The sequence below is a fragment of the Mytilus trossulus genome, chromosome 11, assembly GCF_036588685.1.
Source record: "Mytilus trossulus isolate FHL-02 chromosome 11, PNRI_Mtr1.1.1.hap1, whole genome shotgun sequence".
Taxonomy (NCBI): domain Eukaryota; kingdom Metazoa; phylum Mollusca; class Bivalvia; order Mytilida; family Mytilidae; genus Mytilus; species Mytilus trossulus.
Window position 1 is genome coordinate 34,780,404 of NC_086383.1, and position 60,948 is coordinate 34,841,351.

General features: G+C 32.8%; 3 protein-coding genes across 6 annotated transcripts; 2 read left to right on the forward strand and 1 right to left on the reverse strand.

Annotated features, from left to right (window-relative positions):
• Nucleotides 1–6,807: 6,807 nt before the first annotated feature.
• LOC134690322 (uncharacterized) lies at nt 6,808–17,370 on the forward strand. Of its 3 annotated transcripts, none has more exons than XM_063550289.1 (4): nt 6,808–6,827; nt 15,573–15,803; nt 16,515–16,576; nt 17,292–17,370. In XM_063550289.1, the coding sequence occupies exons 1-4, from the start codon at nt 6,823–6,825 to the stop codon at nt 17,342–17,344; spliced, it is 351 nt and encodes a 116-aa protein (XP_063406359.1). In that variant the 5' UTR covers nt 6,808–6,822; the 3' UTR covers nt 17,345–17,370. The 3 variants fall into 3 exon arrangements, 1 of the variants encoding a protein (XP_063406359.1); XR_010101908.1 differs by lacking the exon at nt 6,808–6,827 and adding an exon at nt 15,291–15,319; XR_010101909.1 differs by lacking the exon at nt 6,808–6,827 and adding an exon at nt 15,312–15,323.
• A 3,510-nt stretch (nt 17,371–20,880) lies between these two features.
• Nucleotides 20,881–36,749, forward strand: LOC134691019 (neo-calmodulin-like). 2 transcript variants are annotated; one of them, XM_063551208.1, is made up of 5 exons: nt 20,881–21,084; nt 33,689–33,716; nt 34,438–34,581; nt 35,287–35,541; nt 36,047–36,749. In XM_063551208.1, the coding sequence occupies exons 1-5, from the start codon at nt 21,046–21,048 to the stop codon at nt 36,085–36,087; spliced, it is 507 nt and encodes a 168-aa protein (XP_063407278.1). In that variant the 5' UTR covers nt 20,881–21,045; the 3' UTR covers nt 36,088–36,749. The 2 variants fall into 2 exon arrangements, with proteins under 2 accessions (XP_063407278.1, XP_063407279.1); XM_063551209.1 differs by lacking the exon at nt 20,881–21,084 and adding an exon at nt 25,091–25,199.
• Nucleotides 36,750–38,428: 1,679 nt separating this feature from the next.
• Nucleotides 38,429–45,417, reverse strand: LOC134690324 (neuroligin-4, Y-linked-like). The gene is made up of 3 exons (XM_063550290.1): nt 44,850–45,417; nt 42,166–43,250; nt 38,429–38,680 (listed from the first exon to the last, which is right to left on the reverse strand). Exons 1-3 carry the CDS (start codon nt 45,354–45,356, stop codon nt 38,455–38,457), a joined length of 1,818 nt encoding a protein of 605 aa, XP_063406360.1. The 5' UTR covers nt 45,357–45,417; the 3' UTR covers nt 38,429–38,454.
• Nucleotides 45,418–60,948: the final 15,531 nt, after the last annotated feature.

The following is a 60,948-nucleotide window of genomic DNA, read 5'->3' on the forward strand; positions in this document are numbered from 1 at the left end:
TTTTGTGATTTTACTTTTCACAACCACATCAAAGATTAAGGCTTCTTCTGAACATAAATCATTTGAAGGTCCCTACTATGTATTGGCTACCTAAACTACACAAAATTAAATATCGTTTCATCTCGGCTTCAAGTAAGTGTTCTACAACTAATCTGTCTTTATTTTAGTATTTATTTATATTTGATTAGCAAATGTTTTTTAAAATGAACAAAAAACCTGATATTTCAAAGACTAAAAAAAGAAGACATCTAATAATAGCAAAACACATTGGCCATTAAACGATGTACTAATAAAGAGTTGCTGCTAACAGGGAATCTGTTAAAAAAGAGTTCCAAGTGGTAAAGTTGAAATCAATGAGACAACTATCCACAAAAGACCAGAATGACACAGACATAAAACAACTATAGGTCATCGTACGGCCTTCAACAATGAGCAAAGCCCATACCACCTAGTCAGTTATAAAAGGCCCCGATAAGACAATGTAAAACAATTCAAACAAGAAAACTAACGGCCTTATTTATGTAAAAAAAATGGACGAAAAACAAATATACATGTAACACATAAACAAACGACAACCACTGAATACACATGTTGCAATAAAGCACATTCGATGTTGCCTCATTTTTCCTTAATATCCATAAAGTATATATTTGCTACTGGACGTAAAGCAATCACCAAAACAGAAATTGATCAATTTATTATAAACTATAGGTGTAGAAGTCGGAAACGGTAAAACGGTTTTCCAGAGCAGAATTTAATGGCAGTTAAATAAGATAAAATTCAGAATGGAAATGGGGAATATGCCAAAGAGACAACAACCCGACCATAGAGCAGACAACAGCAGAAGGTCACCAACAGGTCTTCAATGCAACGAGAAATTCCCGCACCCGGAGTCCTTTAGCTGGCCCCTAAACAAATATATACTAGCTCAGTGATAATGAACGACATACTAATCTCCAATTTCGACACTACAGTTGGTTATAAAAGGTTAAGGGATAAAATCGTACAATCTTGATATCAATACATCGAATTTTCATTGTTGACAAATCATGATAATCCGTCGATCTAGAAAGATAACGTTAAAAGCAGGAACAGGAGGAATAGATAATTAGATTAAGATAAGATATTTTTTTTCAAAATTAATATAAACAATGAGTGTAATTTATATAAATTAACGTATAACTGTCCTAAGACCATCATAAGACACCTCTCGCGTTGTCCTAACTTTATGACCAACTTTAAGGGATGTTCTTATTTAGGACCACTTTGTGAAACCCACTTAGGACTAAGATATGCTTCGTGAAACTGGGCCCAGGTTGCCGACTTTGGATAGTCACATACAAAAATTATAGTGGGTTTATTATGTTTGAAGGCGTCAACGTTAGACAGTGATGTAATAATACAACTAAACTATTGAAATCAGTTAAAAAAAAGCTTAACTCATCAGATGAATACAAATAGAAATACATCTAAAGATAGCACAAAGAGGACGTGGACCAGTAATTGTGTGATTCAGTTGCTGTATGTTTGACAATACCCTACGTCTCATTTATTGATATGTATCCACACAGAACAGGGACTTTCTATACTATATACTAAACTATAGAAAGTCCCTGCTCAGAATTACTAGACATAGTTAACAATAATGTTCGTATGCCACGATTTTGATGGATAAAAAAGGAAGGCAATACCTTTCTAAACGATTCTCTCTGAAGAGCCGTGGTGTAATGGTTAGTGCATCGGACTACTAACACGAAGGTCCAGGTTCGATCCCCGCTCCATGAATAAAATTTCAGGGACTGTATATTCGGCTCTCCTTCGACACTATTTGCTCGTATGGTCTTTAGAAACGATGATAGACCGTCGGTAGGGGACGATAAATGTCTAAACCGTGTTAAGAGAGAGCCATATCTCTTGCACGTTAAAGGCAACGCTGTAAATTTTGAAAAAAAAAGTAGGCTAGTGCCCCTACAAGGCAGCACTGACACAGTGGAGAGGAATAAATATAAGTTGCAATAACTTGTTTCCCAATCCACAATAAATAAATATGTTTAAACAAAACTAAAAGATATTATAATTTTGTATATATCATGTCTTCAGTACTGAGAGTACAGCTTGTTTAAGATTTTGAGTTTAAAGTTCCCAACTATTGAAAAGTTCAAATAGTAAAAACACATGCTTATTTATACTTGTTTATTCTTAAAATTTCAAACAACTGCAATGTTGTACATAATTTTCTTCTCTTCTCTATACCTACATGTATATGGTTTATTGAGAATAAAGATATATATTTAATGTCAGAATAGAAAAGATAAGATAAGATAAGATATTTTTATTCCAATTAAAGGGCCCATGAAGAGCAAAGCAATTTATTACAATGATTTATATAATTGTTACAATAATGTTGACACAAATCATAAATATGAATTTAAATATTTTTTAGATGTTAATCTACAACCAGATCAGAGCCATATACATGAAAAAGGCATAACAACACATGAACAATATATCTATTATTAACAGGCAAATATTCTCCACGTCTTAAATAAAACAATATATAGTTTTCTCAGTTTCAAACATTTATTAATATAAATAGCAATATTTATCAATACCTCTAAGTTTTCTTAAATAAAATCCAATTAAATTTGACATTTGTGCTTAACTTTTCAAAATTTTTACAACCTATTGAAATATTAACATAAAGTTCTTTTCTTAAAGAGTTATAAAGGGGACACTGACATACATGTATAAAATGTTCTTCGTCTTCAACTTTATCTAAGGTGCTTTTTTTTACCTAATCTTTATGATTTATCTATATGGACAGAGCCCAGGTGGTCGTGTGGTCTAGCGAGACGGCTGCAGTGCAGGCGATTTGGTGTCACGATATCACAGTAGCATGGGTTCGAATCCCGGCGAGGGAAGAACCAAAAATTTGCGAAAGCAAATTTACAGATCTAACATTGTTGGGTTGATGTTTAGACGAGTTGTATATATATATATATATATATATTAGGTTTCAGCATATCTATCTGTCACTACTTTTAGGTGGTATGCACTTATTCTGATCTTGCACAGTGCTATCTTTAAATTCTTTTAATTGCAGATATTTTTCTGTACCAAAAAAAATTGTTTAATTGAAAAACAGGTAAAGAGTTTACCTCTTCCTTATTTAACAGTATTTTTTCTAAATTCTTTCCAATGATTATGAAAACTTGTACATAATTTATCCTTAACTATAGTACACAAACGGCCAACAATTACATTTAAGTTTGGTAAGTCTAGTTCTTTCATTAAATAGTCAATACTAGAAAACCATTTAGTGATATTGTTTGCATGTAACTTTTTATTACAAATATATGCATCCTTTTATAAAACATTTGTGTTCTCTAACCTATGAGCATATCTAAACATTGCCAATAAAATCGAAAAATATACAGGAAATCTTCCTAATTCAAACATAACAGCAAAATTACTTGCTTTTCTGTTAACCCCAAGAATATATTTCATGAATTTTGTGTGCGACTTTTCAGATATGTCTTTTGAATAAACCTTTTCTAAAATATTATCATTATTCTTCATACATGCCCCTGAAGTGGTTGAAAACATTCCCCATATTTCACTGCCTTACATTAAAATAGGTTTAATTGTATGGTCATAAAGGTGCATTAAAGTTGAGACACTAACATTTGATGATGCTAGGCATTGTTGTAATCCAAAACAAGCTTTCATAGATTTCTTGTATAGCTCATCTTTACACTGTGTAAATTTACTACTAGATACAAAAGTAATTCCTAGGTACTTATAACATTTTACACTTTCGATTGTCGAATATGTATGCCAATTAGATCTTAAAACCACTGAAGCTTGAATAGTGACGTTCAATGTATAGACCTGATCCAGAGTTCTTTATGTAGACTGTATCGCTCTTAATCATTGAAACAACTGCACTTTGGGTAGATGGTAGATAATCCTTAAAACCATATGCTCGTCCATGATTTCCAATGATAAATCCCTTATCATTATTCAATTGCAGATCAGTGAGAGAAGCCCTATTGGGCATTGTAAGTGTAGTCCAACTAAAATAATACAAGCCATCAGAAGGTGCGGTAAACTTGCCAGTTGTAGGATCGTATGCTCCACCATTGTTGGTTATAACCCTGTCATATTTGACAGTCGCATGCCATTTAACATTTTTAAGAGTACTCGATAGGCTAGCAAAGAAGCCTATTTTGGTTTCGTCTGTAATGAAATAACAAGTAAAAATTGAATGCGTTTATGTTCTAATTCAAGTAGTTGAACTTCCAGTACTAGTAACACATACTGTAAGTTATATGGTTCGCTACTGACCCCCTACGGATCCATAGAGGGTTAGTAAAATCCATAGGGGGTTAAGCCGGAGGCCGAATCCCCTATGGATTTTATTCACCCTCTATGAATCTGTAGGGGGTCAGTAGTTAACCGTATAACGAATTTATCGTACGCTGGACTTTTTCTGCTGCGTTTTGTTGAAAAATAATCAAAGAAACACTACACCATTTATAATAGATGACGTCACCATTATCGCGTCACGAACCCCCTATGAAATGTACTAACCCCCTACGGTCTCAAAGGGGGTCACCACGTGACGGCGTTAAACCAATTACAGCGTGATAATTTAGCCGCGGTACGATAAAATTATATAAATGCAAGATGTGTTGAATTGCTGAACCACTATATTTATTAGTAAGGATGTTATGATATAATTTAAAACTGTGGTGGCTCGAAAAATCGAATTAAAATTTGAGTTGCTTATAAGATCAAATAATAGGACGGACGATATAACAGGCGTAAAATTCAGACTTTCACTTAAAAAAAATGTATGTTGGATGGGACAGACAGTGTGATCTTCTCCTTTCACGTGGCATAGAATTTAACGTTCGCATTCTGGCCCGACATGGTTATAACTTTATGCATACCACATAACCAAACGAACGCGGGTACTTTAGCAAGGGTTTTACTGCTAGAACAGGAGAATTGTATGAATAACCATTTTTCTATACCCCAGCCAACCCGGATTTGGGGGTCGTGGTGATCGGGCCAATTAAGATGACATATTAATTTTCTACATGTGAATGTGCCTTTCCCATGCCAGAAAACAAGTCAGTGATTCCTATGTTATAACTTTATGTGTTTAGCTATAATATTCAAAGAATTAATTTTGATCTTTGATTTAGTTTCTGTTTACCATAATTATTATTCACAACTATATCACGCGGAGATTAAGGCCGTGTTCACACCAAACGCCATGTAGAGTAAACATGTTTACAATTAGTTTAGTGTAGTGTACACTGGTTTCACATTACATTTGTTCACATCTATACACCTTGTTTAGCTACCTGTACATAAGATTTGTTCCCACTTGTAAACTATATGTCATTTAAATGTTCATTACGTAGAACTGAATTCAAAATTTTTGGAAAATTTTTCTAGTGGTAAGGGAACAACCATTTGACTTCAAAAGAGGGGTGGGGGATGGGAATGGAAATATCCCGATCCCCAAATTGATAAAAAAAAAAAAAAAAGTCATACAGATGATAAAAAATTTATTCTGAATCAAGAGTTTCCCCATACATTATAGTGTTAAATATTGAAAAAAAGTATTTGATCACCAGCATCGAAAAAAAAAGGAATAAAAACGTACGCGCGAAAAAAATTCTGACTCAGATAAAAAAAAAATAACCCTCCCCCTTTTTTAAAGTTAAGTGGTTGCTACTTTATGAAAGCCATATAATTTGTAGTAGCTTGAATATACTAGAGATGTCTCGATAACGCATTAGAAAACGAGTCGAAAAAAAGGATTGCGATATTAGGGATCACTACATTTTTATCTTTTCTGTTCGTTTCAAATTTATTTCTTCTCCAAGGAGTATTTGGTAAAGGAATAGGGTAAAGTTTTTTTTATTTATTTTACGTGTTATTTAACGGATCTGAGATTCTAGACAAACATATCATTTACCTCACACTTTTTTTAGTCATGCATTTATGCGTGAATCGTTTTTTGAGTAAAGACCAATGGCGAATATTTCTGTGTACGTCAAGTCGATTCGGGAAGACCTTTTCAAATGAATTAGGCAGCAACTATTTACTTCATTTTTTGTGGAGGGGGAGGGGGCGTGAGCTATTGACTTTTTTTAGGACAAATTTTGATGATAAGTCGAAATCAATTTTAGCATTATATATACTAGTAGTGCATGGCAGCTGAGGGTGAAACAAACAATTTTTTTAGGGCCAAAAACTGGAAACATTTTTTGTTTCCAAAACAAAATCCATAGCTCACCACCCCCACCCCCTTGCCTTTATGTTTTATACTCAACTATAATAACCCCCCGAAAATCAATTGGTTGCAGCCTGCCTAATGGGTTCGGCAATGATGCTGCTTTGAGTCTTGATTAGGGGTTAATAAAGTACGTTAATTTTTTTTAACAAAAAAAAATCTGTAAAATTTAGACAACTAATAATTATCAAAAAATCAATTTTACTCAAAAATAGTTTCCTCCTTAAATATATACACGATAAAACTAATGTCCTAAATGCCTAGTTTTGTGTACACTTAACCTACACAAGGCCTACATTGTCTATCGACTGTGTGTAGGTAAAACATGATTTAAACTACATGTAAACATTGAGTTTTATCAATGGGAATGCAATTGTGTTTAGTTTACGTGTGAGTTACACTAACACAACACCGAATTTAGGTCAATGTGAACACGGCCTAATTAGATATTGACATACAAAATGTACACATATGTTGGCCGACTGTATGATGTCCAATGATGACTCCTAATGAGGTTTGATTATTTCTGTCGTTGGGTTGGCGTCCCATTGATGTGTACATACACATTGCATTTCATGGACGACATCAAAAGCCGATTAATGTAGGATAAAATCAAACCCATGTAGTTTTGGGTATGATGGAAGGGTTAAAATCGCTGCGTTTTGTGTATCCCGGGGCAAACTCGATTTTACATATTATATCCATATTGGTCAACCAAATCAAATTTTCCCAAATTAAGTTGGGGGTGGGGGTGGGGGTGGAGGGTCAATAAAACACTATATGTGAATTATTTTTTTTTATCGTACATTGAACTTTTGATGTCGTCCCTTATTTACATTAAGTATATGTACCTTCTTTGTTGCAGTTACATTTCACACCAGTGTCTTCTAGTGGTTTGAGTTGATGTTGAATACATTTAAATAGTTCGGCGTCCTTTGGACACGAATCTTTAGATTTCACAAAAGACAGTGTAAAAAGCATGATAACAATGGATATGTGCATTGTTATAATTCTGAAAGAAAATAGATTTGAAGCATTATAAATTATGAGAAATAATAAGAGTTGATTACAGACGAGCACAAAATAAAGACATGAGTGATAGTAACCAAGTGAATTAAGAAGAAACATTTACAATTTTACAATTATGTATTAGGGCTTACTAATAGTTAACAATCTCTCAATATAGCTGCCAGAGCAGAAATAGCCCAGTATCGCTTAAATATATTTTTACTAAAATGAAATTACTGAAAATACTGCAACAATACCAAGTGATGAAAATAACCCTTTTAATAAGAGTCAGACGGTTTTTGTTAGTCTACTTGGCTCAGCACAAACAATTTAATGGTTCTCATATGTAGAAAATATGTTCCCATAGACATACAGAAAATACAGAAAAATATTTATAAATAAGGGAGAATTAATTCTCAAACAATATGAAAAAGAACTAAAAGATAACTATAAGCCTTTGCAAATATATTCTTTTGAAAAATTAAGATCAACTAAATTTATAATGAAAAAATAAAATGTTCTTGTGCTGTAAAATAATAAACAGCTGCGCCATGAGCGCATGATACGCCCGACGTCTTGTGTGGAAGTTTTATGCAATAATCATAAATAGTTTCTGAGAAAGTTTTAAGCAATAACCATATATTGTTTTTGAGACACGGCGGGACATGTGAAACTCCCCACCCTGTTTTTTTTTACAAAAAACTTTTACAAAAAACTAAATATCACCAAAATAAAATTTTGAATCAAAACCAAAAAGTATATACAGAGCTTTAGATTAATATAACAAAGAAGTGTGTAAAGTTTTAAGCAATAATCATAAATTATTTTTGTGATACAGCGCGACATGTAAAAAAACTCTCCCCTGTTTTACAAAAAACTAAATATCACCAAAATAAAATTTTGAATCATCACAAAAAAGTATGCAGATCTTTAGATTAATATAACAAAGAAGTGTGTAAAGTTTAAGCAATAATCATAAATCGTTTATGAGAAATGGCACAACATGTAAAAAAAACCTCCCCCTTTTTTTTTTTTTTACAAAATACTAATAACTCAAAAATGAAATTTTGAATCATCACCAAAAAATATACAGATCTTTAGATTAATATAACAAAGACATGTGTAAAATTATAAGCAATAATCATCAATCGTTTTTGAGATATGGCGCGACATGTAAAACCCCCCTCCCCCTTTTTTACAAAATACTCAATAACTCAAAAATGAAATTTTGAATCATCACCAAAAAGTATACAGATATTGAGATTAATATAACTAAAAAGTGTTTAAAGTTTTAAGCCATAATCAAGAATCGTTTTGAGATACAGTGCGACATGTGAAAAAACACACCCCTGTTTTAGTTACAAAGTGCCGTAACTCAAAAAGTTTAAATCTTATTTTCATCAAAAAGTATACAGATCATTTAACCATCATAACAAACAACTATATTAAGTTTCATGAAATTTGGATAAGTCGTTTTCAAGTTACGGTGTGACATGTTTTCGCCGGACGGACGGACAGACACCGGACATTTGTATACCATAATACGTCCCGTCAAAATTTTGACGGGCGTATAAAAACGACAACGAGCCCACGACACATCTATGCAGTGCCACAACATGAAATTTGGTCAAATCGCGGGTCATCTGTGATAGTCGTACGACAGTCGCAATATATTTTGAGCATCGTGGGCTGTCGTGTGTCGTGTGACGAAAATTGGACATGTACCTTTTTTGCTCTAAGATTTTTTTGTCGTGTCACTGTCTTGTGGCTGTCGTGAGAGTGTCTTAAGCTGGGGTCACACATTCACGATTTTTACTACCGTCCTTGACAGGACCATTCTCGATTAAATAAAAATAAAAGTCTGATCAAGATCCTGTGAATCGTGGATGGAAATTCAAACTTAAATTAAAATTTGCAAAAACAAAAATTTGATCACGACAACAATCAGATAGTGTTCAGGAAGCGTCGATATTCAACCGTTTCTAAGCGAATTAGTCCCGATAATCCCGTTCTGAATCAGCATCTAATCCGATTTGTATTTTTCGCCAGGTAAAATTCGACCGAGTCTGTCACGACTGCGTCCCGACTCTACCGAATGTAATCCGACAAAGATCAGACAGTTACTAGACAGTGAACCGACACTGACGGAAGTAATCCGTTCGAAAACTGTCGGCATATTCGGGATGATCAGGTACTGTCGGAACGTAATCCTATCGTGATCCGCTATATCGCATTGCAAACGGCTTTGTCTGGTCTCAGTCGTATTGTATTCTGTAATTGTCGGGACTCGGACGTGGGTATCATTGACGAATTTCGTCTTAATAACGGGACTGTTTCGGAACGGTTTCGGCAAAAAACGGTTCGCAATCGACAAGATCTGGATGCAATCTGGACTCAATCGGCAGAAAAACAGCTATGAAAAATTACTCCAGATCATTCCCGTTCCACAGGACACCGTCCAGAATACACAAGACATTGTTCAGAATTCGATCCGATACAGCAGAATCTGTCACGACATAGCCACGATAGTAATCCGACTAGACAAAATCGGCTGAGTTGCCCCGAATGTTACGGGACGCACCTAACTGTCGGGGTGCTTTGCCGAACTATTCGGAACCTTCCCGACCCGTAGGAACCTGTTACGAACTAAAAAGACTGCGTTCAGACAATGATAGGACATTCCAGATAATTGAGGATACTAATCCGACTTTTTTACATTTCGTGTCGTAATGTGGTCTGATCTCAAACGGGAGCAATAATCGGCAATGTGTGAACCCCGCATAACCACAGTTGTGCGACTGTCGTGTGATAAACACATTGTCGGACGAACCAACATAAACCATTTTGATAAAAAAAAAAATCGTATGCCTGTCGTATGACAATCTCACGACTGTCGCAAGACACACGTGAAACAGTCGCACGATTGTCTCACGAATGCCAAATGTCGTACGATGCGCGCGCACACCATTGATTGTCTGTCGTACGACTGTGGTACATTCGTCGTGCAACATATTTTCGTTTAATTTAGAAGAATACAATTAGGCGGGAATGAATGTTTGAAAAAACATACCGTCTGCCGTTTAAAAAGAATGCATATTCTAACAAAACGAATACGCTTTGTCCTGCAGAATAGGTGCCTTGTCGGACTCGAACAAGAGCAAAATATGGTCCTGTTAGCGTTGATTAGAACCCGTAAACAGTATATAAATAGCCAGCAGCGACACGCACGACGTGGTTGGTTAGACCATGGATCGAACGGCGCCTGATGTTTGGGCAGTATAGTACACTATAGTTCAAATTCGCTGAACAATTATAAAATAAACTACTTGTTATACGAAAAACGTCGTTTACTTGGACCGAACTTATATTTACACCAACCATTAATGAAAGCAAATGGCAAATGATACGCAATAAATCGGGCCTTCTTTCTATTCTAGTAGTTCGGAGTCAAACGCGAGAGTGACCCACGACGGTTGTGCGACAGTCGTACGACAGTGTCACAAAAGTGTCACAACAGTTACACGAAAGTAACACGCGCATCCAATGACATGAAAACCTAAAAAAAAAAAAAAAGCCCCAAACAACTCATGATTGTCGTACGACTTTCGCACGACCGACTTGCCACAAACCCACGACAATACAATTACAATTTTTTTTTTCTGTCGTGTACCCATCGTGAAACCATCGTGGACATGTCGTAGCTGATGTGACCACTCACAATATTTTTTTGTCATTTTGCACGGTGACAGTGCCACGACAACTATTTTATAGATCTTCCACGACAAAAAATCACATGATCTGTTGTGACCGGGGCTTTTTACATGTAGACAAATATTTGTAAAATTCGATCGTTTCTTGGAAAAAGAGAGGGATAAATATAAAGATAAAATGGAATTTGTAAACATTGTTATATATATATATGCGTTTTGTTTAAATATACTTTTTCACTTTTTTGGTCTTTTGGAAAATGTTGTTTGTGCTGTTTTTAGACCCTTCTACAACGAAATTTGTTTTACATTCACACGTATAAAAATTGCGGTTTTTATCCAATGCAATCATAGGTTTGAACGTAGTTTTCAATTTAGACTCGTTTATATATATATATATACACAACTCGTCTAAACATCAACCCAACAATGTTAGATCTGTAAATTTGCTTTCGCAAATTTTTGGTTCTTCCCTCGCCGGGATTCGAACCCATGCTACTGTGATATCGTGACACCAAATCGCCTGCACTGCAGCCGTCCCGCTAGACCACACGACCACCTGGGCTCTCAAAAAAGTGCTAACGGTGGCCATATGTTACCTTTCCACGTCAGTTTTAATCTAGCGGCGTACTACAGTACATGATATATAAGGCATGAAGATGTTATTGTTACAGATCAGCTAAATTATCTATAGTAAAGGATCCTACAAATTAATGTAAGATACAGTCACAGAAAATAATTATATTCATAAGTACGTCTGAGTCAGTGACAACCCTACAACAGATGGATACATATCCATCTGTTGTAGGGTTGTCACTGACTCAGACGTACTTATATATATATATATATATATATAAACGAGTCTAAATTGAAAACTACGTTCAAACCTATGACTGCGTTGGATAAAAACCGCAATTTTTATACGTGTGCATGTCAAACAAATTTCGTTGTAGAAGGGTCTAAAAACAGCACAAACAACATTTTCCAAAAGACCAAAAGAGTGAAAAAGTATATTTAAACAAAACGCATTTGACTAACAGGTCGAACAACTGATGTTCTTTAACCCTGCTGACTGCCATTGGCGATTGCCAAATAAAATTGATCACAGGTTGTAACAAAATGGATCTTATTATAAATTTAATACGTCACAGAAAAAAAATTGTTAACTTGTGGACAGGATGTTGTGCCACAAACATTCGGTGTCAATATTTCTTTAGTACACCATATCCGGATATATATAACATTGTTGGGTTGATGAACCCAACAATGTTAGATCTGTAAATTTGCATAGAGTCTAAATTGAAAACTACGTTCAAACCTATGATTGCGTTGGATAAAACCGCAATTTTTATACGTGTGCATGTCAAACAAATTTCGTTGTATATATATATATAAAACGTCTGAATAACCTTAAACATCGGGGCAACAAAAGAAAAGACATTGATAAAGGTTTTTCTCGTGCTAACAACATCAGCCGAGATGAGATTTTACAATATAAGGGAGCTACGGTAACCATTTGATTTTTATGGGGGGGGGGGGGGGGGGGGGGGTGAAATTTGAAAAAAATAGGCAGGACAGGAGTTTTGATTAAAAAAAAAGGCAGGATGAGACACTTGCAAAAAAAAGTCAAGATGACAATTTATGTAAAAAAAGTCAGGAGACACTAAAAAAAAAAAGCAGGACCGGATAGAGTGAAAAATAAAAAGGCAGGTCAGAGATTACAACTAAAAAAAAATGCAGGACAAAATTTTTCATCCTAGCCCCCCCCACCCAATAAAAATCAAAGGGTAGCTCCCTAAAGACAAAAAGATCCACAAGAGGGTGCCTTTTGTGTTGACTTACCATCAAAAATTTGACAACTTATCTCACCTTATCCGCGAAAATTGGAAAGAGATCGAAAAACATTCTAAACTATCCAAGATCTTTCCCGAGCCACCTGTACAGCTTTCCGTAGGCCCAAAAGCCTTAAAGACATGCTGGTGAGAGCTGATTTATCCTCTCAAGCAGGCTCTTCATCTTTGGGCTCTTGCAAGGGTTGCAGAAACAAACGATGTCTGACTTGCAAGCAAATACTGGATACCCAGACTTTTAACAGTCACTCCACTGGCACAGAATACACCATATTTTGCAATGTTAATTGCAAGACTTCAAATGTTGTGTATCTCTTACAGTGTAATAAAATTAACGGTACCAATTTTCTTGCACCAGATGCGCATTTCGACAATACATGTCTCTTCAGTGATGCTCGTGGCCAAAATATTTGAAATCCAAAGCTTATATAAAAGGTGAAGAGCTATTATCCAAAAGGTCCAAAAAGTATAGCCAAATCCGTGAAAGGAATCAGAGCTTTGCACGAGGGAGATACATTCCTTAATTTATAATAATTTATAATATTTTGTAACAGCAAATGTGGTAAACAGTATGTTGGCGAATCAGAACATGCAGCCGTTTCACAAACGAATGAACGGCCATCGTAGCGACTACCAATGCAAGCCAGACCTGTATCAGTGCAAAATTAGAACGAACTATAATATTAGTTGAATAAATGTACGTTTAAGTCCGACTAACCTTTTTTGTGGACAGAGTGGATTTAGCAAACCCTAGAACTTTATAACAGCTATGGATGAAGCTCCTCTGTTCAAAATGTACGTATACATGTAATAATCCATGTTTATGGAATGGACTGAAATATAATACGTATAATTACATTTTGTCACGCAGTAATATAAAATATCAAATGATATACGGTGACGACCTGTCAAAAGTTGCTGTATGCTGGTCTGTGGAATTTTGAGTGAGGAAAACGGGGATTTATGATTTCATCTTTTGCAAAAAAAACTGTATATAGGTTGCACTAGATTGTTGTACGAAAAGTATGTGCGCCTATTTTGTTGAAGGTCTTTAAAGGTTTATTGCTGTAAATGTTCTATTTATTGGTCTCCTAAACTTTTGCTCTAAGTTAAACGTTTTTTTTCTAGGAAATTATCGTATACACTGATACGACATCCGATATATTTGTGTTAAATATCTGCCGAGCACGTTGATTGATATATCCCAAATAGGGCAAAAGTGTTTTTTTTTAATTTGACAAATTGTCCGAATGTTAACCCAATTTATATCTAGGAATTATAAAGCTCAGGCTTCGACAAACGTTAGTATGGTGGTAAAATTTGGATGTTATTTAACGATCCTTTTTGTCGGCGCATGCGCTCTATTGTGTGTCCATGTAGTGAATGTATATAATTTGATTTTTTGGAAAATCAAAATGGTAATTTTTGTGACAAGTACATAAATTTTCAATAAAAAGACATTATATCTGGTCTTGGCATTGGCTATAATTCTTTGTAAAATAGTGTTCAATGAATCCGAATTTTGAAATTGAAGATAGACATTTGGGCTATTTTTCCGCCTGATCGAAAATATTCTCATTTAATGCGACCGGGACTCATTTCTGGATCTATCTTCATTAGGAACACTTAACGCCAAATATTTAAAAGTCGATTTTTTTTAAGAACTGAAACAGTTAAAGAGCTTACTAGGACCAAAAAGAACATTAAAAATTCAAGCTTTCTTTATCATTACCCAACATTTACCTTTAATCTATTTATATCAAAGAACTATTTTAAAACTATGTCACCGCAACGAATAATTTTATTCCATTTTAATGTAAATGTACTTCAAGCAGTAAACAGAGAAATAATAAGGGAGTTTATGGTTCGCCTTGGTTTACTCCTTAAAAGAAATGTAAAACATATCCGATATAATTGCAATACACTTGGATCCGAAATATTCTGGTGACTTTGAATAGATCAGAATTAATATTACTAAGAAATTACTATACTTTGGTTTTCTCTATTTTAAAAATTGTAAAATGTAAAAATGTTTGAATTTTTAAAATATTTTTTTTCCCAAGTCTTTTTAAAGGAAATTTCGTCAGCATACCGATTTTGACCTTTTAAATAAATCAAAATTAATAAATGATCCAACCCCCTGAATGTTCATTGAAATTGCTGTGCCAAACATATAATTGTAGCAAGACTGCTAATCGATATTACATCTATGTTGAATTAAAAAATATAGAATTATACATATGAAATACTACAAACCAAAAAACATATTCATTACAAGTAAACAAGGTTATGCATAAATGTACATGTATGAAAAGGCTATGCTGTAATGTAATATAAGGAAGTTAATAATGTAAGAATGTGTAGGAGTTTCCGCTCGACAGAATTAAGGTATAAAAATGAAATGATGGAAATATTCTATCACTGTTCTGCTAACTTAGTAGGTAAGTAAGTCTTTTTCTAAAAGGTTGGAAAAGGGCTAAGAATATTTTGAAGCAATCGTGAAACATAACTTTAACTATAGATGTAGGGACATTCTTTTATTATATTCAGTTTTTAAGTTAAACTTATTTGAATACATATACTATCAAAAATAAAATAAACTTTAAAGAAAGAAAGAAAAAATAATAGATTTGTACAAATAAATTGATTTCTTACTTACTATAAATGAGTTAATAAAACTATTATTTTTTATAGGTTGAGTCCAAAAAAATTTCAAAATGAACAAGTCAATTTTGTTGGTACTCATTCCCTGTCTCGTCGCCTTTGTCGTGGTTCAATCCCAGATGCACTCAGGATACCAGATGACAGGTGCTTACCCATATTACTACGCAAACCAACTGGGTGCATACCAGCAACAGACTGGATTATACAACACCGGAAATGCTCTAACAGCACAAGCCCAGAATGCAAAACTTCTGAACTACTGTAAGTATCAATTTTTGCATATTTTTGTTGTTTAAATAGTTTTAATATAACCGTGTTACACATGTGTTTATCAATGTACATACTAGGAAGTGTTATCTACACGTTCAATTAGCAAAGAATTTTGTTGAAACCCGGTTACCGGTGTTGGAATCTAAAGGACAATCTTGAATTTGCATTTATGTTATAAATATGCTTTTCTTCCATGACGAAGGCTTAATTAAAGATGAGGAAAACTAATAAACATATCATTTCTTTGCTGCTTTTTTTTATAGAACGAAAACTGAAAAAATAACTAGTAAAACATTAATATTTTGCATTATGTTTTGATATTTAAATATTCAGACCCGGGAGCCTTTATTGTCCAAAATTCGTTTCGGGTTCATTAAAATTTGAACCGTTCCCGTTATTATAAACTCTTCGATCCGAGTTTCGATATCTATAAAGAATGCTCCTCCTCTATTAATAACCTTATTGATTTTTATATGTTTCTAAGGCTAAACATTAATTGGTCTATCACTAGTTTGATACACTAGAAAAATAAACAAAGTCATTCGTTGTGCCCTTGATTGCTTGCTGTTCAATGTGAGCCAAGGTTCCGTAATGAAGACCGTACTTTGACGTATATTGGTGTACTTTAACATGGAGAGTTGTCTCATTAACACTCAAATCACATCTCATTATATCTATTTATGCATATATTTCTCCTTTCAGTATTCGGATTCTTGCTTCTCCTCCAGTTCACCAATGCCACAGGAAACAGAATCGGATAATATGTAAGTTAAGCAATTATGTATGTTATAGTTTTGTACCTGATAACTCTTTTTGTGTGAAAACACTGTCAAACATACAAACATACTATCCACACTGATCTGTGTCCACACTTATAGTTTTGCAAATTTATTTTAAAGAATAAGTGACAACGATCTTTGCGGTAAAATCAATACAGATAGGCAGAAAATATGTTACTGTGAAACCTGGCTAAACCGAATCATGCATAAATCAAAACCTATATAAACCAAACATTAACCAATCACGTTATATCAAATTGTATGCGTTGTGAATTTGATAAATCCAAACATCGGCCAAAACCGCACAAAATCTAGAATCCCAAAGAGGTTCGGTTTAAACAGGTTTTACTGTATTTGGTCATAACATTTTCACCATATCCGGTCAATGTCGTTCTCTATAACTATGTAATTGTAGTTTTATGAGAAATAAAGTATTCGTATTCGTTAAATATCTCTGTAATAGTATAAGAATTATAACCAGTTTGGAGCTCTGTAATTTTTTCTTTGCAATTGTAAAGAAAATATGACAAAACTAATAAGGAATAATGTTTTACGGGAGCGGGATAACTTCAATAAGGCGGACTTTGTATTCATGCATTCCATACATAAAAAGTGTAAGGAATAATGAATTTAGAAAATATGTATTTAGGCTTCAGGTTTAATTTAATGTTTGTGTTAATGATTTTTTTGTCTTTTGCAGGTTTGACGAAGAAGTGGATTTTGCTACTACGGAGCAGTGCTATTATTGGCTAATCTAAATAAAAATATAAAATAATAATGATCACGGATTTAATTTTTTAATTTTTACATATTTGAATAGTTGCAAATATAAGTAATTACTCTTTTTTTTTTTTATTATAGACTATGTCTGTGTATAAGATTGTGCAATCATGAAGTGTTCACATAGAAAGAAATATGTATTGTGTATACTTCCGGAAGCCTAGGGGAGTTGCGTGTAAAATACATGATATCAGCCAATCATTAAGCAAGTTCTCAACTACATTATATATATCTTTATTCTCATAAACCAAAGTACAATGGTACAGAGACATATACAAATAAATCAACATAGTATAAATTTTAAATACAAATGTAAAATAGAAATTCTCGTTTTGTTTATATAGATTAGACCGTTGGTTTTCCCGTTTGAATGGTTTTACACTAGTAATTTTGGGGCCCTTTATAGCTTGTTGTTCGGTGTGAGCCAAGGCTCCGTGTTGAAGGCCTTACTTTAACCTATAATGGTTTAATTTTTAAATTGTTATTTGGATGGAGAGTTGTCTCATTGGCACTCACACCACATCTTCCTATATCTACATAAAGTGATTACCCAGGAGATTCTAGGCATTTAATAATAATTCTTATAAACTTGCACAGATTGTTTAGGACAGACGGGTTGCTACTATTCATTAGACCTTGAAATTTTAAAATATTTGGTCTGTTTATAAAATGATGCTTTAGTAGCAGTTGTCGACTATCGTTTATTGCCGAGCATTTTAAAATATAATGGAAATCGTCGCCAATGTCACCGGAATTGCACAAAGTACAAATACGATTTTCTCTCTGAATATTTTGCCATCTACCAATTTCGATAGGAACTTTTGTGTTCAACGTTCTAAATCTACAAAAAGAAGCAATATTTTTGTCATCTAAAATATCAAAGTAGGTTTCGAAATTTATACTATTTTTGAATAATTTATAATTTAGAGCTTTTGGAGAATTCTGTACAGTAGCATATCATGTCTGTCTGAACTGGTCAGTTAATCTTAATTTAACAGTATCATACAACCAGTTTTTACTTATAAAATATTTAGAGTTCCATATATTTGATAGTCCACAGTTATCAAGCACACTACATGATTGATGATCCGAGCTTAATTTTTCTGGCCCAAAACTTATTTTGAGAAATAAAATAAAATATAAAGTATTAAATACTTTTAAAACATAATGTCGTTTACGATATATATATATATATCTATCAATGTATTCTATAGATAAGCTAGGAAATAGATTTCAAGACGTCTCATATAACCTTCTTGGAGCACAGAAAGTCTATAGACACTATCTCCCAAATGTACCCGGTTGGTAGAAAACGTTTAAAAATCGCCTTCGTATTTTTGACATACATTGTACTACACGACAATATAAAAATTATCGCAATTGCTTTTTCATTGGGATTCTAGTTTCTCAGTTTAAGTGTTCTATGTAGCGTTCTTATATCCCACCTACGATAGTAGAGGGGCATTGTGTTTTCTGGTCTGTGCGTCTGTCCGTTCGTCTGTCTCTCTTTTAGGTCATGGTAGTTTTTGATAAAGTTGAAGTCCAATCAACTTGAAAGGAGTAGGTCCGGTAAGGGCGGATTTCGGCCTCAATTTCCAAGTTCATCTAACGAAAGATTTAAGACAATTTCTAAACACTTAGGTGTCTATTTCAATTGATTCAATTAGTTGATATGAAAGATTTTAACTTATTAAGTAATTAAAAACGCTCTGTTTCAAGCTTACATATGAAAAATCTATCAAATATGCCAAAAATCGTCATTTTTCAGATGATTTTTGTCAAATCGAAAGTGGCCGCATCCGTGTTCATCCTCAACCTTTATATATATTATGGATTATTATCAAATACAACTTACATTTCAATATTATGAATGAACACGAATGCGGCCACTTTCATTTAAGACGGAAACCGTCTACAATTTAACTAAAATGCTACAATTGTGAAGATTTCAGTAATTTAGCATGACTTAATGATGCTAGTACCCGATATATGTGCATTGTATTGTAAAAAACAGCCCATATTTATGTAGCAGTAGCTTTCTCCTTTTTAATAAATATATAAACAATTAAATTTTCACAATTTTCTAAAACTGCTATATTTTGTGGCCAAAAAGGGGTCTTACTGAACCTACTCCTTTTGTACATATGTTCCTTATGATATGATCTTTCTAATTTTAAAACCAAATTAGACTTTTGGCCCCAAATACACGATCCACTGAACATAAAATATGAAAGTGCTAGTTTCAGGTTAAGTTTTTGGTCAATGCAGTTTTTTGATGAAGTTGAGGTCCAATCAACATGAAACTTAGTACAAATATTCCTTATGATAGGATCTTTCTAATTTTAAAACCAAATTAGACTTTTGGCCCCAAATACACGATCCACTGAACATAAAATATGAAAGTGCTAGTTTCAGGTTAAGTTTTTGGTCAATGCAGTTTTTTGATGAAGTTGAGGTCCAATCAACATGAAACTTAGTACAAATATTCCTTATGATATGATCTTTCTAATTTTAAAACCAAATTAGACTTTTGGCCCCAAATACACGATCCACTGAACATAAAATATGAAAGTGCTAGTTTCAGGTTAAGTTTTTGGTCAATGCAGTTTTTTGATGAAGTTGAGGTCCAATCAACATGAAACTTAGTACAAATATTCCTTATGATAGGATCTTTCTAAATTTAAAACCAAATTAGACTTTTGGCCCCAAATTTACGATCCACTGAACATAAAAAATTAAAGTGCTAGTTTCAAGTTAAAGTTTTTGGTCAATGTCGTTTTTTGATGAAGTTGAAGGCCTCGAAATGACAATGTTAAACAATTGAATCGTACGATGTTGTGGCATATTCTGTTGAACACTGTAGCACGATATTTAGATTGTTGCGATATTATTTTAAATTAGGATATGTGGAATGATTTCCAACCAGTGTTTAAATGAAGGTGATGTAAGTAATGATCGGCCAACAAATGGCCTTCAGCAATGGGGAAAACTCATATTGTATATCGTCTGCTATTAACAGTTCCGACATAAAAATTACGAAACAATGCAATGCCCGATTTTTGTTAGTGCTCTTTTTAATTTCAATACATATTTTATTGTTAAAATTCGTTATCAGTTTTTCCATCAAGTTGCCATGAAGTATAACAATATATAACAATCTTTTAAATAATGATTGGCATTGAAAGTTCAATTAAACAAATTTAATCAAAAATGCACATGCATTTAGGATTTTTTTAATTTCACCGAGATAAACCTTTCATGGCACAATAATTTGATTAATTAAAGCACACAAATGCTTATTTTATTCAATTGTCAAATGTTTGCAGCGTTCAAATTATCATTGAAGTATAGAATACATTTCCATTGTCTAATAACAAAAACAAATAATTAAATAAATAACAACTGGCTTTGAAATTTTGCATTTAAAATTATTATTCGTCACTTTGTTTAATAACATGGCCTTTCAACTATAGTTATAATTATTGTTAATTGTTCAAACTTATTGAAATTGTGAAAAACATGTACAAAATTGATTAAAGTGTCAATAAATTGTTTAAAGCTCTTTAGCGTCGTTAGCGACGGGGAACCAGTCACATATAAAGCAGGGACCAGGTTCACAGTTATTGTGAAATATTATATATGTGATACCATTAAAGTTTACATCGGAGGACACAATGAGTACAAAAACAACAAAATCAACAAAAACCAAACAGGTAAGACAAAAATTAAATAAACTAAGATAAGATATAAAATAAATAAGAATATATGAAACGTAAACTAGTTTAAATTTTATTTCCATTTGATTTGAAATAAATTTAGAGCCAGGAAAAGTTCAAGATAGTTATGGCAGAGCGTAAACAGCCAATCAATTGTTTATATTGTGACATATTATACTTAATACCGAGTTGTAGGCTTCAAAAATGGAATTGCATTTTGAAAAAAATGATAAATTTATGTAAACTATTTTAAGGCACGCATTATTTTTCAAAACCCAACATACATGTATAATATGTTATGCTTAGTTCGTCAATAAATAGGAATTCAAAAGGAAGTACTAGTCTTGCAAATTTTTATTGCGTATTAGTAATTTACATTAAACTTGCTACCAAGTAGTTATAACGATAAAAGACTTACACGAAAATATTGGTTTACATAGAAAAATCTAATCTAAAAATGTGTTTTTCTTCATTTGGTCTTTAAAATGATTTATATACCCCGAAAGATCCTTCAATATACTACATGTATTTGCTGGAATATTTTTTTGAAGAAAAAAAACCCAAAATCTTTGACTATGTGGAGCACCTCCCTGCAACGTCGCTGGCGTGTAAGTTGGTCAATCTTAAGGTGTTCTTTGAAGTGTTTGCATTTCCAACTTCGACTTGATAGCCGCTGATTGTCTCTCTCCATTTTTTCACATGCACCGCGCTGCATTCGGGAATTCCCAACATTTGTTTAAACACAATAGAGACAAGACAATCACCGTCCAAAATTTGGAGCAAAATTTTATGACGAGGTCCATTATTTTAGTTTGATATTTAAAACTAAATTGGTATTTAAATCTCAAAGAACAATATTTGCTTTATACACTTTAACCGTATCATTTCGATAAATTGATTTAAATCAAGAATCTATTATCAATATAATACTAGGTGTCTTTCTTTATATAGTTGTTTAATTTTTGGATTATTTGTAATGGAAAGGCTGGATGGATCCGAAAATACCTGTATTTTCTTTTATCAACGTAAATTGATTTCCTTTACTTATTTCATGGGAATATCTTCGAACAATATATAAAAAATGTGCTTCCTCACTGAAATACAGAAAAAATAATTTTCAACAAATAATTAATGGACGAAGTAACTTATTCTTGGAAATGATGCATCCATTTTGAAAACTTTATCTTAATTATTTTTTCCAAAGGGGTATAGTCGATCAATTACTGTGCTCTTTCACGGACAGGACGGTAAAGAAAATTTGACAATTAATTGATGACTAAAATAAATGAAATGTTTGTTTTGTTATATTTAACTGTTAAAGTGTTCTAACAAAAAGAGTTTTTTTTTTATATCTATGAATATAAAATATATTTATTTAAGTCATATTTCGTGTTTAAGTGTTTTAGAAAGGTTTTATACAAATGGAACATAACACTTCAAAATACTTAAATCTAATAACCCTATTATGAATTACACGAGAGGGTAGACTATCATTTTCAACCATGAACTACAAATAATTGATGATTTAAAAACCAATTGACTTAAGATATTTCTAAATTCTTTTACAAAAAATTTATGATATTAAACACAAATTAATGATACCTGTATCGGTAATTTATCATTCAACTGTGTTTTACCCGCTGTAACAATGCATTGACCATATACGATTTGGTTTTATACAATAGCTAGTCTTATAAAGGCTCATTTCGACTGCCCTTTGTAGCTAACTAAGGTATGGGCTTTGCCAATTTTTGAAAGTCGTACGGTTACTTATCCTTATTAATGTCTGTGTCATCAGGTATCTTGTGAAGAGTTGTCTCATTGGAAATAATACGTATGGTGTCCGGTTAACGGGCCATTTCGCGTTTTCGCCTTTCATATTCTACAGGTCAAAAAGCGAAATCGCGAAGTCGAAAACGCGAATATCTTTTCTTTATTATATCAGATGTATGTACCCATGAAAAGCATACAGGTTCTTGGAATTTTACGCCATCCAATATAAAAATTCTTTTGTGTTGACAGATTCTAAATCAACTAAAATTATTAGTTTTCAAAACAGTTTTAAAGGTTGTCGTATAAATAAAACAATCATACATAGTCACAAATAAAACAATCATGCATAGTCAAAAAACATAAATTGCATTTGTTCTCAGCTCATTTAGAATATAAATGCTTGGCAGAGCCCCATTTCTTTTTGTTTATCATTCTATATTGTTTTAGTCAATATATCAGTGTTATATTACAGATTAAAAACGCACGTTAAGATTAAAAACTTTTTGTAAAAATAGAGCATAGAGTACTTTTATCGTCTTTTAATATTTCATCATCTTACGCAACTTTACAGACGCAAATTTGAATTCCTATCAGAAATGAACTTGCTTCTACATTGGCTAGAGGCATAGCGTGGGCTGACATATCACAAAACACGTTTTACCCGTGTTTTTTTTTAAAATCTTGATTCATTTATATATTTCGGGGTTTAGTGTGACGTCTACATAGTTTCGCTGATCTAGAACACATTTTTAGGGGCCAGCTAAAGCCCGCAAACTGGTGCAGGATTTTTCGCTGTGTTAAAGAAAAATTGGTGGCCTTGGACTGGTTTATGCTATGTGTTAGGGTTGTTGACTTTAAACACATTCCCTGTTTCCATACTCAGTTTTGGTGAAATGTGCAACGGTAGGCCATGTATATTCGTCTTCACCTGATTCATTAAATTAAGACTTTCGATATTCCAAATAATGCATTATTTGATAAAAAATATAGGTTGCAATTGCCTCAACAGATTATAATTTAATTTAAAAATAAGAAGTTGTGGAAGAATTACCAATAAGACAACTATCCTTTAAAGACCAGATGTTAGCAAGTACCCTACAGCATCAACAATTAGCAAATCGTTTGCAGCGTAAGTTATCATAAAAGGTCCTGAAATGAGAAAAATAATGTTAAAAAACAATTTAAACGAATACACTTACGGCCAGGACATTGAATAACAGATTCCCGACCTGGGACAGTCACACATAGAATGTGGCAAGGTTAAACATGTTTGCGGGATCGCTAACCCTCTTCTAGCCTTCCGGGACAATACTGTAATAAAACATTTTATTTGATTGTAACAGTCATATTAATGCGTTCTTGCTTTGGATGCCCATACATTTGAATATTTAATGGGTCAATGGCATTCATTCATTGACATGAATGTCTGATTGAGGTCATTTCCGAAACTCTTAGCTACACAAAAGCTTTCGACAACAGAATTGTGTGCATGAAATATTTGTCACTGGACGGAAAGCTTACAACAATATTCATCATTCATGCAGCATTTCATCTTTTTCTAACCTATAGATTAACTCAAAAGTTAAGCTATTTAGATTTTATTTATCTTAAAGTAAGTAAGTTTCCTATTTTGAGGACAAACTTGATTTTAAGAATTTAAAAAGGGTAAGAAAACCAAACACAACAGAGAGGTAAAGAACAATATATTTGATTTGTGAAAAGATTCAAATGTTGTTATTAGCGTATTTATATATGAACGTTTCCTTTCGAGCTAACTGAACAAAGGGCTATTTAAATTCGATAAGGACAAACCGATCGAGAGACTTGTTTTGTGTCTTATCGGTGTTAATGTAATAAAAGGGTTCGACAAAAGGTCATAAATTCACTTTTTTCTTTCATTTGTATTCGGTGTTTCATTGCTCTTTAGTACCTATATAATAATAAAAAAGAAAAAAGAACCATATTAAAATTTTTGTTGACAATTTGATTTATAAAAAAAGAATCCTTAATGTCCGATTGGAAACATATCCATGTGCAAGGTCACTGAGGTGGTGTAATTCATTTTGCTTTAGACGCTATTTTTCTAAATTTCAAAAAAGTTTTATAAAACGACATCTTAATATAGTTATTCTACGATTCGGCCGGTAGTCATGAACCGGTTAACTTTTAAATTACTTTTATTATTACAACAACAAAAATATTTGCAATAGGCTTTCCCGATCAATTAATAAATCCGCCGATCGGTGACGAACCCGATCTATAATATTTACTATATACTACACATTAAGATTTGAGCTATCAATAATAAGAGAACGGAATTACTATCAATCATTATAATGGTAAGATTTCATTAAGTTGTCGTATTCCTTATATTTATCGAGTTTTAAAATATATCTTTAAATTGATTTCTATGCCACTAAGACACTAGAAGATTTAAGTATAGTAAATTTAAATGCTGTAAAATTTTGACTAAAAGTTTAAACATATTTATTTCGAGTGGATTGGGAAACAAGTTTATATTAATTCCACTTTGTGGGTGCGAGTGCTGCCTTGTAGCCGACTTATTTTTCGAAATCTACAAGGGTGTCTTTAACGTGAAAGAGCTACATTAAGGCTCTCTCTTAACACGGGTCAGCCATTTATCGTTCCCTTTGTATCCAGTCATAGATACTTGGAACACCGTTACATCGTTTCGAGTAACAAGAGAGGACTTTTTTTCAATAACCTCGAAAAACTTTGTTTAAAATGATGTTGTATTTTCCTTAAGGGGGGGGGGGGGGGGGGTGTCTAAATTTAAATAAAAACATTCTATCATTTTCATTTTCAATCTACAACCAGTAATATTTTAATGAAATTGCAATCATTGTTTCCTTTTTTCACTCACTGCCTCACAAAATAAATGAATGGTCAGTGCATCAGATGTAATTATTCGTTTACCCCATGTTCAAATAATTATAAGAAATTACAAGCAACCGTTTCTTTTTATTGATATTTCCATTCATGTAATGCAGATTTTGTCTGCGAATCGGAAAACGTACCAAGTCGTTGCATGTCGTATCATTCTTCTATGAAAACAAAAATAAAGGGGGGAGGGAGGTGGAGAATTTTAGATTATTTTTCTTTTGGATAGAAAGGTGTTTCTTTTGGTTAGAAAGGTGTATAAAGTAAAGATTTTTATCAACGTCATTGAATCAATTTTTAAAGTAAACATGATTGAATGATCGGGATTTAAACACGTTTCGTGACCTTAAAATTGAATGTGACTTAATCCTGTTTAATACATTTTAAGAAAAATATGTAAAAACATGAAGGATTAAGGAACAGAAATAATATGAGATACACCGCAAACACGAAAAGACAAGAATTATTTATATAATAAATTATCTATAGATAATGCAAAGTTATAAATGAATAAAGGATGGCTTTATATTTAGTATCAAAGATTCTTTAGGAATTTACAAAAATGAACTTTGCACTTAAAGACCTCATACAGCATACAATTCGGGTCAATAAAAACTCATTCTAAAAGTCAAAAGTAATTAAATGTACAAATTATAGGATTAACCAGATTAATTATTTGATTTAAGGTAAAATTAAAGGATATGAACAAAGTAAACTTAAAACAGTATTTTGGTAGAAAGACCCTGAGTACTTTGATAGATTGTACAAATGTTATGCCTTGCAGATAACAAATCATTGTCCTCACAGGGTAGTCCGAGATTACTCTGACGTTCAACGGCTGTTTTGCCAGACAAGCTGGGGCCGTGTTCCTACTCTCTCCTAACGTGTATTAGCCTTAAAAGTACCCCTTTGAGTAGTCCGAGATTACTCTGACGTCCAACGGCTGTTTTGCCGGACAAGCTGGGGCCGTGATCCAAACCTGGGCGGTGGTATCGACATTGACTACAGAATTGACGTGTCTTCGTACATGTACATGTTCTTATACATCCAAAACATTCAAGCATAGGCTTATCTTCAGAAGCGAATACATGCCTCAGTGATTCTCTATATAATCAACTATTTTTTCCGACAAAAGGGGAACTTTACCCCCTCCTACTTAAATCCACCTCTGAATTTTTGGGGGTTCTTTATAACTTGGGCTTTATTATCGAATAGGAGATGACCATACATTAATAACCCACTCCACCTTTTATGTATTAATAATTACATTAGATGTATGTTTCATTATAATACTTATTCTGATTGGATCACATGTTATTCCTTAAGCAATTGCATCACTCAATAAAACTTTTCATTGATGATAGCACGTGGTCCCACAATAAAGTGCACAGGTGAATTGAATAAAAAAAAGTAATAAAATTCGTGTTTTCATGATCATAACTAAAAAAGTATTGAATGCTTCTTTTTGTAACTTCATAGGGTTGTAAAAGCGTTGACCGTGCGCACATTTTTAGAATTCTTGCAATAAACAGGATTATTCCTTTACTTCTAAAATGGAACAAAATTGTTGAAAAGTGCATTTGACTTTTTTCTACCAGTCGACCCCGTGACATTTTCTAACATCATTCTATTTGAATTTAAAGTATAAGTAAACTTTTCATGTTTAGGCTATATGAAAAGTAAATTTCATTCAAATAACATGATTGAATCAATCTCAAAGTATCAATTTCTTTTTTGACCTTTTGTGTTGAAAGTGTAAATATATGCTGAGATAAATTAAAATGACATTTTCAATTTCGATTTGAAAGCCACTGTTAATAAAGAATTTACAATACGTTATTTTGTGTATTTATTCTCAGGATTTTTCTAAACATTTATGTATATTTAGGTTTCTTAATGTAAACAATTACACATTCATGTCATCAATACGTATACCCGATACAATTTTCATAATGTCAATATTAAAACATGTTAATAAGATCTGATTAGAAGATATTGCTCATTCGGTGTATTACGTTTGCGCGCATTACCATTACATTTGCGCGCAGCTTTTCATTACAATTGCGTAACAGAATTTAGCATGTATACTTTATATTTTGTCTTTAAAAAGAATACAATATGAGCAATATATGATTAAAATATATTTTCAAATTTAATGAATTTTTATATTATTTATATTTCATTATATACCCTTTTTTACCTGAGTTTACCTGTAAGATAAATGCGCGCAAATGTAATCAAAAGCTGCGCGCAAACGTAAAACATTTTAATCCCCAAATGCGCGCAAACGTAGTGCGCCCTGCTCATTAGAAGATTTATTTCTCTCAAATGAATGGTGTCATGGTGTCAAAAAATGCAGTAAAAGACTTACATACATGTATGTATAGTGCTTAAACTTACACCCTTGTGCATGCATGTACATTATGCATGGTGGCTTTTCTGTAGGTTTCTGTATTCTAGAGAAAAAAAATTCTCATGTTAAAATATATAATTGAACTAGCTACCAGTAACTGCTAGTACTCTCAGATCTGTATTTAGACTATTGTTGTTGGTTTCGGGATGTATAAGTACCCTGCCACGTCCGGTCTGTTTTTTTGTTAGATGTATTTCTGTATCTATTTATGAGTTTAATAAGTTCTTTTCTGCTAATTCTTCTGATGTTTTAATATTGCAATATTGTTAGGGAAGGTCGTCTGATTTAAAACAATATCACATCAAAATTTTTGTATCGAATAATATTGAATTTGACTTGAGTGGATTTCAACCTCAGTTTTTGTTTAACTAGCATCAGTTACACACTTTAAATGTTCACTATGAAAAACTTTGTATTTAAATGCTTATTTGTATTTGCTAAAATATATCGAAATTCAATATTTTGGAATTTTATCTGAAGAATAAGGAAACAATTACTTACAAATGAACAGGAAAATAATGTAAAATGCCTACAAAATTGTACAAACATACATTGATTGATTTTTCTGGGTTTATTCATGGGTGCTTTGATGAAAATGTAACGAGCCATGCAGATGCATTTAGAAAACAATGAAGTTAAATTGAAATAGCATGAAATATTGAAAACTACAAATCAATTCCATGTAGTAAATGATTAGGGAAAAAAGAACATTCATTGATCGGTCTTTGTCATGTTTGATTATTTCTACCCGGAGTCATAGCTCTACCCGGGGGGTCATTATTAAACACGAGGAAGTTATGCAATATACATTAACGTACTTTTTACCATGATTACGTATTTACGTTTGGAAGGGAACGAATATACCAATTATTCTATTCAACATTTTGAATTTTTTTCTAGAATTTCAAATTTCATCATAAAACTGACCATTTACATATTCTTTTTACTCATTCGTGAAACAAGTCGTAAGCCTTTGCGACATGAACTGTTAGTGAATTCTAGCTCGGGAGTCTTTCAAACGAAAAGGAACTTTAAAGTAACGTAACTACAATCAATTAAGATATTTCAATAGTTGTATTAAGCTTCAGGGAATTTTTTTTACAAAGAATCTTACGATATAAACTGGTCTAATATACTAAAATGTATATGACTTACGAGTATTTTTTACTTTTATGATATTCTTTTACAAGAGCTCAAGCTCTATAACGTTAATGAGTCAAGATTTAAGCTCTAGGATATTCATGTTTACGTTATAACTTCAAAAAGGTATATATGTTATTTACATTTTGTAAAAAGCTCACTTGAGCCCATTTGTGTATATTAACACGATGTCAAATCAAAATAAGGTTTCCCCATTTCCATTCTCAATTTTATTTCTATTCTAGTCTATGATACATTTCCATTCTCAATTTTATTTCTATTCTAGTCTATGATACATTTCCATTCTCAATTTTATTTCTATTCTAGTCTACGATACATTTCCATTCTCAATTTTATTTCTATTCTAGTCTACGATACATTTCCATTCTCAATTTTATTTCTATTCTAGTCTATGATACATTTCCATTCTCAATTTTATTTCTATTCTAGTCTATGATACATTTCCATTCTCAATTTTATTTCTATTCTAGTCTACGATACATTTCCATTCTCAATTTTATTTCTATTCTAGTCTACGATACATTTCCATTCTCAATTTTATTTCTATTCTAGTCTATGATACATTTCCATTCTCAATTTTATTTCTATTCTAGTCTATGATACATTTCCATTCTCAATTTTATTTCTATTCTAGTCTATGATACATGTATACGTTGATTGAATCATATACTGAACTTTCCATAATTGATTTCCACTGTGTTCTTAAATGCTGCAAAAAAAAAGAGATAGACGCTAATGCTGCTTTATTAAGTAATCTTTCGATAAAATAAAAGGCTATTAGTTAGATTAAACATTTTCTGAATTCAGTCAAAACATTTTCATTTTAGCGATATAAAAAGTGAAATACAAATATTGGATTCATATAAATGCGGGTCTGGATGGGGATAAACTTAATTGAGAATCATAGTGTCAAATCTAATAATTTTCTTTATTAGTTTTAATAAAGAATAGAAAAAAAATAACAATAGAGATGAATGGACTAAAAAATAAAGAATTATCATGATGGTGAAAAATGACACAAGAATGTGTTAAAAATATACAGATGCCCCACTCGCACTATCATTTTCCATGTTCAATGGACCGTGAAATTGCGTAAAAATCTAATTTGGCTTTAAGATTAGGAAGATCATATCATAAGCAACAAGTGTACTAAGTTTCAAGTTGATTGTACTTCAGCTTCATCAAAAACTACCCTGACCAAAAAGTTTAACCTGAAGCGGGACGAATGGACGGACGAACGGTACGACGAATGAACGGTACAACGAACAGACGGACGCACGCACAGACCAGAAAACTTTATGCCTCTCTACTATCGTAGGTGGGGCATAATAATACAGAAATGAAGATCCCCACGTAGACCTTCATGATTCTACAATACACTAGTCTTTGATATTTTGACAGTCAATACAGCTAGGTTGATACCTGTTTTGTATACAAAAAAATGGTTTGGATAAAATCTTATTGCGTCCTTTCACTGATTATATAACAGAATATTGAAATGGTTTCCAAATATTGGTCAAAGAAGTTTGTTAACGGAATGTCCATATTGGTATGGTAGTGCAAGGCTTGGAAGTGGCATGCTATTAAACATCTGAGTTTAAAATTAGAGGGAGGATATATAGGTATACGTCAATGTGACCAATCTAATTAAAAACCGATCTCTCATCGCTCCCGTTTTCTGATATGTCGCGTGGGAGCTCCCACGCGACATATCAGAAACCGGGAGCGATGAGAGATATCAGAAACTGGAAGTGATGAGAGATCGATGAATGAATAAAGCAAGAACGACAGCTATTGTCTATATAATAAATGTTAAGAAACCTTGTGTGTCTCGTTAAGTCATTGTGATTATTAGTTACTGACAAATTATAGTCCATAAAATCATACTTAGATTATCAAACAACACATATACGACGAGGTTTCTTTGATAAATTGCATGTAAAGCTTTTTGTTCTGTACCGAAAAGTTAAGATTTGCTTTTTTTTGTAATGAAAAATGTTTTTATTTTATAGACATACAAATGCCTTAATTCTTATATTCTGCTTGTATTCAGAATACCTTTCTTTACTTGGCTATTTATGTAATATGATGTAATAATACTAATTGCAATTGACAATACTAGGCATTGATCCGATTTATTCAATAGTTGTCGATTTTTACAGTCAATTGCGTGAAAATCGTTTTTGATATGATATGTTATTGGAATTATGATGTAACAAGATAATGTGATTGACACATTTCGTAATGTAAGCTGTTCATACAAAAAAAGCTCATAATTTTGGTTTTTGGTATTATTTGTTTTAAGATTATTTACAATACAATACAATTTGTTATTACCATTCAACCTTTAAAAATAAGTATACAAAACGCATTGTTCAAATCAATTAAAAATATTTAAGAGCCACTCATATAGAATAAGGAAAGACGAGTAATTACATACATGTATTAAAAGAAACAAAAGTTCTTAAAAACTTAAGACCATGAAAAGAAAACATAAAATTTACGATTCTGGATTATCTATTTTAACAAGTTCAAACCCAATAAATGAGTTAAAAATAAATATAAACAAAAATCAAAAATACATGTATGCCGTGACGTGCATGTAAGCTGTTATGCAAGAGTAATACTTGATAATTAGACGTGTTTGCATTTGTTGTTGTGCGGTTTTGTTTTTGTGCTGTTTTGTTTTGTCTGTTTTGTTTGATCTGATAGGGAGCTTGAATGAATCCAATGCCACCATACAATATTTCTTAAAATTTCAAGCCACTTATGCAATTACTTTTTTTTCAAAGACCCTGATTTTGTCTTTTGGGTTTTTGGTTGCCCCTTTGGAGTCTAGTTTCATGTATCACTTCCAATTTTTTTTAATTTTTTGTGTATTTTCCCTAATTTTCTATTCTTTTTATTATTAATTTTCATTTACTTTACCCATATATAGTTCTGTTCTTAATTATTCATGTCACAATTTTTCTACTCTTTATTTTTTTGTCCATAATGGCATATTTCTGTTCTGTTCGTTATTCTCTGATCTGCAAACCGCGTAGTATTTTAGACTATCCTGTCTTATTGACCGCTCATTTTTATATTCAGGACATGTTAAATTACGTATTATGACAAGTTCATGTATAAGTAAAAAGGTTTACAATCGCTAATTATAATCAGTATTTGAAGTGTTTGCACTCATTAGAATAATTATAAATGTTGACACCTTTTTTGTCATAATCTCTTTTAAATTTCAATTTACCTCAGAATTGTGATAAATCAATCTTTATTCATCTGGCATAATAATTGTAAAAGATACATGTAATATAGTTATAACTATGATCTGTTTTGAAATATTAATTCGGATTCAATAGAATATTTGTAAATTTTGACACCTTACTTGTCATAATCTTTTTAAATTTCAATTTACACAAGAATTGAGATAATCTTTATTCATCGGACATAAGATCGAATTATGATACATGTAATAGTTGATCATAGTTAAATTCTTGATCTGTTTTGAAGTGTTCGGATTCAATAGAATAATTGTGAATTTTGACACCTTCTTTGTTATAATCCTTTATTCATTTCATCGGACATTTGGTGTAATAGATATTCATGTTATCTAATTTCAGAATCATTTAGTAAATCGCCAGCAATGATCATCACCTTTTATGTCAATCGAAGGACATTACTAAAAAATATCTGTAAATGGTCAATCGGTTTATATCTAAACTTACTTTATACAACACATCTGTCACTGATGTGTTCCAATCGTCCCGTCCTCATTCCCTAGAATACGATTTCAACTAATTGTATTGGCTTGAGTAGCAAGACGCGTGCTACATGTTGATCAGGTCTGCTCACCCTTCCAGTAAATCTATGACTATAACGGTCCATTTTTCATTGGGTTCGTGTTGCACAGTCCAGTGTTTTATAGACTGTTGGGTTTTTCGTTTTTTAACCATGGGATTGCTGGTTCATCTTCGTATCGACTTTATTTTATTATGATATCAGAGTCGGATTTAGCCCCCCCCCCCCCTTTTTGAGAAAAACAATTTGGTTGCTTATATAGGGAATCACTGAAGCGTGACGAAATCGGGGCCCCTCTTAGGCAGCCAATGGGCCCCCACTTATGAACATTTCTGGATATCATGGTAGACCACAAGTAATAGGAGCACACAACATCTTTGTAAAAACTAAGACGAAAGAGTAGACAAATAAACTTCGTCAAAAAGCTTTATATTGAACAATACAAACTCGACTGAAAAATAGGAGATATCATTTTGCTAAATCCTTTGAACCTTGTTTTTACATGCAGATATATTTTAATTAGATTTTTAGCCTAATTTTTTTTAATTTCTTTTTCAGAGTCGGAAAACAACTGATTTAGACAAAGGTATGTTAATTTAATCCCTTTTTCGTTATATGACCAATTTTGAGGATCTGCGGATGGGGTTAACCAGGGGCGGATCCAGCCATTTTAAAAAGGGGGTTCCCAACCCAGAGTAAAAGGGGGTTCCAACTATATGCTCCCATTCAAATGCATTGATCCGCCTAAAAAAAAAAACGGAAAACCCCCTCTAGATCCGCCCTTGGGTTATCAGAATAGAAGAAGGAGTAAACAATTGAATACAAAAAATAAAGAAAGGGCCATTAAAAATTGTTTCTAGAGCTTATGTACAGTAGTTGTCGTTTGTTGGTGTAATAAATGCCTGTTTCTCGTTTCTCGTTTTTTAATATAAATAAGACCGTCATGAACGTTGGTTTTCCCGTTTGAATGGGTTTTCACTAGTAATTTTTGAGCCCTTTATAGCTTGTTGTTCGGTGTGAGCCAAGGCTGCGTGTTGAAGGACCGTACATTGGCCTTTAATGGTTTACTTTTTTAAATTGTTATTTGGATGGAGAGTTGTCTCATTGGCACTCACGCCACATCTTTCTATATCTTATTAGAAGATATAGTATACATACAAATTGTTACTTTGATGGAGAGTTGTCTCATTGGCACTCACACCACATCTTCCTATATCTACTTAAAGTTTGTCCATGGCAATCATAAATTATTTGTTGTATGATTTCTTGAAAAAATTATGATATATTATATTTTTTTTAAATTTCAGAAATTGACGAGCTTTTCAAAGTATTTGATAAAAATGGTGATAAAAGTATAACCGCATCAGAATTAGGAGCTGCTATGAGATTTTTAAATTTAAATCCAACTAAAAAAGAAATAGCAGACACAATGAAGTTACTTGATGTCAATAGTAAGTTCAAAGTTCAAGTGAACTTTAACGCATCAAAATTTAGTCTGTTTTTTTTCCGGAAATTCTTGACCATAATATTTGTATATTTCGTAGGCATACTGAATGTTTTACGGAGGGGACCAACCTACAAATATGATGACACACATTTTAAGAAATAACATGTGTGCGCTTGCGTTTACACGAACAAAACATGACACACTAAGGTTCCAAAGATAGTAAACAACCAAAGTGTAAGTTATAGCAACAACAAAAACCTGACACATACAAAATGCAACTGTGCGCAATTACATTACATGTACACAAAATATAATTGTCTGATAAACTATATGAAAAAATGACACAAACAAAATTTTAAACTGCACGTCTACACCAAAAATTACATGACACACACCATATACAACTGTCCACCAGAGACCAAATGACTATAGTTCACTCGTTGCCTTCGATAATGAGTTAAAATCATATTGCTATTTAAAAATGAAAAACAATTTATTTCATAAAGGAGACAGCTAAGAATAAGAAAAGAAAAATACACAGTTTAAACTCAAATATGAGTTAATTCAACTTCTAATAAAAAGTACAAAACCAAAAAACACCACCTAGCGGGAAAATATTTGTATGAGCAGATAAATGACAAAAACTGAATTCTAAAAATCAACGGTTGCAATCTAATTTAGTTTTTTTTAAAAGTATTTTCCTTTGCAGACGATAACAAAATACAAAAGGACGAATTCCGCAAATTTTTGAAAAACTACTTAAAGGAGAACCCGGAAGTCTTGACTCAGGAGGAATCGATAAGAGCAGCATTTAAAGTCTTTGACAGAGACGGCAATGGCTATATTGATGGCAAAGAATTAAAAGTTGCTATGACAAAACTAGGAGAAGCCTTAACAGACAAAGAGCTTGGGGAAATGATGCGAGATGCTGATGCGAACGGAGATGGTAAAATAGATTATAACGGTTAGTATTCATTTATATATAATTTAAGAAAAAGAAACAAGATGCTAAGGGGTCAATAAAAACTCGATCGAAGAAAAAAAACTCAAAGCCTCCGTAAATAATATGACGAAAAGACAACCAAAGTACTCAAAACTACACACAAACAAATGTGGCAATCGAAATCAGTGCATTTGAAGTCAGTATATCCAGAATGGGTCAACAGTTCCTGCTTAACTATTTACACCCGTCGTGTTAACCGGTTCGGGTTACCGGTTTAAGACTGTTGAATGAAAGATATTACTTTATCAGTACACTCTTAGATTTTTGATAGTAATTACAGCTAGCATTTTGTAAAGTATTGAATATGTTAAGGGTCCACATTATTCAGCAGTAATATGAAATTATCACTTCCGTATTTTTAAGCCAGCAATAGTCTAAAAGATAAATTTAGATGACGGTAGTTTGGTCAAAACAGTAAGTTGGTTTCTTATTTAAATGCTATTTAACGCTGTTTTTTTTCTTTCAGAATTTGTAAAGATTTGGACTGAAACGGAGAAAGCAAAGTAATCAGGACATTGCAGTTTAAAATGTGTTCATTTTCGTCCTCATTAACCAAAACAGCATTCAGTCGTTAAATACGGATTTACATATACATGTACACACAAACTCAATCAGTTAAAACACTTCACTGTGTGGATCAAATCGTGTTCACCCATTAACTCTCATGGCCAGATTTGTTCGGCCAGATGATAAGCATTCTCAGATTAAACTGCATAATATTTTGATTTCCGATTTTTTTCAGTATTGAGGAAATTTTTTCATTCAAAGACATATTAGGTAAAATTTTCGATGCTTTTGAGATTATTCACTTTCACGTTGATTCACTTTTTTACCTCAAGACATTTGGTATACTAAATCTTTAATGCGAAATACAAATGTATGCATACCATATACAGTTGTACATGCATCTGTTTCATTTGAGCATTTTCTTTTATAAGCATTGATGTGATACATGTTCAAAATATGCATTTGTGATACATGTTCAAAATATGCATTTGTGATACATGTGCAAAATATGCATTTGTGATACTTTGCAAAATATGCAATTTCGATAATAGTGTTGTCTAATTCTATCAGTGTATATGAACTATTAATATCTGCAATACTTGTATTTATGTAATTTTTTAGAATATTTTATTTTTACTCATAAATAAATTCGCTTTATTGAAGTCATTTGTATTTTATTAAATGGTCAACACCAAAATGACGACAACCACTGACGAGTGTTCCAATTTTAAAATATAACTAGAGGCCATGAAGAGCATGTGTCGCTCACCTTGGTCTGTGTGCATATTAAATAAAGGACACAAATGGATTCATGCCAAAATTGTGTTTCGTTGGTGGTGATGTGTTTGTAGATCTTACTTTACTGAATAATCTTGCCGCTTGCAATTATCTCTATCTATCATGATATTGGCCTAGAAGTGACAGTGGAAATTTTTTTTTTTAAATTTACAAATATTAACAAAATATCTGAAAATTGTTACAAGTTGACGATAAAGGGCAATAACTCCTTAAGAGGTCCATTTGACCACTTTGGTCATGTTAAATTATTTGTAGCTCTTACGTTGCTGTACATTATTGCTGTTTACAGTTTATCTCTATCTATAATCATATTCAAGATAATAAAAAAAAAGCTGCAAAATTTTCGTAAAATTTCCAATTCAGGGGCAGCAACCCAACAAAAAGTGGCCCCATTGGTTTGAAAATTTCAAGGCAGATAGATTGACCTAACGAACAAGTTAATCCACAGCAAATTTTCTCTAAATGCTTTGGTTTCAGAGATATAAGCCAAAAACTGCATTTCATCCTGTATACTATTTTTAGCCATGTCAGCAATCTTGATTCAAGGGCAAGGTCATCGGACTCATTTTAAAAACTAGGTATCCTTATGGTGATGGTGGACAAGTTTGGTTAAATTTATCTTTGCAGTTTCAGAGGAGAACATTTTTGAAAAAAAATACAAAAATTTACAAAAAAATGTTAAAAATTAACTTTAAAGAGCAATAACTCCTTACTGAGTCAATTGATTATTTTGGTCATCTGACTTAATTGTAAATCTTACTATACTAAACATTATTGCTGTTTATAGTTTACCTCTATCTATAATAATATTCAAGATAATAACAAAAAACAGAAAAAAATCAGGAAAATTACCTATTTAGGGGCAGCAACCCAACAACGGCTTCTCCGATTCATCTGAAAATTTCAGGGTAGATAGATTTTGACCGGATAAACAATTTTACACCATGTCAAATTTGCTCTAAATGCTTTCAGTGATAAAAGCCAAAATCTACATTTTACCCCAATGTTCTATTGTTAGCCATGGCGGCCATCTTGGTTGGGTGGGCTGGTCACAGGACACCCTTTTTTAACTAGATATTCCAATGATGATTGTGTATAAGTTTGGTGTAATTTGGCCCATTAGTTTCAGATGAGAAGATTTTTGTAAAAGTTAACGACGACGGACGACGACAGACGCCGGACGCCAAGTGATGAGAAAAACATTCTTGGCCCTTTGGGTCAGGTGAGCTTAAAAGAAGATGTGGTGTGATTTCCAATTAGACAACTCTTCACAAGCGACTAAAAGGTCACAGAAATTAAAAAACTATAGGTCAACGTACGACCTTCAACAATATGGAATGCCTATATAAAAAGCCCCGAAATGACAAATGTAAAACCATTCAAACGAGAATTCTACATTACTAAGAATATTTAAATAATGTTAATACATTTTAATCAAATAAATGTTTCAATTTATTTCGGTAAGAAAGTAACACATCTTTGTTAAACATTTCAATGTTTTGTCAAACCAAAGCGGTATTGACCAAAGAGACTACTACTACTCTTGAATTTTTGATTTCGCTCTGTTTCTTAACCAACTACGTTTGAAGGTCCAAAGTTAGGCAATACGCCCTGGCTAATAGTACACGATTTTGTTCTTTTTAGATACTCCGGTATGTATTTTGTCCAGAAAGCAGTCCGCGTAGGTAGCATGTGTGAATCGGCTTTGATCGTTTCACCAACACGTAGATAGTGTTCATCTTCGACGTTGTAGGGTAACCACTTCACATCCGGTGTTCTTGGTAGATTAGGGTCACTGAAATATAAAATCACACCATTTATATTTTCACTTATGTCTTCATCCTAAAGAATTTATTATATAAATATCATGTCATTTATATTTTTATCATTTGCTTTTAAAAAAAAGATGGATCAGTGATTTTCCTAGTGATTTGTGGAAGGGACCAAGGGCCCATGGAAGTAGGAATAAATGTTCGTAAAATGTTGGCTCTGGGGGAAATATATTCGTCATTTTACAGGAGGGCACATAGCATTAGCCGTTCGCAACTTACTAGGGGAAGAATTCTGAAAATTTCAACTTTAAAAATTTAGAAGGCTAAGAGGCGACATGAATCGATAGAAACATACACGACAAGTTGCTTTCTTTAAAAAAAGAAATGCAATCGTAAACCCAAATGCTTGTTTGGCCTTATATATATTAGATAATTGTTTAATAAAGATGTATTGTTTTATAATACTTTTGTTGCACATAAGAATTAGAAACTGACATTGCCTGTTTACTTAATGTAATACCGGCTTCACACATCAACGTATAGATCCTACGTACGTCGGCCATGGTAAAAAAAATCATGCACGTTACCAATACGCTAGTAACTTTGATGCATTCAACCTGTCAATCATATCTGTATCGTGTGCACAACAAGCTTAAAGCGTGTATTGGTTGTGTGTAAAGCGTACTTAAGCGTTTCTCCTAGTCTTTCTACATTCCCAATTGCAGGTCTGTCTATATGTGAATGTTTGTCAATAAGTCTGTCACATTCGCCCTTCTGTTTATATGTTTACCAGTCCGTCTATGTCCACTGGTTCGTCTACATGTTCACGAGCTTTGAAAAGCTTTCGGTAAGTGCTTATCAGTGATTAAATTGTGTCAATTGTTTTTATGTAAGTGATTATTGTGCACCGTACCCATATTTTTAAGGATGCGAATCGCAACTGATATGTTACAGTTTTTTCTTGCGATGTGTTGTCCTTAAGGTTTGGTTCATTCGGAGGGTTGGGTTTATGGCCACCACATTGTTTATGTGCCAATGTCAATTCTAAAGCCTGGAACATGTAGTACAGTGGTTGTTGTTCATAATTCATGTCGGTCAAGTTTTTTTCGTAAATTATTTTGTTAATCAATAAGGCTGTTTAGTTTTGTTTGATTTTTGTTTTTAAATCTTAATGGTCGGGGCATTTAATAGCCGACTAAATAGTTTTTTTTTCATTTTTGGAGGCCGCTCGGTGGCCTTAAAAGACTTACTACCACGTCATTGTAACTCTGGTTGGTACTTGTATCATTAGTGCTGGACCATGGTCGATCATGTGCACCTTTGAGGCAGGCGGGATATTTTTGTAGATATTGTACAGCTCAAACTAATTGGAGTAGTTCCTGTACTTCTATGTCTAGTCCCATGTTGCATGGTTGGAGAAGGTGTAACGCATACGATGATACGGACTTTGTTAATTTCATTTTTTGACTGATTGTTTTACATTGTCATTTCGGGGCCTTTTATAGCCGACTATGCGGTACGTGCTTTGCCTGTTGTTGAAGGCCGTACGGTGACCCATAGTTTGTATTTCTGTGTTATTTTTGTTTCTTGTAGATAGTTGTCTCATTGACACCAAACCATATCTTCCTTTTTTATATTCGATATCTTATCGCCGACCTGGTTAAATCTGCTAAAAAATGCATGCATGATTTATTTTTAGGTTATCAGTCGTAATTAAAGTGGCACATTTAATTCGTTGTATCATTTCTTCAAGTGACATCTGCATGGCCCAGTCAAATGTGTATTTTTTTAAAATATAATTTTAGATTTAGATTTCAGTCACGGTTAATCCCCCCCCCCCCCCTTCATATTGAATATCTATACTTATCAGTCGCATTTTAATGACGAAAAGGATTCAGAGGTTATTATGTGACCTCCGTGTTTAAAAAAAAAGTAAATAATGTTGCAATGTTTAAACAAAGAAAAAAACTTTAAATTTGCAATATTAATGTTCCCCCTTCATATTGAATATCTATACTTATCAGTCGCATTTTAATGACGAAAAGGATTCAGAGGTTATTATGTGACCTCCTTATTTAAAACAAAAAGTAAATAATGTTGCAATATTTAAACAAAGAAAATAACTTTAAATTTGCAATATTAATGAAAAAAAATATGGACATATTTTCATAATTAATTTTAACGTTATTTTCAATAAACGATTTTTTTTTTGAAAAATCCTCATTTTTACACCTTTTGAGACACGGTATTTATGATTATATTTCCATGTCCTTGGTCTATCCTAGACGTAAAATTTTAAAAAGTGCTAATACTTTTTTTAAAGATTTTATTTTTAATTGTTCTCGTTCAAAATATTTTATTTTTTCATATTCAATTTATTTTTAATAAACATATTTTTTTTTATTAAAGTTGCAATATTTAACAAACAAAATAAATAACTGTAATTCAATCATATGCAAGAAAGACTTCCCTTTAATTTCAGTATAAAAAATTTAAATAGCTTGCTTTTAACAACATGTACATCTTCACTAAACTTAAAATCTAAAATAAAATGCTACTAAAACTCTTTCTAAAAAAAATATTTTTAATTATTCTCGTTCAGAATATAAAGCGCATTGTTTACATGAAATCTTATCTCATATCTAAACACAGCTGGTTACATCGTTTGACTAATTAAAATACTACGCATGTAGGTTAATATTAGCAGATTGTAATCGTGTGCAAGAAAACATTATATCATAATAAATTTCAGATCATACGTAAAATATCTCTATAGCAACTTAAGATGCTAATGCATATTCAACAGATTAGTAAGCTATTGCGCATGCATTTGAAAGGTGGTCATAGCTATTGCGCATGTATTTGAAAGGTGGTCATAGAAAGAACAGAAGTGTTCCGACTAACATCCGGTGTTCCGAAAGACTACATCACTCGTCCAATATATACTGCGTAAACCCTCAGGGGTTTACGCAATAACAACGGGGGAATATGACTCATAAATAATAGAAGGTCTATTCACTCGCAACACCAGCTCCACAACAAAATGTAACTCGATGAAATTTTGTAAATAATAGAAGCAGACTAGACATCAGAAAATACTACTTTACTCACAGAGTAGTGAAAGTATGGAACAGCCTACCAGACATTATAGTGACCTCAAAAAATGTTAAGATTTTTGGAAATCGCCTAGACAAGCATTGGAAAGAACACCCAATGATTTATAACTTTGACACTGAATACACGTATAACACTAGAAGTAGCACAAGTGTAGTTAGTGACGATGAACCAGAGCCAAATATAATAAATTATATGTATGTTAAATAACGATTCAAACAGTGCATCATAAGCCTATTTGGCTGGCTGAAGATTTATATTATGTATTTAATGTAACGATATACTTTATATTCAGGTTGCACTATAATAAACAATTCTTCTTCTTCTTCTTCTTCTATAAAGGAGCAAACTTATAACCTCCGTTTGGAAGCACTTAGGTAAGTAGAATACTTACCCAGAATAAGCAAAATTCGAAATATATAACATGAGTTTTTCAGACAGTTGTATTTCTTCAGCTGTAATATTTGTCCTTGACATTGCGAATGGCTTCATCATACTATCAGGAAAACCAAAGAAATATGGAATTTCATCTGCATGAAGGTTAGGTGGTTTATACTCTAATGGAAGAGTGAATGAAGAGTGTTTTTCAAACCCTAACAAATATGTCTTCTTCCCCTTTTCTCTCTGTGCATGCGCAGTAGCGGTATTGATTATTGGAATATAAAAGCTGTAATCTGTATCCAAATTTAAAAGTTTTGTTTGATATGAATTATTTCCTAATGTTTTGTTCCAGTCACTGTACAAGAAATTCATTATTTTAGCAAGTTCCGGAGAAGTAATATTAAATCTATCCGATAGAATATTCGGAATAACCGATTTCTCGATGATGTCATCGGGCGACATAGTCTTTGACATGCGCTTTTTAACATATGGTAACATCGTTGAACCAGTCACTGCAGTCCCATCACCGGTCAATGCAACAAATGCCATGTCAATATTGTCGAAAACACTTCCGGTTTGGTCACCGATCAAACACGACTTCGTAAAAATATCAGGAGCGGATTGTATTATAAATTCACCATCTGGAGCAGGAACAAACTCGGGTCGGAATAGATTCTCCGATTCTGTTCCTACTCTTGATTTATCAACAATGTCTTGAGCTGGAACGTTTTGCATGCAGGATAACATGGCACGATCGTTAGTTGTCGGGCATTTTAAGTTCTGTGCCATTCTTTTCGTGAAATCGAGCATCTTGTCGCGTGTATTATAACCCCATGCCGACATGGCTACTCCACTCTCGGAAATTGTTCGTGAGAATAGACCCTTGTTCCCAGGATACATTGCCTGATAAACGGTACTTCCGCCTCCAGCGGATTCCCCAAATAGTGTTATTCTACTCGGATCACCATGGAAATATTCAATATTTTCGTGTATCCATTTAATGGCAAGTTGTTGATCCCATAATCCTAAATTTCCCAACGAGTCAGGGTCATTAGTAGCTAAAAATCCGAAAGGACCAAGTCGATAGTTAATTGTCACCTGAAACAAAGTACTGATAGAAATACTGTTTTCAAATGAATAATAATTAATGAAGTGTGTTGTTGAAATAATTAACTTCAAAATGTTTTTTGTACATGTAAATGTACAGTGTATGATACTCGCCATATATATAATTATTAATACAATATATCGTAATAGTATTACTAGGTAATTACATGTATCAGACTGTGTAAAGAATTTATTCTACCGACTCCCTTACTATGTTGAAACTAGACTAGTGGCCGAATTGACATATAAAAGTGACTAAGTCGTCCAGATTAAGAGTCTACTTCCATATTGGTCTATACAAAAAAAATATGCCAACAATAATGCTAACTCTTAATGTGTTTCTGCAATAAGTTTCAATCGTTTATTACCAATTTCGTCCTCAGTCTGCATGCGAAACGTTTCAGGATTATTACAATGCCATGTATTTTTAATAGAGGAACGTCACATCGCTACTAACGTAAATATTCCATTTTTTATGTTTATACGCAAATGAAAAAAAATGGTCTCTATGCTATTATTTTAATCATTCTTGTGGTGATATATGTTGTGTTTTAAAATGACACATATATGTAATACAGGAGCATGCAATTGGTTGGTTGTCGTTGATTGCTGTTTCTCATATTCGTTTCTTGTGTTGTACCGTTACACCAAAGTTACACCATTGTCCAAGGTTATGGAAGGTTTGGCGCTTTCAAACATGTTTAACCCCCGAAATTCTGTATATACCTGTCCAAAGTCAGGAACCCGTAGATCAGTGGTTTTTGATGGTTCAGTTCTGTCATTTTTTGTGTTTCGTAAGTTATTTTGTTCTAAATTAGGCCGAGGTTTTCTCAAATGATGTATTCCATATTTTCCATATCGAGCCTTTAATAATCGTCTCTACGGTATGCATTTTTCTCACTGTTGAAGATCAAATGATTGCCTATTATCATCTGCGTCATATGGACTCCGACATTCATACCAAATCTCTTATTTTTATTTTGTCAATAGTGGCCTAAAGTCAACAACATACAGCTCGTAGCTTTGATTAAAAAAATGAAAAGAGTTGTCAGTTTCGTTTGACTGTTAAGTTGAAATTTGCAATTGACTCATAATAAAGGATGTCATGTTAAAACACGTTAACAGTTCCTATCTTTGAGGTCAATATTAGATAAACGTTTATTGCTTTGTTCTTCATAAAATAGAGTTTTAAGTTTATAATTGAACATACACATATCCGCTTTATTTGAACTCTGTTCAAAGAAAAGGAACCTGCTGTTCAGTGACTGTCGATTGTTGATGTGGTTCATAAGTGTTTCTCGTTTTTTTTTATATATATATTAGATCGTTGGTCTATCCGTTTGAATGGTTTTACACTAGTCATTTGTTTAAACATTTATTGCTTCCTTTATAGCTTGCTGTTCTATGTGAGACAAGGCTTCGTGTTGACGCCCGCAACTTAATTGACCTATATATATAATGGTTTACTTTTACAAATTGTGACTTGGATGGAAAGTTGTCTCATTGCCACTCACATCACATCTTTTTATATAAATTTAAAGTTATACTTAAATACAGCTCCTCATGAAAAACGATGATGCATTTACTTACCACAATAACCTGACCGTAACTAGCTAAATTTTCGGCAGAATAAATACTAGATTGTCCAATCTGATATGCTCCTCCATGAATCCATAACATAACAGGTCGTTTGGCGGTAGCCGTATGAAAAGGAGCAAATATGTTCAAGGTCAAACAGTCCTCAGAAAGAAAATCTCTTCCTGGCAACCACATTGACATTAAGAATTTATTTTGTAAGCATCCTGGTCCATATTGTGTAGCATTAAAAGGTTGTTTAAAATTTGTAGCTGGCCTTGGTTTCCTAAAACGTAAATTCCCAACAGGAGGAACTGCATAGGGTATTCCTAGAAACTTTAATGCACCTCTGGGCTGACCATCAGTATATCTTGTTATTTCAATAAAACCGTTTATAGTCCCAACACTTGTATTAACTGCAGTATATGCCTCATTTATATAAGTAGTTCCTATAGTTGCACTTAAAATTCCTGAAATAATTTGTGTTAAACCGAATAATACAAAAAAGTTGATCATAATCATTCCGAATATTTAAATCTTATCTTAAAACTGAGGCAACTATAACTTTCCAATTTGATGATAGTTCAAGCTTTGTACAGATAATTTTACCAGGTGCAAGATATACTTTGATAAGAAATCAATTTAAATTTGAAGTACATGATGTACGCATTGTGATGTTTACAATTAAGGCAACACTAGTTTATCGGTTCAAAAGTCATGAATTGATTGAGAAAAAATAAATCCGGGTTACAAACTAAAAACAGAGGGAAACACGTCATTCAACTTTAAGAGAAAATCAAAGGAACAACCGGAACACCCAAATACAACAACTATTTTGTATGTCTTATGAAGACATGGCCCACTTGTCAAACAGAAAACTATCCATCAGAGATCAAATTGTTTTAGTGAACGCAGCAATAAAACGGGCATGTTTATATATATTACAGAACTTTCTTGGTATTCCTAATAGGAAGATTTATTATACTTCACGACACAATTATTTTATTAACCTGAGTGTGTAGAATTTGAAAACCGTTTTTTTCTACAAAAGTGAGGATTTTGTATAAATTGTTAAATAATTCACTGTGTTATCTTACCATATAGCTTTGTTTAAACTTGTTTATTTACTTTTGACCTTAAATATTTATCCCTAAGATCATTATTAACTATGTATAAAAAATTATGCATTCGGGTATCGCATCTCAAATTTATTCGTTCATAGTGTGTTAATCTACGTTTTTTGATTGAGTTAAGCCTTCCAACTGATATGTTATCATATGTTTTCTATATTGAGATATTATACTATTGTCTCAGTAAATGGGAGAAGGTTTGGTACCATTAAAATGTTTAATCCCGATGCAAATGTTTGCATTTGTCCTAAGTCAGAAATCTGATGTACAGTAGTTGTCATTTGTTTATGAAATTTGAACATGTTTCTCGTTTCCCGTTTTTCATATATACAGTCCGCCAAAAGTTAAGCACCACTCATTTTTATTGCATCGATTTTTTTTCAAATTCAAAAAATCCATTATTCCTCGAAAAAAAGAAAACAACCATATAGCAATTTTGCTAATGTATACCATAAACAAACCACAAAGGGAATATTGGTCACTTATGAAGGTTTTATGCATGTAGGTTTTTGGTTCATAGAAAAAGTGTAAATTACACAATTTAGAAACGGAATTAAAGTTTCACTGTGATTTTATTTTTTTACAACAATTGATTACCCAATATCATTAAAATTTTCTATACATAATCTTTGGTATAATCGGCAAATTTAATGTCAATGTTTGAGTCAATAGCATTTGTAACAACCTCTCTTCCGGTACAGTTTCATATCACGACGTAAAATTCTCGGGAAAGCCTTCAAAACTTTAGTTGAGGAAATCTGTTGCATTTAAGAACAAATGCCACTTTTAAATCGACAAAATATTGTGAAGATGGATCTCTGCGATCGAAATTTCCGCTAATGGCGTCTAAGACATGTTTGACAGGGTTTATGTATAGAGACATGGAAGGCCAGGAAATAGTGTAAATGGCTTGTTGCTCTCTGGACTCGGTTAAAATCCTTGCCCTGTGTGGTCTAGTGTTGTTGTCCATGTACAAGGGTCTTGGCAATATTGATGCAAGTGGGGGATTACTAAAATGAGGGACTGCAATGTTTTAAGGCACAGAATCTCTGTATTTCTGTCCGTTTATGTTACCCAGCAGAATATGCAAACCCAGCTTATCACGGTATAAGAAGAAACCCCGTACTGGAACACCACCAGCACTAAATGCAGTCCTTGTGCAAACATTGTTATGGTCTAATGCCGTTTTGTTTCCCGCGAAATTCGTATTATGGCGTCTACTGGCATCTGATCAATGAGTGTTTGGTCATTTTTTTATGTTCAAGCATAGATAGTCATTATGCCATTGAAACCTGACGGTAAAGTGCGTGCCTGTTATTATAGGTCTCTATACACCACGACATACTCTTCGGCTGCCTCTAAGAAGTCGACGGACCAATGTAGGAACACTAACGCGACCACCTGGAGAAACAGGGTATTTGTAAACGCTCAAATGACATTTGATAAGAGGTTGCTTGACTGCTTTATCGGGGTTCAATTTTTTTGGTCGTAATGCATTTTCGTAGTGTATGTTAAAGGTAATTCATAACACCAAACATTATTATTAATTTCGAAATAGTTTAAAAAATATTGTCAGTTATATTTCGGTGGTGCTTAACTTTTGGCGGACTATATAGATTAGACCGACAGCTTTTCCGTTTTAATGTTTTTACACTTGTAATTATGGGGTCCTTATTAGCTTGTTGTTCGGTGTGAACCAAGGCTCTATGTTGAAGGCAGTACCTTGACCTATAATTGTTTACTTTTATAAACTGCCAACCAATGTGAAAATAAACTTTCAGTTCGGTGAAATGTAAACACATAGGTATAGGAAGATGTGACATGAGTGCCAATGAGACAACTATCCATCCAAATAACAGTTGGGTAAAACTATACAATAAGTTCCTGGTAGATGAATGAGCTTATCACATGATAAAAATGATGTGACCTACGCTTTTCAGGATTTTCCTTCACATGCAACCCTCCAAACCAGAAACAGCAAACGATATGCATATCGTTGGATGCATAAATACCTGAACCCTTCATAAGCCATAAAATTATATCAAGAAAGAGAGATAAGATAACGGTTGGATGATTGATTCCTTGTTCGGGAGATATGATTTATTTATTAGATGTAATATGCTTTGAACTAGCGTTCGGTAATTTGGAGTACAATTGTTTTGGTGCTTTTTGTTTATTGTTTTAATGTTAGCTATAATACGATGTCTCGTATCGATCTTTTCTCATTTTTGAAAGCCAAAAGATTACATATAATTGCTTTAAACTACTCCAATTGAACTAAGGCTGATGTGTCTCATTTGCAATAATATCGAATCTCCTATATTTTTTATATTGACGCAAGTATCAGATGGATAGTCAACCTTATAAATCGAAAATAAACTGACAACGCCATGGCTGATATAAAAAAAAAAAAACAAACAAACAAAAGTACACTTGACACAACATATAAAACTAAATAATACGCAATACGAACCCCACCATAAACTGGCGGTGATCTCAGGTGCTCCGGAAGCTTTAGCTGATCCTGCTCCACATGTGTAAAATGCATTTTAATAATAAGAAGTAATATAAACCTAATGACTGAAAAGATAAGTCATTTCACAATAGATTAGAGAACCGATTATGCCCTCTATGTCTGAAGTTGAAGATGAATAAGACTTCTATGTAAAATGGTAACTTAAAGAGTTACGATAAACTTTTTTTTACAGATAACTATAAAAATAGATATGTAAATAAGAAGATTTGGCATCAGTTCCAATGAGACAACTCTCCATCAAAGGCATAATTTATAAAAATTAAACAATTATATGATAGATCAAAGTAAAGCCTGCAACACGGAGCTTTGGCTCACACCACAGAGCACGATAAAAAGGGTCCTAAACAAGTGTAAAACAATTTAAACGAGATAAACAACGGTCTTATATATGTAGAGAACGAGGAACGATGAACACTTATGAACAAAACCATGAACAACAAACTCTGAAAAACAGTTTAAACAGGATAACCAACGGTCTCTAATATATATGTGGAAAACGAGGAACGAGGAACACTTATGAACAAAACAATGAAACAACAACCTCCGAAAAACAGGCTACTTGTAAAAGATACATATAAAATTTCAATTTTTACAATCTTTTTTACTTCGAGATATTATATCTCATGCCAAAAAATGATACATCAAAGCCATTAATGATTCGTATGTTTACTAACTGAACTTATATCCATTTTAATCATTTATCATATTTATGTAATTTATTTTCATTTACATGTTTTTGTTATTATAAACTTTTATCTTAAACTGACTTTGATATAATTATCTAACTGCATGTAACTACCTAAGTAAAAATAAGAGAAATAGTGTTCTTTGATTAACGTTATACCTTTTGTCTTGAATATGCATTTATAATAAAGCTACCCTGAGAATAAGTTGCCGATTTGTTCTGTGTTTTTTGTATTTCACACCGATAAGATCTATGAATGTGTGCCCGAATCAAATTGAGTTATCTCCCGTTGAACAGAAAAAATCAGAAAAACTATATTGGCAAATGATAATTTTAGAACATCAAAGTATTGAGATATTTATGTAACACTATAAATAGAATTGTTATACATTGTGTGGCGAAATTATCTTGCAGAAACATTACTGTCGTACTGTCGTGCGATAAATGTGCCTATGACACACCGATCTGTCAGTTCTGACGATGAGGGTGCCTCGTTGGCAGAGTGGTCTACGTAGTTGGCTCTGCAGTCACTACCCAGTCAACACTGATGTTGTGAGTTGGAACCCCGCTTGTGCGGGTGCACTCTTCTACATTCTTAATTGACTAGAATTGTCATTTTTTCTATCCAAGGTCGATGGTTTTCTTCGGGCACTCCGGCTTCCTGCATCAATAAAAATAGCCTAAATGCCTATAGTTCAATCAATGATATGTGTCGCTTATTTAACGTGCTGAGTGATATCAAAATTTAAAGTTCCGAAAGCACGTTAGGTCTGAGAAGTTCTAAAGCAAATATATCATATACCATTTCACTTTCGAAATATACATATATGCACAAAACAAAACATAATAGGATAAGCATATACAAACTTCAAACGAAATTCACGAGAAATTATATCTCTTTTCATTTTGAGCAGTCAGTATATTCTATTTCGGGTTGAATACCCTTTGAATTGATAAGTTGTAAACTCTAAATTTTAGTCGAATTGACGAAAGCCTAAAAGAAATTTGGGATTTTTGTTGCAGAGATATATCATTGTAAAAGTTGAAAGTTTGCTTCATGCGCAGTCTACTGATAATTGTCGTTCAAAATCTTTATACCAATTAAGTAAAACCAGAATATTTCATTTATTTATTGTGAAGAGTTCTTTTAATGTCTTTGCCTTTGACAACAGCTTTTTAGTAGTGGATTATTTGTTTTTATCTTTAACTCGTTTTCGCTTTTGTCAAAGGCGTTTTATCAGCCTTCATAAATCTTCTACTTCGGAAACCTCCTCTTCTTTCGATTTTACATTTAACATGGTGTTTCAACAGTCACACTGGGTAACAGAGCTGACCACATGTGTCGTACATATTGTTTCGATAAACCCGTCCTTGTTGGATAGAGACGTGAATGAGTTCAGTGACATATAGTCATTAATATCGATTGTTTTAGATAAGCGAAATAAGGGAGTATCTCAAGGCAGATTACTAGTACTATTTTGTAATGCTCCAGAATTAAGGTTATCTTTATTACAACTAGTACAACATAAATGAAATATTGTAATAAAACATCCACATGTTTGAGATAAAGCATAAACATTTCGCCTCTGATGAAAATAGAAGTAAAAGCATAATCATTGTAGTTTGCTAGACCGCAAAAAAATAACATCAGCCTTTTTTATTTATTTCTTTATAAATTCGTGGACGTTTTTTAAGTCCGGTAGCTGTTTTCGTAACTCTTTCATCAAATCCTGTGATTTTAAGTTTCTAATTAAATTTTTCGGAACGCTTACTTTTCTTCTTCTTATCATATATTGGGACGAATCTAATAGTTCTTGAATTTCTTTCGGAAGTCTTCCGCCTTTCGATACTCTTCGCACAATAATAAACTTCCGTCGCACAGGTGCATGTCTACCCTTGTTTTTATTACCTGTACCTTTTTTGACAACAAAGGTTCGACTTTGTATGAAATTTTTTGACAAAGGTTTAAATGTTTGAATATTGTGCGATTGCAGCTTGGGAGTTATTTCTTCAACCCTTGTTGAACTTGACGCAATGTGTTTGGGTTTTGATATAGCCGAGGAGCTCCTAATTATGGCTTCGGCCCTTTTTAACAGAGAAGCAGTCATATGTGAAGGACTATTTAGATTCGGCATTACAACCGATGATGATAGCAACGATACTGGAAGTGCTGACATTCTTTCGCGTGGAGCTGAACGCATTCGTGATATCAATGAAATCGTCGGTCTGACATTTGTAACTGTCGGCCTGGACTTTGAAGGCGTGGTTGGCGATGAGACTGTATATCTTAAATTATCACTGGAACGTGACATTGCTAACGTTGACGGTATTGATGGTTTCGTAGAACGAGAGAACGTCAATGGTGTTGTAGAATGTTTGTTTAAACCAACAGAGTCAGGCGCTCTACCCCACAAAGTTGCAGTCTGTCTATTAGTACTGATTGTATGTTGATGGGGGATGTCTCTATTACTTTTGCTGATTTCTGCATCAAATTTTGAATGAGCAGTCATTGTTTCACTATTGATAGTAGCAATATGTGACCGAACTGAGGGGGACAGTTCGTTTCTATCTGATGAAAATGACTGATCCTGTTGATTTGATAACAGACTTCTATCTAGCATGTTGCCATGAGAATTATTCCTATTGATTAATTTTTGAACAGCAAGATGGTTTCTAGAAGATTTCACCCTATTTTCAGATAGCTTTTGATTGCCCGAAGACCTGATTGTATTTTCAGGGTAATTTGCAGATATGACTGTATTTTTAGGTTTACTTAAATATAAAGCTTTATTTTCAGACAGTGCTTGATAAATTGGAGACACGGCTGTATTTTCAGCGTTACTTGCAGATTTGACTGCATTTTCATGGTTACTTTCAGCCATTTCGATGCCTTCAGACAATACATGATTAGTTGGAGACATGGCTGTATTTTCAGCGTCACTTGAAGATATGATAGTATTTTCAGGGTTTCTTGTAGATATGCCTGTATTTTCAGACAGTGTATGATTAATTGAAGACCTGAGTGTATTTTCATGTTTAACTGCAGATGTGACTCTATTTTTAAGTTTTCTTGAAGAAATGCCCGAATTTTCAGGGTTACTTGTAGGTATGACTGTACTTTTAGGGTAACTTGCAGCCATGACGTTATTTTCAGAAAATACAGGAGACATGGATGTATTTTCAGGATTACTGGCAGGTATGACTGCATTTCCAGGTTTACTTGAAGATATGTCTGTATTTTGAGACAGTGCAATTTGTCCTAATGACTTTAAGACTAAGGATTGTCCGTGCACGTCATTTCCAAAGGATAGAAGCATTTCTTTTATCCTTTTCATCAATTTTCTTGCGGGCTCAGTTAATTGACTAGTGTAATTGCGCAGGTGATTTTTTGATGATTGATTTCTCTCCAAGTATCTAATATTAAGTTTTTCTACTTTCAATTCCGTTGTATTCTGTTTGATTATACGGTTTGTTTTATCCATACTACTATGTTCTAGCGTAGGCTCTGTATTATGTGGACTTTTGTATTTGTTAATACTACTATGTTCTAGCGTAGGCTCTGTAGTATGAGGACTTTTGTATTTGTTAATACTACTATGATCTAGCGTAGGTTCTGTAGTATGTGGACTTTTGTATTTGTTAATACTACTATGTTCTAGCGTAGGCTCTGTAGTATGTGGACTTTTGTATTTGTTAATACTACCATGTTCATCACCACCAATGCTTAAATCGGCACAGTTGTAAAACTCCTCTTGCAGACCACATCCTTTACAGCTGGTACCATTCGGATTCATACCCCAACTATTTTCTGATAAAAACAGAACGTAATACATTTAAAATATAAAACTTGCATGTACACATATTTTGACTATTCTATTTATTGTGCCTGTTTATTTAACGCATCAATGTAAATATAACGGAATTGGATGAGACTGTCATTAAAGTGAGAGGGTTAGCGCTATAAAACCAGGTTTAATCCACCATTTTCTACCTTTGAAAATGCCTGTACCAAGTCAGGAATATAACAGTTATTGTCCATTCGTTTTTGATGAGTTTTGTTATTTGATTTTGCCATGTAATTTTGGACTTTCCGAATTGATTTTCAGTATTTTTGTGATTTTACTTTTTATGCATATACATTACATAAAAATTAAGATACACAACAATAAGTTTGCAGCGAGGAAAATAGATTAACGACACTAAGGTTGCAGGAAGAACAAAGACAAATGTAACTAAGGTTATAGGGGGGAACACAGATTTATGACACTAACATTGCATATAGGAACACAGATAATTCACATTAAGGTTGCAATGAGGAAGATAGACAAATGACACTAAAGTTACAGGAGTATAAACAAACTAATGACACTAAGGTTGCAGCGAGCAAAAACGATTAATAACACTATGTCACTAAGGAGAACAAATGTGGCAGGAAAAAAAGTTTTAGAAAGCACTATACACTTCATAGAGAGCTAATGACACTAAGGTTGCATCGAGAAAAAAGGACTAAAACTACTATGGATTCAAGGGGAAAAATCGTGAAAAAAAATTAAGTTCCTGAAAGCACGTTACATTTACAGAGGTCTGATAACTACACACCGCGAAGTTAGCAAGAGTAAGGGGTGATCTTGGGTCAATCATGACACTAAGGCTTCCTTCTTCGCTTCAGACATCCGTGGTTTGTTTCTTTAAAGTCAATCAACAAATGATCAATGAAATGAGGCGAAGTTAACATTCACGATATCAATTTACTGAAACGTACCATATATGCAGTCGAATTTTAGTCGATCTTCCGTGATTAACGATGCTTTAATATAATATCAATGAAAACAATCCGCTCTAAAAAATTGCATGATAAAATCTGAAAGGACTACACAGCTACTTTGACATTGGTACTTTTCTGAACTAAAAATCTGTAGTACTGGACATCTACTTTTCATATTCAGTACTATTTTGCTAATATATTGTAATATTTTGGTACCTGTATTTTACAGTACTTTATTTGTACTTGAAATTTAAGTACTATAGATTTTTGGTTACTACCGTAACATTTTAAGCATTTTAAACGTTTTTCTATTCTTAATCTCTTAAAGTTATGATTTTAAAACGGAACATTGTGATCACTGTTGGTATTATTTCTGCACCAGAATTTTCAGTACAAATCAAGTACTGTAAAATACAAGTACCTAAATATTACAATAATTTTAAAGTAAAGAAATACTACTTAATATTAAAAGTGAATTTCCAGTACTACATATTTTTAGTACAGTAATAGTACGTATGGAAAAGTAGCTGTGTAACATAAACACGAGAGAGATACCTTTTATCCTTCAAAATAATTTCAAAATTTTTTAATACAAATTTCAGTGAAAAACAATGTTCGTAGTCCCTCGATGTTTGATAAAAAATGCAAAAAACAGAGGAATCTGATCAATTATGCAAAAAAAGAAAGACAAAAGTCTAGGTTCTACTATTTTTAGATATTTTAGAATTTGATATGAATTATAAAGTGAGGTGTGCGTTGATTGTTAATAACATATGTTTAGTTTATAGTGTTTCTGTTTACTAATATTTATATTACGTAATTTGTAGACGTGTGCCTTATTCATGTTATATACTTTGCATACTCTTTAAATTTATCATTGACAAACAATATCATAACATCTTATTTATAGTATATACAATCTTCACATAGGAACGTCTGTCAGACCTCAAAACAGGACAGTTAACTACGATAGAAATAATGGACGAAATTTATGAGAAATGATATAACATACCTGTATGATATCGCCATTGCAAAACACACTGAGTACATATCATTCCAAGAGGAATTTCCAGTGAGAGGTTGTACGTAGGACCCAACTCCTCTTTGGGGTAAAATCTCATTTTCCGATGTTTAATCGACCCTTTCTCTATTGGCAGAAGATGCTTATCTAAACATCTTTGAGTGACCGGTACAGTTGGATCATTGTGTGGGCATAACCGGAAGTCGAAGTACCCTAGATGATTTACTGTCAATAATACAGTAACTGTTATTGTCTTGGTGTTGGCAGGATATTTTGCTGCTATAATACCGGAAGCATAAATACCACCTGCTTCGTGTTTTCTTGGACCTACGTAGGGGTCTCCGCAAACACCACATTTACCGTTTGATTCTTCAAGAAACTGTAAAAAAAAAGCATAGGGAGTAAATTATACAAAAATATCTCTTTTACCATCTCATTAAAAGATATAATAATATAAAACAAAATTCTGTCCTCCCTTTGTCTGTATTTTGAACAAAAGTCTCCACAATAAAAATCATGTAGTATTTCAAGGTATGAAATCGCTTTTGAAATGGAATAAAAGCGAATAGAAAGATTTTTTTTGTATTATCTTGATATTGTTTTTTTAACATTGTAGAAAAGCTTCATATTGAGACTACCATATGTAACTGAAAATCAAAATATCTATATGCAAAAAATATAATAATCGATGCATACACTATTTTTGCCCAAAACGGTTTTAAAACCATCGCATTTATTAAAAAAACCTGTTTTGTGGAAGTACATACATTTCTTCCACCACAGTATAAGGCGTTGTCATTGTAATTTATGGTAGTATTATAACCATATCTCCACAGAGAACTCCTGTTCGGAGGCCACAGTAAATATCCGTGCTGTAGTGTTGGTACTAGAGAACTGAACAATAGCAACAGTTGAATCATACTACCTATAATATACAATTAATATACAATCTAGATGTTGTTTGATATATTGTAGGTTATGTTAAATCATACATAAAATAATGTACTTATAATATACAATTTATATACATTCTAGATCTTGCCATACTTCAGGTTATTTTTCGTTATACCATCTTTATAGGTTTTCGATTAAACATATTTTGACCTGGATTATCACTTTTTGAAGATACATTAATTGTCAAATGCGCATCTCGCGCAGAAACATGTGTACCTTTTTATATTAAAACAACATAATGAAAAATTTAAAATGAACAAGAATTCAATTCTATGAGATAATAGCATGGTACATCAATTGAATTAAAGTCCAATCCACTTGACACTTAGTACACATGTACCCTATGATATGATCTTTCTAATGTTAATGCCAAATTAGAGTTTTTATCCCAATTTCATGGTCCATTGAACATAGAAAATGATAATGCGAGTGAGAAATCTGTGTACTTGGGACACATTCTTCTTTGTTCTTAATCTGAAAGTATGATATTGAGGAATACTTTGGTTCATTAATTGATTACATGAAAGTTTTCTGCGGGCAGTTTTGATTTTCAAAAAGCACAGATAGTGCTTCAAATTAATATAAGGTAAGGTATCATGCAAATTTTGGTAATCTGTACTAAAATGTATTTACTTACTATTTTTACTGATTGAAACTCTACTGTTTGTTTACTTTTATACAATGTGGTGAAAGTTAATGTTTTTATTGTCTCTTTCTTGATCCATACGACGATTTATAGAGCTTTATATGAAAAATACAGATTGTAGTTCAATGCCCAGATATAATCCATCCTTTTATAAATGCTGTATTTATACATGAGATTAAAATTAATACTGGGTGACAATCTTGTTGCATTTGTAAAATGGATTGGAAACCTTGGTGGTATATTGGTAATTACGCCTATGTTGTTTTATAGGAGAATGGGGTTCGATTCCCTGCTAGGGTCAATCCATTTTATCAGAAATATGAAACAATTTTGTCATTTCAGTACAACAGTAATAGTAACCTATTCTTTATTTTATATTTTATCGTCGGAACATATGTTTCAATGAAATTAATATACAATGACATGCCTTTTTAACAGGAGAGATGAAACGTGTTTTTAGGGGGAGGGGTTTTGAAGTTAGAACAGCCAACATGGACGTTGCTGTATCTAGGTCAACTATTTTCAATTACGAATTGTAACACATTGTTGTCATTGTTAAAGTATTAGTAACAAAATGTGTATCATTTTAGTTTTTGAAAGTGTTTTAATTTAAGGAAATACATTAAATGCATACCATTTTGACGAAATTCATTTTTCTGCCGTAGTCAATATACGCATGTGCAAACTAATTTTATTGGATAATAAAGTATGGTTTCTTTACAAAGCTAAAGAAGCACGTCATATTAGAATTCATTATAGTTATTCTTTTCATTTATCAATTCACTTTGGCTGTTGATTTAAATTTTCGTTCACGATGGAACATTATATTGATGACGTAACAACTTCCAGGTGTCACTTTTTGATCATCAGTATTTTCAGAATTCATATAACTTGTTGATTCAAAAATCAAATGGCGAAATAAGTTCAGTGTTAAAGGACCCTGTTAAGACAATTTTCAACTGTCTTATCCGACAACTGAAACCAGTTGCATCGTACACTCGTGTCACATTTCACAAGGTGTCCTCCCAATGATATTTGAAATTATCACTTTATAAATAATTCCTGACAAGTATTATCTAAATTAAGATATTCGAATTCCGATATCATCTAAATGTACTAACTGGAATACAGAAAAAACTTCATCATGTTTGTTTTCCTTTAAGAGTAAGTACATCTAGTTTACATACTAAATGGTGTAAAACCAAACTGTATCATATTATATCGCTATTGTACGAAACAGATTATCATTGGTGATCTCAACTCGATTGTTATTCTCACTTTCGCCGTACTGGCTCAAGCGAGAAAAAAAATAATCTCTTTGAGATCACCAATGATAATATATAGACATCCGTCATATTTATACATCATTATCTTCAATATTGTGAAATTGATCTAGTATTTCAAAAAAACATACCTGATGATCCTCATTGTCGCATATACTGTCCTTTTTGTTCGCATGTCTTAATGTTTCATCAATTAAATTTTATTGATTCGCTGATTTATATATCTATTTGACATTCAATATATGATTCAGGTCAAATTGACACTAATAAATATTACTTTTTCATGTTCACCTATATCAAACATGTCAGATAATGTTAAAATTACATTTAAAATTTAAATGTAACTGTTGATGCATGTTTCATAGCATGGTATATGACAAAGATGTTCGCTGTCAATAGGGTTTTTGTCGTCATTTTTTTTGGTTAACAATATGAGTCACAAGTAAAGAGAAACAATAGGTAAAAAAGACAATTAATAAATAGATTTATGTTAATAATTAACATTAAATGCTGGTTGGCAACACTTAAAGAATTTTTTTTCAAACTGCTGCGCATGAATAAAAACGAAAAGGACCCATTTAAAATCTACATCATTTGATGGTTGAAAAATCGTCAATGTTGACGTGTGGTCTGACTCCATGTGATATGTAACGATAACGATTTCTAAGCAACTTATTCATTAATTGTTTTTGTTTTTAGAGACAGCAAATGTGTTGTGCAGTAATGAGGTCGAGTGTCACAATATTACATGTTGTACTAACTTGTTGTGGTTAACCAAGCAATAAAAAGTGGACTAGATAGCATACACTTTCCAGTATTTTATTGATATACTTATATCTCTTCCTACTGGAGCTGTTTTTAAAGCGAGTATTTGGTATGTGAACGTCTCGATTTCATTTCTACACAAAGGCATGTTTTGGGGATAATCGTTTGTCGCTTCCCTTGTTTGATGAAATATGGATAATTTTACTATCATTTGAATACTCCACGACACTTTAATTTTGCATCGTTTTATTCTATTTCAACAACAGCGCTCAATTGTAAAAGGAGATAACAACTTTTATAATTGCATACCTAACAATTTTCCATTTGTGTGTGTGTTTTTTTTTTTTTCTGTCCGTAGACCTGCTTTTGGTCATGGATGAATAGGTATAATAACTTTTCTTTAATCAACAACATGTTGAATAAATCAAAACCTAGGAACCATGATCTTATTAGGCATAAAAGAATTTAAAAAACGTACAAAAAAAAAACCCAACCTCCGATTAGTTGCAGTTATGAAGTATGGTACTAAAGACTGATATTTACAAACATGCAATAAGTGACAGATACCACCATAACGTACAAATAACAGATAAACTTATAAAAACAGTCGTGAATATGTTTACACACAATTCTATATGTAATATGCATATGTTATACCTGCATTTTATATTCAACTTGTCAAGATTAAGGCAAGATTGGTGATCAGTACAAATTACGTGATTCAGAAAAAAAGAAAAAGTCGCTTTTTCCTGTTTTCAAAACTTTGAATTTACCGAAAAACTAAGGATTTTCTTATCCCAGGCATAGATTACCTTAGCAGTATTTGGCACAACTTTTTGGACTTTTGGATCCTCAATGCTCTTCAACTTTTTACTTGTTTGGCTTTATAAATATTTTGATATGAGCGTCACTGATGAGTCTTATGTAGACGAAACGCGCGTCTGGCGTACTAAATTTGAATCCTGGTACCTTTGATAACTATTTATTATGGAATCAATTCAACTGCTGAACCTCACTTGGAAATCCAAAACTAAATGCAAACGTTTTAAAGCTCACAAAATAAGATACGAAAAACTAGGATGTCCACTAACATTTACAAAGAATCAAATATATTTATTTTCAGAACTACAGTAGTTATGATGAAGCTAGCAAACAAATGAGCTCTATGAGAAGACATTGAGAAAACAATTTCCGAGCAGCGCACTAGACAAATTTTGAAATAACTTTGAAAGTTCAAGACCGTACACATGAAAATCTAGAACATTCGTTGAGTTGACTCATATGAATACTTTGTAGTAAAAGACTATAACATATGTCTTTACTAAGTGTAATAATGTCATAGGGGAATGGTTGAACTTTACGATCATATCGAAAATGACATGTATATAAAGTACGAATGGAATTACATAGAACATAGTTGAATTGTTCCGTCAAGTTGAACACGACAAAGATGCTTAATCAATTACTACAAAAAAATGGAATGAGTAAACTGTTTTCAAAATGTAGATTTTCAAATGTACAGTTGAACGTTCAAAGCTAAAGTTGGTCTAGCATAATTATACCATACAGAATTTTTTTCGCAATGATTTCTCTCAGTCTAATGTATATATCTTATTCCTTGTAACTGTTTAACAATTTTTAAATTTCCAATCTCTTTCATAACATGTTATATATGTAAAGGTAATTATTGCATACTATCAATGTCTCATTTGTTGAAACAGTAGAGGATTTCGCTTTTCCACCAATCATTTAAAAGTAAATAAATCAAACAACACACTTTGCTTAAATGAATAAATTCCATGTATTATAAAATGAATATAGTGAACAAAGGCTAGTAAAATTAACATATACATTTTTTTTTATTCAAGAATAGATAATAAGCAATAATACTTATTTACGTTGTTTTCTAATTGAGTATATGTTCATATCGCAAGCTGCGAGTCAGTTTATATGTGTCTCATGTTTTTAAAATCTTAATTTATTCTCTGCATAACTTTGATTTTATTGATACATTGTTTTTAGAAAGACCACATCGATGTTATGTGTGACGGGATTGCTTCCCTTAGAAAAACTTAGTAGATACTTAGTCAGCCGTAAGCGTTTGACCCTTAAGCTCAGTCGGTTAGCGCGCTGCCTTGTAACACAGATGTCCCGGGTTCGAGTCCCGGAGGAGACAAGCAATTTTGTAATGAAATTAGTGCTCTCCGGTTACATTGGCGCCCAACAATAATAACCCACAGTTAGAAGAATTACCTAGCCAGGTTAAAATATAAATATATAAAAAAAAAATGAAAATCTCATCAGTATAGAGTATAATGACTCTTGAGGT

What these genes read in the sequence shown, in the direction of transcription:
- LOC134690322 (XM_063550289.1), top strand. An exon ending in TGCAAAACTTCTGAACTACT is followed by an intron (nt 15,804 to 16,514) that starts GTAAGTATCAAT and finishes TTCTCCTTTCAG; the next exon opens with TATTCGGATTCTTGCTTCTC. An exon ending in GAAACAGAATCGGATAATAT is followed by an intron (nt 16,577 to 17,291) that starts GTAAGTTAAGCA and finishes TGTCTTTTGCAG; the next exon opens with GTTTGACGAAGAAGTGGATT.
- LOC134691019 (XM_063551208.1), top strand. Translation starts at nt 21,046, where the DNA reads ATGAGTACAAAAACAACAAAATCAACAAAAACCAAACAG. An exon ending in AATCAACAAAAACCAAACAG is followed by an intron (nt 21,085 to 33,688) that starts GTAAGACAAAAA and finishes TTTCTTTTTCAG; the next exon opens with AGTCGGAAAACAACTGATTT. An exon ending in AACAACTGATTTAGACAAAG is followed by an intron (nt 33,717 to 34,437) that starts GTATGTTAATTT and finishes TTTAAATTTCAG; the next exon opens with AAATTGACGAGCTTTTCAAA.
- LOC134690324 (XM_063550290.1), bottom strand. Translation starts at nt 45,356, where the DNA reads ATGATTATGATCAACTTTTTTGTATTATTCGGTTTAACACAAATTATT. An exon ending in GTTACGGTCAGGTTATTGTG is followed by an intron (nt 43,251 to 44,849) that starts GTAAGTAAATGC and finishes ACTTTGTTTCAG; the next exon opens with GTGACAATTAACTATCGACT. An exon ending in TCGAATTTTGCTTATTCTGG is followed by an intron (nt 38,681 to 42,165) that starts GTAAGTATTCTA and finishes TTTATATTTCAG; the next exon opens with TGACCCTAATCTACCAAGAA.